The sequence below is a fragment of the Lactuca sativa genome, chromosome 3 (genome assembly GCF_002870075.4).
Source record: "Lactuca sativa cultivar Salinas chromosome 3, Lsat_Salinas_v11, whole genome shotgun sequence".
NCBI classification, from domain to species: domain Eukaryota; kingdom Viridiplantae; phylum Streptophyta; class Magnoliopsida; order Asterales; family Asteraceae; genus Lactuca; species Lactuca sativa.
The window spans coordinates 41,121,025-41,193,113 of NC_056625.2; the positions used below are offsets into that span (position 1 = coordinate 41,121,025).

The following is a 72,089-nucleotide window of genomic DNA, read 5'->3' on the forward strand; positions in this document are numbered from 1 at the left end:
ATGAATTGTAGCGCCTTTGTAGCCTTATCATCATTTTCCTCTACGTCTCTCAATAAAATAGGATCCAAAGATCTGTTGGATTTTAATGAATTGTAGCGCCTTTGTAACCTTATGTTGTATTGGATGAATACAATGTCATTAAGTTTTTGATGCGAAAGACACTTTCTTTTCTTTGAATGTAACTGCACATAAAGAATAAAAGAATTACTTAATGAAGTAAATAAGTTACATTTAATAGTATTTATAAAAAGTACTATGTAGATATCAATTACATTGTCAAATGCACTCCAATTGCGTTCACAAGGTGAAACACTACATGTCCAACTAAGGACTGTGATAGCAAATTTTTGGAGCAAAGACGTGTCGATCCCATAAGTACGCCACCATATATCTACATTTTAAAAATGTTTTACTTACATGGTGCAACTTTTATCCTAGCCCTTATAGCAGCTGGAGATCCAAATTGTCCAACTGAATCAATGTACAGATTCAAGTCTTACCTCAATTTATCATTGTCATCATTATCGAGCACTAGACGATCTATAGCAACATAAAGTCCCGTCGCAATGTCTCTGTTCTTTCGTATCTCCCTTGAATTTTCCCCATGAAAAATGACGAGATTCAGGTAACATCCAACTGCATATTCAATAAAGATATAGAAGTAAAACTAGGAAATTCTATTAAAATAATAAATATAATGTTTAATACCTGCATGTAACGGGTGATGAAGTTGGTCGCTCCATCTTGCTTGAATCATAGCCCAAAGTCTAGTGATCATTCTTTCATTAGGCGTGCTAGTCAGATTTTTCTTGATCTGCTCCTTGGCCCTGTCTACTGCATCATAGATGTAACCTATACATGGTTTCTCTCTCGTATCAACCAATATGACCACATCCACCAAAGGAGCTAGCACATGACAAGTAAAGTGTACGTTGTCCCAAAATTCCTGTTTTGCAACTATTCGCTCAACTGTCTTTCCAACCGACTTCTTTACAAAGTCACTTTTCTTTCATTCTTCATAAACAAACAATACTTGAACATGATGTCGATTCTCGTGGATACTCTGAATTGTATAAAATTGGGTTGCAAAACTAGTTACACAAGATCCGTGCAACTCCTTGTTCTTCGTCAACTTCCTCATCAAATTAAGAATTCTTCCGTGGTTGTAAATGTAAACCACAATTGATCTTGGATCAACCAAAGTATTTTTTATCTTCGGTATTTTTTCACCAATATCTCCTATCATGAGATTCACACAATGTGCCGCACACGGAGTCCAAAACAACATAGGGTGTTGCTCTTCTAAAATCTTTCCAACAACTTTAAAGTTTGACATGCTCTGATGCATCAATTGATTTCAAGAATACTGTTCCAAGAGGACATTTGACTAAGAAAATTTTCAAACATCTTCCTTTACTGTCTGTCCAAAAATCAGACATAATGCTACACCGATATTCCTCCCAATGTGGCCGGAATGAATCCACAAACTTTTGAGTATCTTCACTACTAGAAAAACAGCCTTTTATGATGCTCATTGTGCGTCGTAAAAGGCTCAGACGACGCGCAAATGCGCGTCAAGGAAGGCCCTGTCATAAAGAGAGACGACGCGCATTTACGACGCGCAATTACGATGCGCGTTTACGACACGCAATGCGTATCAAGGAAGGCCCTGTCATAAAGGAAGACGACACGCATTCGCGTGTCGTAACCTTACGACGCGCGTGTTAATGACACACAATGCGTATCAAGAAAGCCCCTGTCAAGAAAGGCCATGTCATAAATGAAGATGACACACATTTTTGCGTATCGTAAATTTAAATATTTAAAAAAATATATATTTATATATTTATTAATTTTTTAAATTAAATTTGCATTTAATGTGTCATAATAGAAATAAAATACCATATATAAAAAAATACAATCCATTGCATAAACTTTAATGTCATACAATTCTATTTCTTACAATATATAAATTTGCATTCATCTAATCTACTCTATGTTTCATACTAACAATTGAAATGAACAATACAACACTTGCATTTTCAGCATCTTATCTCTTTCAGCTTGAGCTTTCTTTTCCACTTCTAACTTGAGAGCTATTCGCTTTCATCAACCCTGTAAACACAACACAAAATCACTTGTCATTTTCATTCTACTTTTATGTTTACTAGTCAATCCTTCAACTTTCTTTACTAATTAGATTCACCTGGCACCAATATTGCTGATGTTTACTAGTCAATCCTTCAATCTATCATATGAAGTATGAAAAATATGAACAATAGGAAATGGAAGTTCAAAATCCTAACCAAAAATCCCAGATATATAACATTATGCCCTCCTGGTGCTTGTCCTCCTGACAACACAACTCCTATCTTCAAGGCAGATCCTGATTCATTAGATTCACCTGGCACCAAATCAGAAAAGAAAACCATCCAAACCATTACATTGTTGTGATTTGCATTTATCCCTACAATTTAACTTTAATAGCATTAAAAAAAATATGTTCAAACAGATCCACCATTGGGGAGAGAAGGAAATGGTGAATGTGTTTCTCGGGATGAATGATACAAGAGAGAGCCTAAATTTATACTAGAGCCTACCTCACTAAACAAGGAAAATACATAACAAGAAAAGATAAGCATTAACTTTACAGCTAATTTACAGCCAATATACAATAAGAGTTTAATGAAAAAATAAATTCCACAGTTGAGAATCACGTAACTGAGACAAGCGGTGGACGCGTGTTCCAAGCTGATCCAAAAGGGCAGATGGGTAATTTCACCAAAAAAAGGGCATTACTGATGAAAAGTGTGCTAACCTTATTTTAGAAGACAGATCCTTAGATGAATCTGCTTGATGCTCTTGGCCACGACCACTAAAGACATCTTTTGGGTAAGATTCACGCCATCTTTTCCAAATACCACTCACACTAAACTTTGACATAAATTCAACCTAAAACAACATAAAAATATATATATATATATATATATATATATATATATATATATATATATATATGTATGTATATATATATAAACTTACAATTGGTGATGATAAAGAATTTTACTTAATTCCAAATAACATAAAAGTAATTGCTTACCATGGACCCCGCATAAAGAGGAGCAAATAGTGCATTGAGGAGCCCATGAACATGTACAGATTAAATTAAGAATCAACAAGAAATGTGAAACATTTTTGGAAAAAAAAGGAATTGAAAGTAATTATTTTAATGTTTATTTAAGGATATGGTGTAATGGAAGACAATGTAGAAAATGATCACTTGATGTGTATTCCCAAGCTGTTGATAATGTTTTCACCTGAAATTATGCAGGAAAACAGCAATTAGAAGATCACAGATACGTTTTTTTCTTAAAAAATATACAAATATTTCACAAGTTTGGTTTTTAAAGTATTTTCTTCCAAAACTTTAAATTACCTGTGCTAAAATGTTACTGTGTGTATGAACAACTCCTTTAGGTTTCCCAGTTGTTCCACTAGTATACAAAATCAATGTTGGATCATCGTTTGTATGAATAAGACAATTTTATATTATTATTGTATATGAAATTATATATATATATATATATATATATATATATATATATATATATATATATATATATATTAAAGAACATGGGTATATACCTTTTATGTTATTTGCAAATACAATCTCTTTTTGATGTACAACACCATTATCTACTGCTTGTGAAGTCATAGTAGGAACATTTGGTATTAGACACTACAAGAAAAATAGCCTTTTACGACGCGCAAACCACGACACTCATTGATTTATGTTACGCAATGGAGAGTGACGTTAAAAAGGTGTCATCTCTTCAAAAAATTTAAGGATAGAAGACACGCATTATTGCGCGCCCTTAAATTAGTGTCTAAAAAAAAACACGGAGGGCACCTATAATAAATTGCGCGTCGTCTAAGGATGTCGCTTTATAATTTTTAATGGAACGCGCGTTCCACCCTTTAACAGTAGGGGGAAATGAAATTCTGAAAAAATTAAAAATCCCGCCTTCCTTTTTTTCTCCTTTCCCTCTTGCCCAAATTATGGACGCTCCTTCCTTCCCCCTCCTGTTGCCTACTTCTTCCCTCACTTCTACCTACTGGAACCACCATATCTCCCACTCGATGTTGAAATTGTTAGAAAAAGCCCTAATTATACTCTCAAGTCTAAATACAGAAAAAATAGAAGATGGTGAAGAAGTAGCAGTAGAGGAAGTGGAGGATGAACAGTCGAAAATGGAAGGAATGGCATCAATAGCGTTGTTACTAGATGGGTCAATCTCAGGTCATTTTGTTCAGCTTCCCGAGTCCGTTTATTACCAGGTGGGTCAATCTCGTCTTTTTGTCTCGACTTCATATCTCTCTGTAAAGCAACCGACGACCCCCACACCACCATCTGCAAACCCTAAGCCATCGTCACTACCATTGAACCCTAAAAACTCATTCACACTCCACTAGATTGGGCTCTCATTAATTGGAAATCCGCGCTGAATTTCTTTCTACCCATGGACACGATTTTCAATAATGCGATAACAAAAACAATTACGAGCCATGAGAGAGCGTACACTAAGATTGATTTATCGTTTTGGACGACTTTGAGGTGGTAAACGATACTGTATTGGTAAATGAAGAATCGGAGAGAAAGGAGGATTTCCGTCAGACGACCGACTGTACCGGTGGATCGGAGGTGGTCCTGTTCTTCCTCCCACCATGATTCCCAGCTTTTGTTCGCCGGAACACCGATTCCACCGTGGTTTCTGATCCACGCTGACCAGTCGTCCCAGTCTTCAACGATTTTCTGCCCTTCTTCAATCTTGAGTACACGGTGTGTGCTTATTTTTTCTGCTCAAATCCCAAATTCCACTTCAGATTTATAGTATTTTTCTATATTTTTTTCTTCATAAACATGCTGATTTATCCCATTCTATACCTAAACTTTGATGTTATGAATAGGGTATCAATAGGGCTAGGGTGGAGCAAATGGAACACCGGTTAAAGGAAGACATATTGCTAGAAGCTACAAGGTATTCTTTTTAACATGTTTATGTGTTTGATATCCATTTTCTTATCATCTCAATACCTATCTCGATTACAGATATGGAAATAAGATCCTAGTAACTGATGAACTACCAGATGGTCAAATGGTGGATCAATGGGAGCCAGTCACACCGACTCTGTCAAAACATCACTACAGGTTCACCATACTATGAAATTAAATGTTCATTTTGAATATCTGTTTCATAATTCCTTTCACTATTGTAGGTCTATTTAGAAATCCAAACAAGAAAATTCCTTGTTGACTACGAACGCATTCCAGCAACAGATGAAAAATCACCCAAGGAACATGATTTTGATACGTTGGTGAGTGTTATTTTCATTTAACAAAATGAAAATATTTAACTTAGAGTATACTTTATATATGATTTGTGTTTTATGATCTTTATAGGTTGATAGAATTTCAAGAGCTGATCTTAAGACAGAAATAATCTTTAACTGCCAAATGGGGCATGGGCGTACTACCTCAGGGATGGTCATTCCACATTGATCTATTTAAATCGAATAGGAGCTTCTGGTACTTTTTTTTTTTTTTTGTCTCTGTGAAGTTTATGTTTTATGATTGCATGTTTTTACAGTATGCAAATGAACCTTTTTCCTTATAAAATTCCCATTACAACAACATTCTTGAGTAACTTCTTTTTGATTGACATGGTTTTAGGGTGGTGTTGAAGGCAAACGACAGGTGGACAAAGTGATTGACAAGTGTGCCTCGATGCAGAACTAAATCTGCTTTAGGGCGGGTTCCCAGTCTATGGTGTTACAAATCCAACTGTGGAAAGAATTAAATCTGTTATGCAAAGAATAGGTAGCTTTAAAGGTGGCCTGGGTAGACCCGTCTTTTGGCACAACATGAGAGAAGAACCTGTTATTTACATTAATGGAAAGCCCTTTCTGCTTCGTGAGGTTGAAAGACCCTACAAAAACATGCTCGAGTATACGGTATATAATAATAATCCTCTCTCATTTTTAATGTTTATTATTTAAATATACTCAAGTGTCAAGTGGTTTAATATAGGGAATTTACTGTGAAAGAGTGGAGAGAATGGAAGCTCGACTGAAAGAAGATATTCTCAAAGAACCTGAACGTTATGGATGTAAGGTATCTACCTGATACCTTGCTGCAACCTTGTTGCCTAAGAACAGAAAACAAAATAGAACAGGAAGAAAAAAAGGAAAAACAAACTACATGGCTGGCAACAGGTGATAACAGGGGAAGAAAAAGATGGGATTTTTTATTTTGCTTGGTGGAAAAGAAAACTTTTATTGCTGAAAAACTTCTTTCTAAATACCTATAACGTAGCATATTTATACTAAAAGAAAAAGAGTTTGACTCATAGTCTAAAACCGGGAAACAAAAATAATAAAAGCATTTTCCTAAAATGCCCCTGTGGGCTTTTTCCTGAATTACGCCAACAATGGAGGTGATATTATGGCAATTCACGAACTACAATCATATTTTATTACAAAAACTTAATTAAATTGGAACTTTCCCAAAATACCCCTGAGGCTATTTTTGTCCCCAATTCTCAGGGGACGGAATAATGATGGATGGTCAAGCTAAAATTTGGTTTTGAATTTAATTTGGTATAAAAATGACAGGTTTGATAATGGTAGATGGTCAAGATACAAGAACTTTTCAAGTCCATTTGGAATATTACACTACAGATAATATTCTCTCTTTATTTCAGAACTTCTTACTTCTTCGTCTTATTAACTTTTTCATCTTATAATATGTTTGGATGCTGCTACATTTTAATACTGTCTGGAGTATATTATATTTGTTATTTGTGATAATAGCAGCTGGTTTTGTTTGTGATGGGATTAGTGTAAATTTTTGTCTGTTTTGTTGTTTTCTGGATGATAGCTAGGTACCTAAAGCATTGTTTAAAGGTGGATCAGTAGTCTACATGTCATTGCATGTCATTGCATTCTCACTGTTACCTATCAAAGTACTGAGGTAAATATTATGATTTTTTATATTAATTTTCTTACTTTCTAAAATTATTAGTGTTTTTTTTTTCTGAGTTATGATTGAAAAACAGTGAACTAGGGTAAATTTTATGAATTATGATATTAGTTTCTGAAAATATATAATTAGGGCATCATTATGTCTTATTGCCCCGGGCAACATATTTCTTTGGACCGGCCCTGGGTCCTTGCATTGCAATTGCCTATTTATCGGTTCTAAAGGACTGTGAGATTCATTGCTTTCATGAAGGATTGGAAGTCAAACGACTTGGTGGTCTCCATGTCATTGGGACATCTTTGCATGAGTCCCGAAGAATTGATAATCAGGTAACTTTGCATCAATATTGTGTTTTAAGGTTTTACATAAATTTAGCATATACTTTCAGACTCACTTTTTTAATTTATTTCTTGCTTTACAAAGCTTCGTGGCAGAGCAGGAAGGCAAGGAGATCCTGGATCAACACGCTTCATGGTCAGGTAAGTTCATTTAAATGATTTTTATAAAGTTTAAAGTCAATCCTTTCATCTGGACAAAATTCTTCATGTTAAATTACGTAATAGTCCTTGGAGTAGTTGACATGAACAATTTTTTTTTGTTAGAATGATTCCATATATATGTGCAAGCAAGCACATGCCTTGTGAAAAAGGGAAATCTATTCTAGTCATTCTCTTTAACAAGGCAACCTTAAAGTTGATTTTTTAAACCTGATGTTTAAAACTACATTGAGTGTGAGATAGAAGTTTATGCAGAGAAGGAAAAAGATAGAAGTTTTTGAGGATGTTGCTGATGAAAAAGATAGAGGTTCTTTAGGATGCTGCTAATGAAGTTTATGCAGAGAAGGAAAAAGATAGAAGTTTGTTGGCACATAGTAAGCTAGATAATTAATGCAATTGTATATAAATGAGTTCATTTTTTTATAACATTTACTCACTATTGGAATAATTATTTGTATTTGACATATTAGTGAAATGAATTATATTTGTTATTTATGGTATTTTATTTATTATTATGAGATTTCTAATGTATTATTTAATATGAAAAATTAGTAAATCTATAAATAATATTTTTTTTAAAACATTTAAAATTACGATACGCAAAAATGTGTGTCATCTTCATTTATGACATGGCCTTTCTTGACAGGGGCTTTCTTGATACGCATTGCGTGTCATTAACACGCGCGTCGTAAGGTTACGACACGCGAATGCGTGTCATCTTCCTTTATGACAGGGCCTTCCTTGATACGCATTGCGTGTCGTAACCGCGCGTCGTAAATGCGTGTCGTAAATGCGCGTCGTAAATGCGCGTCGTCTCTAGACGACGCGCAAATGCGCGTCGTCTATCTTTATGACATGGCCTTCCTTGACACGCATTTGCGCGTCGTCTGAGCCATTTACGACGCGCAATGAGCGTCGTAAAAGGCCTTTTTTCTTGTAGTGAGAGAAAATTGAGCTGCAGTTTTAGCTGCAACTTTTTGCATAAGCTCCCTGTGATCATCAGTACTCAAAATCATGGACACATCCTTCAAAAGTCAAATTAACAATGTTGTATTATTAGGAGAATAAAATTGTATCTTACAAAGGCCACATAAACTACATTAAAAAAAGGGTATGTTAATTGAATAAGGAGAAAAGAGTCATTTTATTGAATTTCATTTCTTCCTATTAAAGAAATTTTAGCAATATCATCCAAATACAAAGCAATTTCTTCCAAATAAAAAACATAGGAAACTAGAAAAGTTTAAGGTTGTTTTGAGAGCAAACCGAGTCAGTCATGACATGTAACAACTCAGCTTCAGGGTAACTGAGTGCAAGTGGAACAGCTACACCTCCATTTAACCATATTGCAAGTACTCCAGCAACAAACTCAGCACAAGGTTTAGCCACAACACCTATTCTAGTTATAAGAATGAAGAAATAATACTGTTTGGGATCTATGGTGTTGATATTGCAAAGAAAACAAAGACCCATTTGATTCACATAATCTATTTGGAAGGAATGGAATATGTCAAAGCAATTGGAATCTGAAAGAATTGCAATCTGTTAATTGTTTGGTTGGCAGAAAATGGGAAGGAAATCAATCACAATCCTTTGCTATTTTTTGTTTGATTTGTAAATTTATCAAATAAATGGGAATGTAAATTATGTTAAGGAAGAATGTGTTTGTGTCTTAAAGGGTTTATGAGAAAATTTTAGTCATTTAATGAAGAAATAAAAATAGAACTCAAACCCTACCACCCACCCCAAGAAATGACAAAATCCGTCAAACATTGATTTCTGAAGGAGATCCTGGAATACAGTTCCCTTAGTTTAGCAACCAAAAAAAACAAAATGGAATTCAAGATTCCAATTCCTTCAGATTCCCACAGAATCCACGAACCAAAACATATGTTCAATATTCATAATCTATGTTTCCACTAGAAGAAACTACAAAATGGAATTCAAGATTCCAATTCCTTCAGATTCCCTTTATTTTTCTTTTTCTTTTTCTATTTATTTATCTTTAACCTCTTTATCACAGACCTTTTCCCTGTCCCTTTCACTCCCAGATCTTTCTGATCTCGCTTCCACTTCAATGTCGCCTTTTCATCATATTGTTGATGATTTATAACCTGCAAACCACGACAATACATAAGTAGCTCCATTCATCATGGTAAATTTAGAGTTTAGAGGATGATTCCTAAATTAGTTAGGGTTTATCAGTGAGAAAGGAAATATCTTCAAATATTATATGTAAAGAGGAAGAAAGAGAAACCTCAGGAGCCATCCATCTGTAAGTTCCAGTCTCTGCTGTCATAACTCCCCCTTGACTCAAAACCGGGCAACCACAAAATTCGCCACCTTTACAACCTAAAATTAAAATGTTAAATTAAAATTAAAAAAATAGAGAAACAGTTAAGAAGCTAATAAGTCAAAGTGTAATTAATGCCTTTCTAGTTTTTACATCGAGTGTTGATGAGCAAATTTGCAGTCTTGAGAGCCCTATGAATTATGTTGGTTTCTCATTTGAGGCGTCCAACTCCTGAGAAGGCCTCTGCCTCTGATCAAGAAAAAGTGGAGAAGGGTCAGCAGACAAAAAATGAGTCCCAAGAATTAGCTGGGATGGTGCCTGAAACTGAAACTGCTGGTGAAAGAAGCAGGGTATCATAAATCAAAACCACAGTAATCGGTGGATTTATTTACAAGAATTAGAAATTATTGACTTACCTCAAGTTGACCTTGTAGCGACATAACGTAATTGATGATTTTATCGACCATGAGTGCTTTTCCAGTGACCTAAGAACATGATTTCACATTTTGATTTCACCGACCATGAGTACTTTTCGAGTGACCTAAGAACACGATTCCGAATTGGCGATGGAGACGAACCAGAAACCTTTAGAGGTGGCGACCTGGCGGTGGTGAATTCTCTTTCTACAACACCGGCGGCTCTGATTTTGATGACACTGGCGGTGAAGGATTCTCTTTCTACGACACCGACGGCTCTCAATTTGATTGAGGTAGAAGACGAAGCAGTAAGCGGTGGAATGTATTTAGGACTTAACCAATGAATGGGCGTTAGGAAGAAGTAGACGATAACGGAGTCGGGGTTGCGTTTCTGGAGGCTTCGTATAGGGCGGTGGTGGTGAAAGGGTTTTGGCTCTGAACAGTAAAGAACAAAGACGGTGAGGTTAGTGTAGTAATTTGGAAGATAGATGGTGATGGGGAAGAACGGTCGTCTTTCATTGGAAGTCGACGGCGGTGGGAGACACTCAGAAGGGGCGAAGAAGCAGCAGATATCGGAAGGCGAATAGAGGTTTGAGAATCAAGAGAGAAGAAAGAAAGAAATGGGGTTTTCGGCGGGGAAGAGCTAGGGTTTTCAGCGGGTGGAAACAAAGCGGGCTTTTTAATTTTTGGATTTCATTTCCCCCTCGGATGAAACGCGTGTTTCATTAAAATTTATAAAGCGACATGGTTAGACGACACACATTTTATTTAAGATGCCCTCCGTGTTTTTTTTTATTAGACACTAATTTAAGGGCGCGCAAAAATGCGTGCCCTCTATGCTTCATATTTTGGAAAACTGACATCAATTTTTAGGGCACGCTCAAATGCGTGTTCTCTATCAGCGCGTGTCATTGATTGCGCGTCGTAAAAGGCTGTTTTTCTAGTAGTGCTTCTAAATGTTTTTTTCATCAATGTGACACAGATATTATGATAAGATGGAGCTGGCATACCTAATATAAAGTCATAAAATTAAGTATTTAAGTAATAATAAAATAACCAATAAATTTTTAATCACATTTAGATACCTCTTCCATATCACCAACGGAATTGATCATATCTTGGAAACCTTCGTCACATACAACATTGAAGGGTAAACCAACCAAATAAGCCCAAGTTGCAATTTTATCTCAAGCATTCATGTTTAACTTCTCTTTTATTGGATTACTTTTATCAAGTATACTTTGCTTTTTTTTTTTTCCATGATTAGTCTGATAAATTATATCGAGAGGACCTTGCACATTGCTAGCACCCATAATTTTTTTTGAAACATTTCTTTTTGAACTAACTTCATGTACAACAAATTCCCCATCCTCATCTTCATCAGAAAGATCAACTGTGTAAGATCTAAGAATTCCTATATTTCTTTTCTTTTCCTTTTGTATATTGTCTTTTTCTTTAATTGATTCCATGACTTTCTTTTGGATATCCACAGTCACATTTGGATAACCGGTGACTTGCCCCGAGGTATGAGTAAGATGTTGCTTCAATCGTGTGATTCCTCCACTTACCATCTTACCACATAATGTACTGTAACATCCCAAAAATACGAGCCAAAAATTTCGTTTTTAAAACATGTACTTAGCAAAACATTTAGAAATAAATCATTCAATAACCATTTCATTTCACAAAAGACGTTGCATGTCAAAAAACATTGTAATAATCATAAAAATATCAGAGTACAATCTCCCAGGTAGATGTCATAATGCGGAATACAAGCAGGTGTATGTGTGATGTACCGCTACCGTGCCAACTCCTTCCCCTTCGACAAAGAGGTACCTGAAACCAAAACTGAAAACTGTAAGCACGAAGCTTACTGAGTTCCCCCATAATACCTCGTACCATGCAAGCATACAACGTTCAGCTAGGAGATACGGGCCTCGCCCACACTCAGGAAGATACGGGCCTTGCCCACACTCCGCTAGTCGGGAGATACGGGCCTCGCCCCACACTCCACTATCTGGGAGATATGGGCCTCGCCCACACTCCACTCTCGGAGAGATACGAGCCTCACCCACACTCAGCCGCTAACCCATAATATACAAGTATCACACAGACAATGAGTATAGACATCTCTATCATACTGGCATATATCATAATCAACTCAACCAAGAGATACGGGCTCGGCCCACACTCTAATACTAACATCTCGTCTATACGGGCCGGCCTTGGCGCCTTAGACCCGTTACTACTGGAAGGAAACTCACCTCAAAGTCCCTGCCGATCTGTGTGGGAACTGACTGTCTGCTGCTACTGCCGCTCCGGAAATCCTCCGGCTATAATTCCCACAAAACCCTTAGTCAAATATTGCTAACCGACTTCAGGGTAAATTGACCATTTACCCTTACAAATCAAGAGTCAAGTCACAGTCAACCGCCAGCTGACCAGACTCGCCGAGTTGGCTTGCCAACTCGCCGAGTCCCTTTCCCTTAGTCTGACCATAAATCCGTCTCTACTCGTCAAGTTAGACGTAGACTCGACGAGTTTTCCTTCTAAACCAAAGGCCAATAGTCCTTCATCCTACTCGCCGAGTTGTATGAACAACTCGCCGAGTTCATCTTCATCCGAAGAACACTTTATGCTGAGACTCGCCGAGCTGTATGAACAACTCGCCGAGTCTGTTCTTGAGGCAAGAAGATTGCCTTAAACTCGCCGAGTCATGGCATTGACTCGCCGAGTTACTTCATGAGTGAGTCTGGCTTTCGACCCACTGAGTCACACCCAATGACTCACTACTCCAACCCGCAAATACGAAAAGGGGGAAAACTCGGGGACTCGCGACTCGACTCGCCGATTCGGATGAACGACTAGCCGATTCAGCCACATGCAAATACTATACACGCGATTCTGCTTGGATCCAGCTCATGCCATTCATAGATCTAGGTTCTTAGGGCAGGATTTTCACGTAAAGTTTCCAACTTTACGTGTAGAAATGCATAGAATGGGGATTAAGGGCGAAATAAGGGCTAAGAAGGTAGATCTAGGACATCCAAGCAATTTACTCCCATAAAGGTTATAGATCTGAGCTTCTGGAGCTCAACCATAACTTGATCTAGTGGATAATCAACCTATTACGAATTCTACTTCATGCACAAGCTTGGAAAAAGGTTCAAGAAGAGCTCAAAGGTGCTCTAATGGGGTTTTAAGCATACAAACAGAATGGAGTAGAGATATACCTCAGAGAACTCTGAAATAGCACCAAGATATATGGTCTCCTTCTCCTCTTCTTGCTCCACTCTCCTTCTTCTCCCAAAAACTTCAAGGAATCACTCTAATCACTTCAATCTCACAAGAAACGAGTTAGGGTTTGATGTAGGGCGCTCTGAGGGTGAAAGTGGGCGAGCTTGGGCCGCACAAGCTAGCTTAAATAGGGGGCAAACCCTTGGAATTAGGGTTTCATCAGACAGTGGTGACTCGCCGAGTCGCCAACTTAAACACGCTCCGGATCCCGTCTCTACTCGGCGAGTCGGACCTACAACTCGCCGAGCCCAAGGCTAAAAATGAAAAATTCAAAGATAAATTTTACGTACCAGAAACCAGGTGCTACATGTACAACAAATGCATTGTTTTTTTGTGGGATCTCTCCACTATCCCCATTCCCATGCCATATCTCCATTCAAACATTTTGTCCCAGTTCCGGCATCAGACGATATTGTATTATTGTTTATGTTTGTAGGCTTTACAGATGCATGTGAGGATGGATCATCCATCATCAAAGTTGTTGCAAAAAGCACAATCAGTAACAAAGGTAACTAAACAACATGATCGTTTAAAAATAAAGTACCTGTTACAAACTTAGAATTTTATAATAACATCAGCATGATACTGTAACAATAAAAACTAACAACTAACAACCAAGTTATGTAAAATAGAAGTTGTATATTTAACACAGATACAACATCAAAGAAACTCGTAAGCTGTAGCAGCTAGCAACTTAACAGTTAACACTTAAGTACAATATGCCAATATCTAATATACATGATCAGTTAATATTTAAAACCATGAATCCATGGCTTAACAATAATAACTAACAACCAAGTTAAGAAAAAATTGAAAAATATACAACATATTGAAGATGAGGATACAAACAGAAAAGAAAAGAAATATAAAAATTTGGGCAACATAAGATTCATTCGAAGCTAATAGTATCAGGGCCAAAAATAACATCAGTTAATGGAACAATAGTTGCTGAAGACGAACAAGTTTGGGCCAATTTGAAGCTTAATAATGAAAGAACCAAAGAAGCGAAGGTACCTGTTGAAGACGAAGAACCGTAGCTCCTGTGCCGCTTAACAGTTGAAGAATCGAAAAAGAATAATGGAACAAGAATCGAAGAAGAATAATGGAACAAGAATCGCAAATCAGTGTTGAAGTCGCAAGTCGCAAGTCGCTATCGTCTGGGGTTGAATACGAACAAAGACAATCCGATGAAAAGTTAGGTATTCGATTGTCGATTGGGAATTTGGGGTTAAGATTAGACTTTAGTCGATTGGGCCTATGAGCTATGAGTATTAATTCCAAAAATAATCAAAGTTTATGGGATTATCCACAAATTTGGCCCGAAAACAGATTTTTGTGGAAAATCGGTGATATAACCGATATTTAGGAATCAAAATAGCGGTAAAATATCGGTAATTATCGCCGATATTTGCGGTTCCGATATTCTAGGCCGATATTTGATACCGATATTTTGAAAGGGGCCGATAACCGATATCCCACCTGGATAGTGCCGATATTAACTGCTTAGCGTGTAATATATATATATATATATATATATATATATATATATATATATATATATATATATATATATATATATATATATATATATATATATATATATATTCAACTAGTTTATAACACGTGAAAACCACGGTTATAACATTAATTAAACTTTTATAGTAAAAATTCAAAATTATTAATCAATTATTTCAAATAAATTATTTTAAATAAGTTATTAGTTTAGATATACTTTTTTAGTTATATAATATTATAATCGTTGATTTAAATAAATACATGAAATTATATCACCTTATAATATATATTAATTTAATTTAATTTTTTATTTTAACATTATTAATTTAATGTAATTAGAGTGTGGAATTTAAAATGTGAAAATTAAAATGAAGAATTAATTATTAATTTAATGTAATTAGAGTGAGAAATTTAAAATTTGAGAATTGAAATAGAGAATTAATAGGTTAACATGTGGCATGCTAGATGACATATAATATTAATGAAAATTTCTAGTATTGTGACACTTATAAATAAGAAAATAAACTTATTCATTTATTAGAATAAGGAGATGTTAGCATGCATAATCGATAATATTAATTTCCATTTAATGGACTTTTGCATTTTAAATAATTTTAAATAAAAATATTAAATAGATATTTTTTGGTGATAATTCATTAACGGTGATCGTGGTCAATACATTTTATGAGGATACGAGAAGAACTTGGATATGTAATGATAGTTTTAAGTTAAAATGGTTAAAATTTGATGTTCTAAATGATTTATATAATTTGTATAAATAATGTGAAAGCATTTATGTTAATTGGATATTTTTTTTTAAAATGTAAAAAATTGAAATAAAGAAAAGCTATTATTAAGAAAAATAAAAAATATAGTAAAAACTGAAACAAAATAAAAAGTAAAAAAGGGATATTTAAAATAAATAAAAAACAATAAGAAAAAATGAAATATAAAGAAAATTGACGAAAAACGCTAGTAAATATTTTTCAAACTATATGGTAAATATTTTTTCAAATAACTCTATTTTGTTAGAAAACTCCGTATATATTCTGTCGTAGTGCCACGTTCGTAGTACATATAACGTATTAACACCACCAATGACTGCCCGAGACCGATTTACGGTGGTGGGGTTTTAGAGCGCGGAGGAGCACGGCGGTTGTGTCACTATATGCACTCAGCACTTTGTCCGATTTCCGTCAATCGTATTTTTCGTTCTCTCTCTCTACAGATTACGGTGTGAGTGTGTGTTCTGCATGTAAAAATGGAGACTCCGTCGTTAAGGGTCCGTCTGGAGTTCGGAGATCGTTCGATTCTTAGCAAACCACAGCGATCGGATGGGATGAACAAAAGCTGGCTTCTCCTCAAATTACAACAACATCGAACAATCTCCGATGTCTGCACTCATCTTCTCCACATTTTCAAACTCCATCGCTCTTGCCCTAATGGGATCCTACTTTCTGTAACTCTCTTTCTATTCTCTCTTGTTATGCCGTAATGTATGTGCTAAAACCCTAATTTTTTCTAGATCGTTAGTCCAACAAGGGCTATTCTTCTTTCAAATGTTAATTTTGTGTAAATCGCCCTTTTGGGTGTTGATGAGTTGTTGCTTAAGTTTATTGCTAAGTTTTGTAGGTTGGTACTTTTTAATCTCCTGTTGCTATCAATACTCAGTCTGTTCCAAAAAGAGCCTGCTCTTGATTTTTTGAGTTGACACTTCTCAAATGTAAATTGACAAGAATGTATGTATTCTGATTTTGGTACTTTAAAAATAATCCATATGTATTTATTCTTAAAAAAAAGTTAGTATAAAGAGTCACACTTAGTGAATTTAGTTGGTTTTTTCCATTGTCCTATCTTAACATGAATGCAAAGGATCTCTTAGATGTTTTCTGGTGGTTATTGTAACTCTTTACACCTTAATACTGTAAAAAGGTAACAGATGTTTTCTGGTGGTTATTGTAACTTTTTACACCTTAATACTGTAAAAAGGTTACAGACATGAAAACAAGAAAAATTATTCTATGCAAATTGGTCCCAGTGTTGTTGTGGGTATGTATTTGATTTTATTTAGTACATTACCATTCTTATAGCTCTAGGAATACTACCTATTATGGTAATTTGTGTTAAGTGCTGAGTTGATAAAGTGGGTAAAGTTTAGTGTTTGCTATCTTATTTTCATCATACTTAGCTGTTTCTTTCCTTGCAGATGGATGGCTTTGTGTTACCACCTTCTGAGTCAACTGAAATCTTGAAAGATAAGGAACTTATCTGGTAGTTAAAATCTTTAGTTTTATATTAACCATCATCCAGTAAATATGTAATCATATATTTAACAAGTATTTTGTGGTTTTAGTGTAAAAAAGAAAGGCGGGGCAACACCTGATGCAGACAATTTGCTTGATGAAGTGGAAGCTGATGACTTGGAACCTGGAGAGAATGGTTTGTTACTTTTAGCAAATGATAAGGGAACTGAAGAAGTCCAAAGTGAATCTGAGGAGGTTGATGAAGAACAGTCGCAAGATGAAGAAGATGAAGAACCAGTTTCTAAGAAAAGAAAAGCCTCCATTAAACTTCAAAACTCGAAGTAAGCCTTATATCTTGTGTACCTTTTATCTTATTATGAATCTAACATCACTAAGGTATTAAAAACTTGTTTGCTTTTGTGAATAGCAGAAATAAGAGACCTTGTTTGAGGGTGTTGGATGATGTTGAAAATGAGGCTGAGACACAGGAATTTGACAATGATAAGAAAGCTGAACAAGCAAAACAAGTGTCAGCTCCTGGTGGGAAAAAGGTTGGTAATAGTGATGGATACTAAAAAGTAAAAAGTTTCTTTTGATATAATTATAATTTATAAATGTATGGGCCCCACCAAATTGCTAGATGCCTAGTAGAAGTGCTAGAAGGAAAAAGGCTAAGAGACAATGGATGCAAGAACTGGCTAAAATCTCAAAGAAGAAGGTACCTGTTTTGCTAAAGTTTTTGAGGATGAATAAAAGGTCAAATTTGTAATTTATGCCTCCAGACTCATATCCACTTGTTGACAATCTTGAATTTGTAGCCACAACCCTATTCAAAGCCTGTAGTAACTCCAGCTGAAAACAAGGATTCTAATGGTCGGCCTAAGGGACTAGTAAGTAACTAATTGTGCATCAAATTTCCTGCAACTATCAAGTATTTTTGCATTCTGTGATAAAATTTTCAAATTGCAGCTACACTGGAAACAGGCTTCTAAAAAGCATGTGCATAAGAATAGAGTAGAAGAAGCAAGCAATCAGAATGGGGATGTGGCTGTTGTAACAAGGCCAGGACATATTCGGTTTGAAAATCTTGATGAAGGTAGTTTTTTTTTTTTTTTTTTTTTTTTTTTTTTTTTTTTTTTCATATGTCAACATTATTTATTAGCATGTGATTCTTACCCTTATTACAACAACAATATCCAAATCCCATAGGAATGGACCAAGGGGGAGGTTAGAGACACTGATTGGTTAACCTTTTTGAATGTATATTTAATACTTAAGTAAAGTATAATTTAATGAATAGCCATTCGAAAGAGTCATCATAGTACTTTGACCCATAATTTTACGTTTATTTACTTATTGATTTTCTCATGGGTTGAGTTATTTGTGTCATTATAGAGTGCTAATTTTCATTGTTCTTGTCTCATGCAGATGAAGCTGCAAAACAGACTGATGTATCAAATGTACGCTTCTCATGCTCACAGAAACTCTTGATTAGCCATCAATGATATCACATAATCAATAATACTGTCTTTGATGCATTGTGTATTGCATGTTAAATGGCTTTGAGTGACTAGGTATCTTATCAAGAAGCTACAACTTTAAATTCTTAAAGGGCTTGGAATTTTACCTCTTAAACACATGGGTAATTGGGGACTAGATGGTTAAATGCAATGCTGATATGATATAATATGAAGCATACATTTTTCACATTCTGAAGTTTTCATCTCCTTGCATGAAAGTTGTACAACTACAGTATGTTTGATACCATGAATTTGTTGAGTTTTGGTTCAGGAAGCTTTTAGGTGGAATGGTAGCAGCAATGGAAAGAAAAAAGGTCAAAGATGGGGTAGTAATGGAAAGTTCTCAACCTCACGGAGGAATGACACTAAAAGAATAGACAAAAAATCCTTCAAAATGTCCATTACAGATATGCAAGTTCCCATAATTGATCCCAGTGATTTCAGCAAGCTTCCTCCTTGTTGTTCACCACAGGTCTCTCTCTCTCTCTCTCTCTCTCACACACACACACACACACACTGCATGCATCCACACACTTGGAGAAGTTTTGTTTTGTTTTTTTTTTCAAATTTTATTTATTATATAATTTGCAGGAAGGTGATGTGATTGCATATCGTCTCCTTGAGTTATCATCTTCATGGATCCCTGAGTTTTCATCCTTCCGTGTAACTTTCTTCTCTGAAGTTATATCTATATATTTGTTTTCTTGTTTGTGTGAAAAGTAAAAAGTAAAAAAAGATGTTTTTATATTGCAGGTTGGAAGAATATCATATTATGATGCGAGGGACATTGTTCTGATTCCAGTGCCAGAATATCCCATTGTTACTGATAAAACGGATGAGAACAGGCCCAATGATTCTCTTTATGGAGAAGATGGTACTTTAGAGGTACTACTCAAACCTTTCACCCTGAAAAATAATCCCCCTATATCTCCTCTCTGAATAATTAATTAATCACTACCAATATGTATATGTATGTTTGTTTTGTTGTGCGTCTGTGCAGATAAACTACTCAGCTCTTCTTGATGTCTGTTATGTGAAGCAATATGATCCAGAAGCTGCTAAGGATAAGGATAAGGAAGCAGTCACTAAACAAGCTCCTGTAACTGTAACTGTAACTGTAACTGATGGCAAAGATGCTGCAGAAAACTTGGTGTCCAACAGTAATGACAACAACACAAATAATGTCTCAAAAGACTCCAATACAGGTAGCTAGCTACATGTCTTCAAATCTCACAAAAATAAGAATAAGATACTAAAAAATGTTATTATAAATGTCGTTGATATCATATTCTTATTTGAGCATCTGTAGGAGGGGAAGCAAACCCATGGGATCATTTCAGCAAGGCAAACTCAAACACAGAAACGCCATTGCCATTGCCAGATGTCAATCATTCAAGCATGGTAGTAAGTGGTGACCCGGGTCCAAATGCTGATATAGCCGAGAACAGAGACAAGGGGAAGGGTAGTATGGGCAATCCATGGTTGAATGCAGACAAGCCAGATGCATCTCAAGAGAATCAAAGTTCATTGACTGGTTGGACAAGTGGCAAGAAAGTAGATTGTGGAGAAGGAAGTTCCTGGGGAAGGCCATGGTCATCTTTTACACCCTTGAGGGGCAGTTCAGTAAATGTGCAAAGCAGAGGAAATGATTGGGGAGGCAGGGGAAGTTCTCGTGGCAATGGCAATGTCAACGTGAGACCATGGGGCCCACGCGGTCGAGGAGGTCGTGGCCGTGGTCGAGGTCGGAATGCCTAAATCTATTATGGCTGTTTAAGGTATGATCTCTCTCTCTCTCTCTCTCTCTCTCTCTCTCTATATATATATATATATATATATATATATATATATATATATATATATATATATTATGTAATGTAATATCTAAGAATCTATGCAATCAGGTGCTATGTAAGTCTTGGATTCTGTTATTAGGTTTCTTTGTATGTACAAAGGTTGAATGACTATACTCTTTGAATGAGCTAATTTTTGGTTTTCTACTATTGAATTTCCCAAAATATTGATAGGTTAAGATATTAAAATAATAACATTTCATGTTGTAGAATAATAACATATACAAAGCCAACGAGGAATAAGGTGATTCCATCCAGTTTCTTTTCTTTTTTTACTAGAAACTGTACATATATTCCCACCAACATAATGGAAAAAAATTAAACCAACATTTTCATTTTCATACATCACTGCATCACAAAGCAGAAACTGCCTTGGACGCTTCTAATGTTTCTCTCCTGTGTTCTGGAATGAGAAACAGTGAAGATGCTTCCATAGTTGCTCTGGTTCCTCACCTTCTCTCACTATCTGTTCAATCATATACAAAATATTATAAGCAATAGGACTTGAAGATACAAGTAAAAACTAGTTTCTAGAAGTTTTTTTTTTTTTTTTTTTTTTTTTTTTTTTTTTTTTTTTTAAATTAACACATTACCTGAACAATAGAGCTTGTTGCCAGACCTTTTCTAACAATGAAGTCATCACCAACAATCTGCCACTGGTTATCATCATCTTCCCCACATGTTCGCCCCACCCAAATATATACCACATCTGCAATATAAGTTATATACACACCTCTGGAATCAGGAATTCCCATGTTACTACCCATTTCAACTTTTTCCATACTAGGCCACCGATAAAGAACAAACTCAGCTTCAAACATTGACTCATGCTCATCCGCATCACTCGAGCTCTCTTCTTCAGCATCTTCCATACTTTGATCCTCCATGGAAAACGACCATGTCCTGAGCAGGTTCTTTGGAGGTGAAATCTCTCTTACTTTAGGCCTATTCGGAATCAGATTCACAGATTCCAATCCGGAAGGGGAAGGTTGAGCAGATAAAGATAAGTCAGACCAGTTAGATGATGTTGGTGAGAACGAAAACGAATTGGAGTAATCAGATGTTGAAGGCGAGATCAAAGGAGACGTGTTATTATTATCATCAAACTTTCTTGGATCTTTAACAAGAAAAGAAGAGAAAGAATCCGGTGATATGCATTCAGAGTTATTATCATCTTCACTTCCCTTAGAACCGATACCTGGAGTTGCCTTCACCCAACTCCGGCTAACTGAAACCTCGGAAAACGATGAACAAGAATCCGGCGAGTCACATTGCGATTGTGATTCCGATTCCGATTCCGGGGACTCAACTACTTTAGACGAGGTAATCAACTCCTTCATAATTCCAGTTGTGAACTTCTTCCTTAATCTTTCCCAACCACTTCGTCTAGCCGGAAGACACATCTCGGAATCGTTCTTCCCGGAGATGGATAACGGTGGAACCACACCGCTGTTTGCCGCCTTGGTGAAAACCCCAAAATCAATATCGTATTCAACTATTTCTCTTTTTCCAGGAATACCCTTATCCCCTTCGTTCCCAATTGCATCCCAGAACTCATCTGGTTCTTCCCCTTCTTTAACAGTCAAAGCCGGACCATTTGCCTTTTCATATCTAATCACCTGAGAAGCTGCTATCCTCGCACTATCATACATCAACGGGTCACAATTCTTCCCAATCCAAACATAAACAGCAGAAGGAACATTCACAATGAAAGCCCCACGAGAATCAAGAGCATTTTGGCTAGGTTTAGCTAACAATTTAGGAACAAGATGAAGTGGTGCATAAGACGAGTGTGGAGCGATCCTGTAGATTCGCAAAACTGAACTTGGACTCACCGGAACAGCATGGACCCGTTTCTGACACTGTAAAAGCTGGCTAGCGAAACCCATGTTAGGGTTAGTCACTCCTCTTGATGCCTTCACTTGTTGAAACGCGTCTTCGAAGCTGTGTCCTTCTCTCCACATGAGATACGCGATCACCAAGGAGGTTGATCGGGAAACACCCTGGCAGCAGTGGACAAAAACACGTCCGTTTTGCTCTCGAACGTCTTCAAAATAGTCAAAAACGTCGTACAGGATGCTGGTGATGTCCTCCGACGGGCTGTCTTGAAGCCAAAGCGTTTTGTAAACCAAATCGGTTTTGAAATACTCCGGACATACGAAGCCTACACAGTTCAAAACATGGGTGATTCCGTTTTGGCGAAGAACGTCGCGGTTTTTGGCAACGGCGTCGCTTCCTAGAAATACGTGATCTATGATTCGGGAACACTCTTTGTCGAAGAACGCGAGTTTGTCTTTCTTAAATTCGAACTCTAAAGGGGGTTTTCCTAAGTTTAGAGGAAGAGCAGGAGGTCTAGGTCTGGCGCCGGGGGTGGTGGCGGTGACATTCGGCCAAACTCCGAGATCGTCGGAGCCTGCTCTTGGCCACTCCTCGGCTTTCGGCCGGGAAACTGAAAGAGGTTGAAGCGGCGGCAAACATGCCCTAGCCTTGCTGTTCCAGAGTGATTTAGGGTTGCCGGGAGTTGGATTTGTGAGCGAGCGTCCCGCCCAGGAAACTGACCGGGAGTATATTTTCCCTCCTCCTCCTCCTCCGGCTGTGGCTGCTGCTGCAGGCGGAGGCGGCGGCTGTGCTGGTTTGTCTTCTTCCTTGAACATTATATCTTTGTTTTTCTAGAGAACTAGCGGATTAAACTCATCTGAGGATGGTTCTAGGAAAGGCCAATAAACTGATTATCTTATCAGAGATTCAAAAATCAAAAGTAATAAAAATTCTCACCTAAAACCCTTGACTGTGAAGAAAATAAAGCAAAGCAGCTAGCAGTAGAATGGACTGAGTAAACGACTGAGCTATCGTGGGGTATACATTAAATAGGAATTCAGAAAAAGCGGGCGCAGATCGTTGAACGAAGACTTGGAAGAAGAAGATGATGAAGAAGATGGAGGATAGAAAACAGGAGTGTGAGGTGAAAGTTTTAATGGTAATAATTAATATAATACGAGAGATTTGGATTATTATTATTTCAAGATTGAATCGCAAAGAAGAAGAGGAAAGAGGAAGGTGGTGGCCATATTTGACCGGGAAACCAGAAGCGGTCAAAGTGCCAGCGTCATCCAATTCTTTCCCTTTGGATCCTATTGCTTGCTATTTATAGGGACTGCTTTACTGGAATTTACTACAAAAATTAATAAAAAAAAAAAACCTATAATAATGATTTTATGCAAATTACGTCTCGAAAAATATGTGAAACGAAACTAGATCCGAGAAATGAATTGGTTTGCGTTCTTGAATGGTTGAACGAGAGTCTGAACACGTCACGTCGGGCTAAAATTGCAAATTTTCTTTTGTAGTTTGTTACAAATGTTGCCTATTATTTTAAATGTTATTTATTTCAGTGTACTCTATGATTTGTGGTAGTCAATATGTTTTATATATAATTATCTTTAATTATTTTTTAGTTCTGGCCATCTTTATGGTTTGGTTTTATTTCGGGTTAATCCCCAACTAATCTAAAATTATTCTTTTGTCCTTTTGATTTATCTACTATTTTTTAAAATTTTTTTCCTTTTATTTTAATAATTAAAAGACTAATCCGCCCATGCAACACCGTATACCCTTGATCTCATCTCCTTCCCCACCATTACCATCTTGTCACTATTGGCATCACATGTTACCACACTTTGTCGTTTGTATTTCAGTAATACCATAGTCTCGGACGACTACCCACTCATTCAACTCTTTCGTTCCGATGTTATGAAATTGAGCATCCTAGAGAAGAAGAAAATCAGTATATTGCTTATGTAGCTTATCTATTATACCTTTTTTTAAGAAGGTTTTGTGAGTAACATGGGGACTTCTCGAATTCTTAAAATGTCTCTCCCCAAAAATCATCCTGCTAATGAAGTGCAAACTCACCGTCGAATTAAATCCATCAACGGTATCTCATCTAGTCCATAACTATTAGAAGAGTTACATATTATGCCCAAAACTATAAAATTTGACTTTGGCTCCCCCTGTTCTTTCAATTTTATACATATCATATTTCGGTTCCCCAAATCAAAACTTCAAGCTCTGTCACTAATCACTGTCGATTCTAAAACTAATTTCAACGATAAATTCATCTTCTCATAAGCAAATTCAAAAGTCGATTTCAGATGCCCCACAAAACTCGTTTTATGTAACATGTTTCTTCTACGATCTCAATCCATCGTCCGAAAAGGATCTCTTCCCCCATATTGAAGGTGAAAAGACCAATGATTTTTTTTAAATGAACTATGAAGGGGGATTTAGAGGGTTTTGGGAAAAAAAAAGGTACATAAGATTGTAGGTTTCAATATATTTCTAAATTTAGAATTTAGGATTCTAGTTTTTTTCCAAGATCGATTGAAAATTTAGAAATCAAAGGGAAAGGAAGTCAGGAAGAGAAGATATGGGTAGTGGGGTTATTGAGCGACATGAGAGAATAAGGATGGAGAATGAAGGAGCGATGAGGTTGGTGTTAGTCGGAGATAACACCTTATTTGGTTTGGGTCTTGTCTTCAAGTTAGAGCGGTAAGTTATGGTGGGTAATGACAGTAGGAAAGGGGTGGGTAGGATGATCTGCCAGGTTTAGAACGTGCGTTGGGACGGAATGAGGATGGGGTTATTAAATTTTCTAAAGATATTAATTATCAACAAATAAATTAAATTGTAAAAATTATATAAAAGGCAATATAATAAACTACATGGATGATCTGAGTAAAAAAAAAAACTATGGACACAACTCCAAACTATTAGGACCATTCATGTAATTTATCTTATATCTTATCTTTTTTTTTTTTTTTTTTTTTTTTTTTTTTTTTTTTCAGGTTTTCCACGTATCGTATTTGTTTGTAAAAAAAAATGTGTTGGTATTGATGAGAAACTACGATACGAAAAAGCGTTGCAGTTAATGATAATGACACATGTTTGGATAAACAATGCAAAGTATTCTGTGTATTTAATTTTTGTAATTTGTCAAGAATCTTTTCGATATGGGATGATTGTTCACTTGTCACAAAAAAACAAAAAACGAACATGTTAGTTCACAATTTCTCTTTCGTTTGTTACAACCAATATGCTCAAGTCAAAATACCACTGCCAATTACCAAACACAAAAATGTTCAGTCGTTTTCAATAACCAATCTACTTGTTAATAGCTTGTTTTGAGAAAAAAAAAAATTAATGATTACAATTACAAAAACTTTGCTTCTTCACAAAAATGGTAATTTTAACCCATCTATATTCATTAATAGATTGATTTGACAAAAACAATTAAATTCACCTTTCATAATATTTTACTTGTTAATTATTTATAAAAATATCAATGACACTTTGATTTTCAGTCTCTTTTACCAAAATTTGTTTCGTAGTATATAGATTCAATTTAAAAATCAAAACCCCAATTAATAATCTTTTAAGAACAAAGCCACTTACCAATTTTTTGCTGATGAAAAAAGTCCTCTATACAGTAATAAAGAATATGCTAGAATTACCGGTAAATAAATAAATACACACATGAAAATGAAAAAGACGAAACTAACCCTGAGAAGAAAACCAACATACGATGTTAAATAAGAGGTTCAGAAAGCTCCATTTCGTTGGAACTATGTGTGTGTGTATCCGGAGTGTTCGTGTGGGAGTGGGACCCCACAAAATTTAAACCAAGCCACTGCCATGGCCAACATGCATACCTGGCACCAGTTTGACCACTTGACCCCACAATCACACGTGTATCAAGTTCTTCAAGTTGACGAGTCAACTCTTCCACCCTCTCCCTCAACCTCGCTGCTCTCAAATCCGCCAATCTCAAAGATTTCTCAGCCGCATCTCTAGCTGCCATGGCAGCACCTGCTGTTTCTTCTTTAAACTTCATCTTTTTCTCAGATTCCATCACCACTTGCTTCATTTCTTCCAGTTCTTGCCTCACCTTAAACAACTACACAAAACCATTGATGAATGATGATGTTTAATGTTAATAGATAGAATAATTTAACTATTTATAATTTTATATGAATCTACACATTACCTGTGCCACGTACTCTTGTTCTATCGCCTTTCCTGCTTCAGCTTCTTGCTGCGCTGCAACTTTCCATCTTGTAATCTCTTCTTCAGCTGCAGCAATGTCCATCATAAGCCCTTCAACCTGCACACATACATACATACATAACCTTTGTAACTCTAAAACTCTAACCCTAATTTTGAGTAAGTATGGAAATGGAAACTTACATTTTCATTTGCTACCCTATCTTTTTCTTTAAGTTCCTCCACCTCTTCTTTTCTTTGCATAAGTTCTTTCGCTTGAGCTTCTGCATTTTCTTTAAGTACCCTTGTCTCTTCTCTTAGTTCATCAACACTATGCTGTAGCTCGATAATCTCAAGCTGAGATTGTTTTATAATGTTTTCAAGAGCACCAGCCTGTGAAAAGCAATTTAAGATATCAGACAAGTGAAAAAATTAAGTGTCGTGATGTGTAAAGTTGGTGTTAAGACACACACACCAAAGTGTATATTTCATCGTCTGTTTTGTCCAGATCTGAATCTGTATGATTGCTAAATGTGTAATCGATCCCTGCTTCTCTTAACCCATTTTCTGTAACTCTGAAAAGTTCATTGGTTTTAGATGATAGATCAGCTGACATTCTTCTTGACAAAGCACTTCTCAGCAGAGACCCGATATGTTCTTTCTCCCTTACTAGATGAGTTACGCTTTCATTCAGGCTTTTCACTTGTAGGTTTCTCTCAGCAACCAAATCCTTTGTTTTTTCGTGAACAATTGAGCTTAAGTCACTTACGGATTCCAATCCCGCTAAACAGGCACGAATATTCTCTTCAATGTCTGTTTCTTGTGGGAGAAATAAGGATTCTGATAAATCAAATTGGTTTTTCTTATCATCATCCAGTATCTTGATAACACTACAGATTTGACCATGTATTCTTGAAACATAATCCAACTGGTTAACTAGCAATGGCTTTTGTGAATCCATTCGCAACTCCATGTTCTTCAACTTTACACCATAATCATCCACTAACCCTTGCATCGTTAACAACTCTGTTTCCAACTTCGATATCTTTTCATCCTTTTCAGCTATGGACTGCTCCAAATCCTGAACGACAGAATCCCTCTTAGAGACGTCCTCTCTAAGTCCATCAATGGTGGATTCAAGCTGAGATACTTCAATGGCGATCTCGTAATTCCTCTGATCTATTTGCTCCCGAGCCTCATTCCTTGATTTTGTTGTTGATTCGATCTGTCTATGAAGCTCCTCAACAATCTCATTTGACCTCTTGATGACTCCATAAGCAATAGCAGGCAATCCGGAATACTTTTGAGATCTAGGTAACCCTCCGGCAGCGAAGTTCTTATAGTTACTCACTTTACCTGATACTTTCTCAATTCCTGTGACTAACATTTGAGCTGCAGTTTCGATCTCCGACCTAGATGAATCCTTTGCCTTCACGGATTCTTCTAATTGCTTAGCGAAATCCTCTTTCTGCTTCAACAAATCATCTTTCTCTTTAACAGCTTCAGCTAACTGTGCCGATAACTTCTCATTCGACCTAGAAACCTCATCTCTCTGGCGAGTAACCTCGTCGCGTTTCTTGATCGCCTCATGTGCGAGAACTTTCAACCGGTTAAACGAAGTTTGCAATTCGGATTTCGAATTCTCTGCCGCCTCACGAGCTTTGCGTTCACGATCAAGCTCCGCAACCACCTCTCGGAATCTCTCAACCGACACATTCTCTGTTGACGAGGAAGTTCCATCAAACACCGTCGGCGGAGGATTATCTTCTTCTTCAACATCACTTAATACGGCGTCGTTATCTTCTTCCTCGGCCATTATTGGTAAATTTGAGGAGAAACAAACAGAAAATCAACTCACAATGACCGGTTAATCACACAAGCTTCCATTAGGTAACTGATTAATCAAATTATAGTAGGTGTACCTGGAGGATCAAGGCTGTCGACGAATAATGCAAAATTGGATGATGATGAGTGGAATCAAAGGCGATAAATGTTAGGGTTTAAGTGGGAATATTGGGGAATTGAGATTTGGGTATTCAAAGGAAGAACTCAACATTAACTGACCATCTTGGCTTACAACAACAAAAACAACTTTTTTATTTTTATTTTTTGACATTGTCTTAAAAGGTAATTTCTTTTTTAATTTTTATATATTTTGTCACTTATTTTTTTTTTCGTTTATATTTGTCTTTTCAACTTGTTTAACTGTACACATTCAGTCTTTACGAACGACTACTCCAGGTAAGACGGAAAAAATGAATTAATAGGGTAATATATTTATCATTTTGTACACATTTAGTTAAAGCTGACAAAAATCGACCCAAACTGAATCCAACCCAAAATTAACGGGTTGAGTTGAGATTTTCAACTCATTTAAGTTACATGGTCAATCCGTTTGATCTATTTAATTAAATAGGTTGGGTTGGATAAACCAACCAACCCATTTAACTTTAATATATATGGATAAAAATTATCAAGCCTTTTCAACCCAACTCAGGTCGATCCGACAGTTGTACATTTAGTCCATAATATTTTTGTACACATTTAGTCCTTAATAAATTTATTTCAAAATAAGTCCTTATTATTTTTTTTTATACATTCAATACTTATGAACGGTTTTTTTTTTTTTTTAAGTTTTTCTCATGACATTTTACATATGACAATCATTAATAAGATGTTTGGAGTTGTTTATGCTTATGTATTCAATTGTTTGGTGCTTAGGTCTTGTCTTCCGAACGTCGTAATTTCTTCATACGATCTCGGATCTTAACAATCTTTATATCAACACGTTCGTATTTGAGTCGACTATAATTTTCGTTTAGATTACTCACATTAAAAAATAAAATATTTTTACTTGTGATTTTATAAAATAAAATGTTCATATATACATTCATAAAGAAGACATGTAGATAAAGATCATAAGTAAAAACATATTATTTTTTAACGGGAGTAATCTAAATGAAAGTTGTAATAGACTCAAATTCGAACATGTAGATATAAAGATCGTTAAAATCGGAGATCGATGAAGAAGTTACGATGTTTAGAACACAAGACCTAAGTCAAACCATAAGACCTAAGCAACCAAACAACTTAAGATTATTCCCTTTAAAAAGTAATATATTTTTACTTACGGTTTTATAAAAATAACGTTTATACATATATTCATAAAGAAAACATGTATATAAAGATCGCAAGTAAAAATATATTAGTTTTTAATAGGAGTAATCTAAATGAATTATAGTAGATTGAAACACGAACGAGCCCAACTGTAACGCCTAGATCCTGGTATGTATTTAATTTATTATTTATTCAAATTATAAGAGCAACTAGACAAGTTGGAAGCCCTAAAATCGTCGAGAAGAGATTATAAGGGTCGCGTAAATAAGTGACATACTCGACGAGTTGAGAGGCCTCAACTCGACGAGTAGACCAGCTAGGATGAAACCTTTTTCCAGGGTTCTACACCCTATTTATAGGACTTAATCTTTCCACCAGCCCCTCATCAGCCTCCCTAAACCCTAAATCATATTGTGAGCCCCTTATTAAGAAACTAAAGGTTTTGAGTGGATTTTTGTGTGTTCTTGTGCTTGGTGAAGTACTTGGAAGAACTAGAAGGTCATTGAGTTTGAGGAGAAACACTAGATCTGGGATCTCGTCCGTCTTTGGCAACTTTCTGAGGTAAAAAGTCTCAAACTTGATGCTTAATGTCTTGGATCTCTCTTAGTCTTGTTTTATTGATCTTTTTGACCCATTGTTGGAGCATGATCAACCTTCATAGTCCTGATGCTAACAACTTCCATTCTCATAGTTATTTTGTTACATCCCGAAATTCAAGCCCAAAAATTTCATTTTTGAATTAATATGTTTAATAAACATTTTACCAAGACATTGTCGATAAAACAACACCTTACAAAATCATAATGTTGTGTGTCAAACCATGACATCAAAAGTAATGAAAATCAGAGTACAATCCCAGAAACTCAATGCGGAAACCATGTGTGTGTGATGCGCTGCTACACCGCCGGCTCCTTCCCCTTCGACGAAGAGGTACCTGAAACCAAAACCAAAACTGTAAACACAAAGCTTAGTGAGTTACCCCATCATACCACATACCATACAATATCGTCAGTATCTTTCAACCGGTAACCTTCATCGGTATCTTTCAACTGGTAACCATCATCGGTATCTTTCAACCGGTAACTGCCTTCGGTATCTTTCAACCGGTAACTGGGGACTATTTCACCCCTACCACTAGCATGCAACAACAGATATAAACATACAGTCAGGCATATCCGGGTACTGACCTACCCCTAGGTCCTAAGGACCACTGTCATGGAAGCTAATCCATACTACACACATAGCATGTTATACAGTTAAATCTCATGACCAACACACATAACCAGACCAAGATAATTATCATAAAGACAATCATCTTCTAAATACCCCTTTTTGGTGGGTCGACATTGTGGCCTTAGACCCACCCCTACTGGAAGGTAACTCACCTCAATGTCGTGCAATGTTTGAATTATCCTCGGCGCACAAGTCGACTCTCTTCGACTCCTCGATTCCTACACGACAACCTTCAAGTCAACACACAGCACGTGCAACCCTAAACAGGGTTAGTCCAAGTCCAGTCAAAGTCAACTTCAAGTTGACCCGACTCGCCGAGTTGGGCCGTCAACTCGTCGAGTCCCTAACCCTTTACTCGTCCTTATCCACGTCTTAACTCGTCGAGTTTGGCATTGACTCGACGAGTTCCTCTCTTGTATGAACATCGCATGAAACTCATCCGACTCGCCGAGTTGTATGAACACTCGTCGAGTCCACCTTCATCTGATGAACAAGTCCTGTCCTTGACTTGCCAAGTTGCATGAACAACTCGTCGAGTTTATCTTCAATCTTAAGAAGATTGCCTTGGACTCGCCGAGTCTGTTCTAGTATTCGTCGAGTCCCATGAATTCCATGTCTAAATTTACGTCCAATGCATTGGGTCACTCTTTCTATCCGGTTACAACCCATCTAACACTCAACTGAGTTCTTTTGACCTTCAACAGATATGGGACTCAAAACCTTGGACTCGTCGAGTCCCAAGAACGGACTCGCCGAGTCGGTCACGTCCACACTCTAAATCCTCGATTTCTGATGTACAACATTTGATCAAAAGATAGATCCAAGCTTCTACAATCGATCTAGCATGTAAAGTTACAAACTTTACGTGCTTGCATGGGACTTTGAGCTCAAAAAGACATAAAACAAGCTCTTATGATGCATGGGACCTTTCATGGGTGCAAAAGCAGTCCCCAATTGCCTTGTGACTCCCTTAATGACGTGATTCAGAATCTCTAACCCCCAACCATGTTTGCAATCATGGTTGACCATAAAAAATGGCTTATAAAAGCCCTAAATCTCCCCAAAAAGGGATCTAACAAATGAAAGAGCAAGGTTACAACTTTTTACCTTCAATGAACTGTAGAAGGTGCACAAACTCGGGTTCCCTTGGTCTTTACTTGCTTCCTCAAGCTTTTCTCCTTCATTCTTAAGACCACAAGCACCAAAATCCACCAACAAGGCTTATATTGCTTCAATAACGGCTAGGGTTTCAATGAGAGGTGTTCTGGGAGCATAAGGGACGTTGTGGCCGACATAACATTGTTTAAATAGAGTGCAAACCCTCGGATTAGGGTTTTTGTCTAGACAGGGTCTACTTGTCGAGTCCGGGACCCGACTCATCGAGTCCATCACTTAAACCCCACGTCCCGTCCCGCTTCTACTCGACAAGTTGGTCCTTCAACTCGCCGAGTCCAAGGCCAAAAATGCAAAATACTTAGAAAGAAATACGTACCAAGACCTAGGTGCTACAAATCTCCCCCACTTATTTTAGACTTCGTCCTCGAAGTCTGCTGCTCGTTCATGAAACAACTCTGGGTAATGCTCCATCATCTCGTCCACCGACTCCCAAGTCCATTCTGAGACCTTCCAGTGTTGCCATTGCACCTTTACGAGCTCCACCCTCTTGTTCCTCAAATCCTTCGACTTCCGGTAGAGGATTGCCACAGGTCGCTCGATGTAATTCAGGATGTCATCAACCTGAATGTCCTCCAAGGGCACTACTGCTGAGTCATCCACCAGGCACTTTCGCAGCTGAGAAACATGGAAAGTGTTGTGTATCTGACTGAGTTCGGCTGGCAGATCCAGCCTATACGCCACCTTGCCCACCCGGGCTATAACCCTGAATGGTCCAATGTACCTGGGGCCCAATTTGCCCCATTTCCTGAATCGGATAACGCCCTTCCATGGCGACATCTTCAGGAGAACCATATCCCCGACCTGGAACTCCAGGTCTGATCGACGCTTATCGGCAGAGTTTTGCTGCCGACTCTGAGCAATCTGAAGCCTGCTCCTGACCTGCTGAATCCTTTCTGTCGTCTTGAACACTACATCGGTGCTCCCCATGACCCTCTGGCCAACCTCTCCCCAACATATTGGGGTCCTACACTTCCTCCCGTATAACATCTCAAAGGAGGACGATCGATACTCGGTGGTAACTGTTGTTGTAGGAGAACTCAGTCAACAGAAGGTAAGTATCCCAACTACCTCCAAAATCTAACACACACGCCTGCAGCATATCCTCCAGAGTCTGGATGGTCCGCTCGCTCTGGCCATCCGTCTGCGGGTGAAAGGCGGTGCTGAAATGTAGACAAGTGCCCAACTCGTCGTGGAATTTCTTCCAAAACCTGGAAGTGAACCGAACATCCCTGTCTAAAATTATCGACACTGGCACCCGATGCCGCGTCACCACCTCCTTGATATAGATGTTGACCAGCTTTTCGGCCGAAATACTCTCCTGAATCGGAATAAAGTGGGCGCTCTTCGTCAACCGATCGACGATGACCCAAATCGAATCCACTCCCCGCGCGGTCCTGGGAAGTTTTTTGATAAAATCCATCGTAATGTCTTCCCATTTCCACATTGGGATATCCAACGGTTGCATCTTGCCGTGACGTCTCTGATGCTCGGCCTTGACCTTCTTGCAGGTCAAGCACCGCTCCACGAACCATGCCACATCCCGCTTCATGTAGGGTGTACGACCGCACACACCCTTGTGCGGTAGCACACTCCTTGTGTGTGGCAGCACACTCCCGTGTGCGACCACACACACACCCTAGGACCACAAACTAATTTCTAAGACCTTAAACTTGTACTACAACTTAGTATGGACCTAGAACACTTCATGGATGCAAGTATGGACCTGGAAAACACCTCAAAAGCACCTTCCATCATCATTGTACGACCACACATCCTTTGGGCTGCACACCCATGGTCGTACAAACCTTTAAGGTGGCCATACACCTCCCTCATGCAATCCTTTAAGGTTCTAGTACTTAGTGTAGGTAGTCCCAAGTCGTTAGAGTGGTTATCCATCACTTTTAGTAAGGAAATACCTTCATTTGACTCCTTTATGTGTCATTACATGTTAATTAGGATCATATTATGCTCAAGGCTTCACTTGAACATCCCACTTTCCGTATCGATCTTTCATCCGAATCACCCGAGGTGAGTTCATACCCTTACATTTTTCCGAGTTTTCATGTTTTCAGGGGGGGGGGGGGGAATACAAACAAAGTACAAGGAAACTTGTGCTCAAATATATTATTTTGTTTAAGATAATTACATTTTCAGTATACTTTTATCACGAAAAATAGTTTTACCAAACGATTAAGAAATCAACTCGTAGAAAGAGCTTTCAAAAACTAGAGCAATGAACTTGTGAACCATATATCATTTTATAAAGGATTCATGTTAATCATAAAAGGATTTCCAGTGTTATTACTTGTAAATTTGTTAGTCTAAGTTTGATACACGTCCTTGGTAACACTCACCACAAGAAACAGAGTGTAGGACTAACACTTGTGACCAGAGTCTCTTATAGGGAGAGTGTGACTGGTGTGTATAGATCTATACGGGACTGACAATCCCGCACCTTGCTGCTAGCTATAATCGGACCGACAGGTCTACGGGTGACAAAGTCATTAAGGATACCGGCCGTTGCGGGCCATATCCAGTCAGTTATGGTCATGACACTGACAACCTAGATAGCAGATATTTACTTTTGTAATAATGAATCAAGTAAACTAACCTCAAAGTAATAACCGATTTGATTACTGTAGAGTATTAATAGTACCTTCAGGATTTAGTTCATCACATTTTCTTTTATTAGTTTTATTTATAAAATAGGGCTAATATACCTCACTGGGAGTAACCAGGGTTTTTAAAAGAAAACTACGTTTACCCATATAAGTATGGTAGATATTCGTACACCTCAGTTTAGAACGGATAACCAACCATCAACTTTTAGGGCAAATATAGGATTTTCCCGGGATAACTCGGCTATTCATAAACAGATTGTTTTTACATGTAAATAACGAATATTCATATTCATTCCACGACTCCTTGGATTGTACATACCTTGTATGAATTTGGAAGTCATGGAAGGAATGGTTTTTTAAACACGCTTTTCATAAGAAAATATAGGATTTTCTTGAGGAACACTTTTCAAAAGGATTCAAGGAAACATTTTTCATCAAAACTAAATGCTTATGAACTCACCAACGTTATGCTAATATTCTTTCAAAACTGCTTGTATTCTCAGGGATTTAGTAGACAGGTACTTCCAGGACTTTTGGAGAAGTCAGCGCGTTAGAATCACGTCTTTCGATTTTACTTTTGTCATGAACAAAACTATGTACTAATACAATGTAAACCTTATTCATATATGTATTCAATGTTTGTTTGTGTTTACTATGCTTGCTATGATACAACTGTTGCGATACTATGCATGACGTCAACCACCCCCGAATGTTTCCGCCGTTCCGGTTTGGGGGTGTAACAAATGTATAACATGGAAACAATGTAGATCTATGTTCTGGAAGCTTAGATCTGAGGAAAGGGCTTAATAGACTAAGAACTATGAGGAACTCGACGAGTTCATAGAGGAACTCGACGAGTTGGGTCGAACATTCCCGATTCTGATAAAGGGAAGAACTCGGGAAATTGAAGGAAAACTCGATGAGTTGGACCGCGATTTCATGTTTTTGTGATTCAAGGGAACCCGACGAGTTGAGTCAACTCGCAACGTTGACTTTGACTTGACCTTGACTTTGACTTTGACCACAGTTGACCCAAAAAGGGGTATAAGTATAAATGATATCTAAGGGGTTGTTTTGATTCAGGTAGTGTGTAGAGCTGATTCCAGGGCAGAGACATTTCAACTATCATTCGACATAGGTAGTGAGTTTCCTCATGTATGAACGAGTTGAAGGCACCAATTCCGACATATGTATGGTAGTATGTTCCAGACTAAGGTTCGATGTCGGGCGGTGCCCGATGTAGGTTTATATGTTTCCGAATTTTGATTTGATGTCGGGCAGTGCCCGAGGAATGTTTATATGCTTGATGTCTTTGTGATCCTTGCATGTGTATGTGTTATATGTTTCTGAATTATAGTTCGATGCCAGGCAATGCCCGATGAATGTTTATACTTTATATGCTTTTCGGATTTCAGTCCGATGTCGGGCGGGGACCGAGGAATGTTTATATGCTATGTTATGAGATTATTTTATGTGTATAATATGTTTATATGTATACTGAGCTTTGCTCGATGCCGGGCGAGGTCTGATGTCGAACTCTGTTCGATGCTGGGTGGGGCCCGATGCCAAACACTGCTCAATGTCAGGCAGGGCCCATGATATGTATATATGTGATAGTTTGGGGAGACTCACTAAGCTTCGTGCTTACAGTTTTTTGTTTTTGGTTTCAGGTACTTCCGTTAGCAAGGGGAAGAGCTCGGGATGACTACATTGCAGATTGCACACACCATGATGTTTATCCGGGGGTGTTTACTCTGATGTTTTGATATGATACTCCGATTTGATACTATAACTTATGTTTTTGGATGGAATGATTTTAATAACTATGGTTTATTTATAATTTAAAAATGAAATGTTTGGTCATGATTTTTTGGATGTTTCAAGTTGGTATCAGAGCCTTGGTTTGAGGGATTCGGGCATACTCTCGGGTGTGTCTAAACTCAAACTGAGGACTTGGTATTAAAATTTTCATAAGAAAACCATTTTTATAAAAAGGATTTTGAAAAGAGAAAAGGGTGTGGTGCATGCAATCAACCAAGCTCAAGTAAGTTCTCCTAAATTACCCATACATGTTTGTTATGATATGATATGATTCTGAGAACTGCATGCTAGCTTAGGGATAAAGATCTAGGAAGAAGGCCTTGTATGCCTGTTGTATGTGTATAAGAACTCCATGATAGATTAGGGCTAAGGATCTAAGAAGGATGCCTTGTATGCCTACTATATGAGCTTATAGAACTGCATGCTAGTACTGATTAGTCAGTGAAATGATGGCCTGAATAGGAATGCCTGATTATGGTTACTCAATGCTCGAATGTTTCTTACTTTGTGCTTTTAGGAGTTCTAGCTACCTTTAACTAACTAGTAAACAAATACGCTAAGTTAGATATTATGTGGACTAAATAATTTCAGAAGGTTAGGTTTAGCCTTATTGTGCATCTCTTGTTTGAGTCCAGCTGTTGTAGGGAGAGACCTCTCATTTGACGAATTATTAGTCTTAGTAATATGTAATGGTATTCGCGAGCTAGTTAGGGAAAAACGGCAAGGACTTCTTATGTAGTTGATGGTGGAGAGTGGGACGGAGATTACCCTAGGGAAAACCTAAGTTGAGATTAGCGCTAAGGTCAGTAGTAGTGAAAAGGACTTGGTGGAGTTAAGGCAATTCTTGAGGAAAGTACAAATATATGTGGAAGGTAGTATGGGCCCGTACTACTGAAAGCAGAGGATCTGTACTTGATTCAAGGAGGGCCGAGATGAACCCAAGGAACCTGTAGTGTGTGAGATCCCTCAAGTTATGATGTGTGTTCTGATGATTGTTATGGTGTATTTTCAGTATGGTGACGTTACGCACTAGACCAGTTGGCAGTTCTGGCGCTGGTGAAGGATCATGCTCGGGCTCTGGAGTTGGGCATCTCGATGATCAGATGAGGAAGTTCATCTCATCTGAGATTACGTGCAATATCATTGATCAGACTCCTGTGATCTTCGACACGGTCAATGAGGGCATTATGGGGATTCTGGATGAGAGGCTGGGTGCATTCCGCACTGAGATGGCAGCCATGATGGGGGAACGCATGATGACATTCAGGGAGTTCCGAGCTTGTGTAGCTCCAGACTACTATGGGGCTAGGGACCCTACTGCTATCAACAGGTGGTTGGATGATGTCGCCAATTCCTTTCACACCAGCTGCTGTCTCGAGGGGGACAAGGTCCGACTTGCTTCCTGCATTCTGAAGGACAGGGCGTGTGATTGGTGGGAAGAGGTTGGACATGCTATTAGTGATGTTGCCCTTGATACTATGACCTGGGGTGACTTTACGATTAGCTTCAGGGCTGAGTTCGCACCTGTGATTAAGGTACAGTAGCTTGCGCGGGAGTTTCAAGTCCTCCAGCAGATGACTGAGACAGTGACTGAGATTACCGCCATGTTCAGGGAGATGTCCCTTCTTGTTCCGCAGTATGTGGCAGAAGAGGAGATGAAAAAGGCCCGGTACCATGAGATGCTGCGGAGTGATATCCGATAGTTTGGTAGCCTTTCCAGTTGTAAGATGCTGAAGGATATGATAGCGAGGCTCGGGAGAGGGATCTGGATTTGGAGACGGAGAAGAAGAGGAAACCAGAGGGTGTTCAGACAGGTAGCTCGGGAAAAAAGCCCAAGGTATCGGATCACAGATCCAGTGTAACACCCTAATTTTTCAAATAATTTTTCACAATTTAAAAACACACTTTCATTCATAATTCTTATAAAAATATCATTGTATCACAACAATCCATAACATCACATCCCAAGATCATAATATGTAAAAACTCCTTGTGTATGTACTGATCAAGTCGGCGCCTTCCCGCGACCCTCACTGGTACCTGAAACACATAACACAACACTATAAGCATAAATGCTTAGTGAGTTCCCCAAAATACCACACACAACACATATTAGCCACTCTGTTTGACCCTTTGGTTAATGTGTCTCAGTGGGACCCTCCAGTCCCATAACTCTGTGGGCCCTCTGGCCCTAACTCTGTAGACCTTCCGGTCCTAACTCTGTAAACTCTGTAACATACATATCATAAATCACATAGAAATCACATCATGCAAAAGCATACAAAATACTCTGTCACATAACTCTAATTACCACTCTAGGTAAAGTATAGTGAGAAGAATCACCTCGGGTAACTCGATAATCTCGAACTCTGTAAAAATCTTGTGACAACCCCAAAGTTTATTCCGTTACATTACCCCGTTTCCGTTAACGGAATATTCCACTGTATAAAAGTTCCGTTAATAAGAGGTCGTCAAATAAATAAATGTTTTATTTATTTATGTTTTATGTCGTTATAGTCGTAATAAAGTAAATAAAAACACTTAAGTTGCATTTCCATTTAATTGGAAAAAGTTAGTTTTTATTATTACGACCACTAAATCGGGTGCTACCAAAAGCCCCGTATAACGACAGTATCGGGTAGATTCCCACTGAGCTTCAACTCCGACCCCTATATAAGGGAGAGTAAACTCCATTTCCACCTTTTTACTCACTCTCTCTAAACTCTCTCTCTACAAATTTTTCCCGAGCCAAAAATCGTCCGTTTCGAGCCCCAAACGAGTAGGTAAACTATCCTAACTTGTTGTATAACCTATCTAGCATGCAAATTCGTGTTTAAATCATAAAATAGGGACAAAATGATGTGTTTACGGCCCAAGAACACTCTTGGACCGTGAACACCATTTAATGGGGTTTTTAAGCCCCAAAACCCCTCCAAATTGTCCCTAAGGCTTAGATATGACTTGTAGGCTTATGGAATCGGAATTAGAACACCTTGAACTAGAATTTTGGGGAGTAAACATGAGTTTACTGCCCAAGAACATGCTTGGGCCGTAAACTCCTCTTCATGGGGAGTAAACTCATATTTGTGTGTTAAAAATGCCCTTAAACACACCAATGGCCTTGGATTAAATTCTAGAAACGACCAACAACAAGCTAGGGAACTTAAATTCAATTAACACAACTCCATAAGGAGTTCACGGCCTTAAACCCCTCATGGAAGGGTACCTGGGCCGTAAACTCCTACAAAGGGGTTAATTGGTGCCCTAAACTCCCTATTTGACTTGGAAAAATGCTTAGGAAATTACCCTCTACCACTTAAGCCCTTAAAACACAAAAAGAATGAGTGTATAGGAGCTTACAGCCGTAAGCTCCCTTGCTTAGGGCCGTAAACTCCTCAAAGGGTCCATTTGATGCTTTAAACCCATTCACACGTTTGATATTTGAGTCTAGCAAAATTCCACAATTGATATGAGACATTTTAGCACCCTAGAACACCCTCACCATGAGTTTACGGCCGTAAACTCATGGGGAGTAGTTCCAGGGCCGTAAACACCCTATGGTGAGTTTACTCTTAGAGAGTAAACTCCATTTCTAAGCCATTTGAGCCCTTAAATGTTACCCGGGACACCCCAAAGACTTAACCAAAGTGTTTTCCGCTTCTTAGGGTGCGTATACTTGTTTAATTAGTATTATATATACTAATTGTATGTGAACATATGTTATCATATGTTAAATAGGTCACTAAGTGTGTTCAAGTCTTTATTTGACACCGAGCACCCAACCGGCGCCTTCGTCGGATCCACTTACACCAGGTGAGTTCATACCCCTGAATGAACCTTTTAAATGTTTTTACATGTTTTATAGGGGGGAATACAAGTTAAACATGCCATTTATCATATCAATCACATGTCATTGATAACCCGCATGCACAAGGATTTACCACACTGTTAACTGTTTTACCGAGAATGACACTGTAAATGGTTTTCTAAAAACATAGTTATTTGTTCAGCTTTTACTTATGATGTTTAATCAAAGTTTCATTTTGAAACTTGTTTATGAAAGGTTTTCAAAGGATTTTTAAAGATTTTCAAACTTATTTTACAAAGGAATACCAAGTCGTGATTTTCTTAATATATAAAGGTTTTCCAAAGTTTTCGTCTATGTTTTTATACTTCTACTTGGTTAAGATACCACTGCGTTATTTCTGTTTAGTTAATACCTCCACTTCGTGATACACTTATACTTGAGAACGCCTCCACTTCGTGATACACTTATGCTTGAGAACGCCTCCACTTCGTGATACACTTATACTTGAGAACGCCTCCACTTCGTGATACACTTATACTTGAGAACGTCTCCACTTCGTGATGCACGTATACTTGAGAACGCTTCCACTTCGTGATACACTTATACTTGAGAATGTCTCCACTTCATTATACGCTTATACCTGATAACACTTCCACATAGTTAGATGTATGCCTGTGCTTGTATAGTTGCATATAAATAATGTTTGAAGGACTTAGGAAGGCTTGTTCGCCCTATTTCCTTTTCTTCGTTGAGATGTGGTCTGGTGGGATCGGATGTCCGTCCGAAGGTCGTTTGATCATTAATTATATATTATGTACACAAGCATAAACATACAGGTTTACATTTGTCAGTTCAGTTAAGAGTCTCTACCACCAGTTCAACACTTACATTGGAAACCCTCTACCCACTATTTGGGATGCATCTTCGGGACACGGCCTTCTCCGTCGTCTAGTTGGTAACCAGAGTCTCCTGTAGGGAGAGCGGACATTTTGTGTATAGATCTATACGGGATTGACACCCCCGCACCCTGACTGCTAGCTACAGTCCACGGCCTACCAAGCCAAGGGGTGACAAATGTCATATTCTCTAGACGCTTGTAGGGCGTCAGGTACTCTAGTGTCGGTTAGTATGGTTACGAGTATCCCTGGTTACCTTATAATTCATGGCCTTAAGGTAATGGTTTTTCACCAACAATTTACACTGTATGTTGGAACCCACTCTCGGAGTCACACTGTTTTAGACCTTACTAGACGTATCATTCATTTGATACTGTCTGGGGTCTGTATTCACTGTATTCACTATTTTAGACCTTGCTAGACGTATCATTCAGTTGATACTGTCTGGGGTCTATGTTCACTGTTTTAGACCTTACTAGCTGTACCTTTCATTTGGTACCGTCTGGGGTCTGTGTCTCTTTCTGTTAGACTGAGCCAGGCATGTCGTTCATTCGATACCCTCCTGGAGTCTATGATTCCTTTTGCCTTAGTCAGCAGTCCTCACTGCTGAGGCATATGTTATTTTCCCTGATTCCTCTTGCTTTCTTTAATAATCAAATTCTGTATTTTGATAATGATAGCGATTAAGGGAAAAACTACTTTTTACCACATAACTCCGTCCAGTCTTGGTAGAAGACTGCTTTTATTAAAGAAAATATAGGATTTTCTGGAAAAGACACTAATGTAATAGATATACTGAAACTACCACTTTTATTAAAGTTATTTGGATAAAATGCCACTAAATACTTATGAACTCAATAACATTTGTAAAAATGCTGATACTCGCTTTTCAAATAACTTGTATTCTCAGGTCAGCTTTAGACAGGTACATCCCCGGAGCTGTTGATGAAGATAGCTCAGTACCATGCTGTACTTATATTATTGCATGTATTAGTTTGATGTATTGTAAAGTAAACCATGTAAAACTATTACCATTAATGCAATGTTTTGTTGTACTTTGATTACTATAATGCATGTGTTGTGATACTTGACATGACGTTATCCACCCCAGAACGTTTCCGCCGTTCCGGTTTTGGGGTGTGACATATTGGTATTAGAGCATTGTTTATAGTGAGCTAAGTATATCAAATCATAAAACATATACAACCTATAAATACAAAGGGATAAAACACTCTTACCAAGAATTATACTTTAAAATATAACCATACTTTACCAAAGTATAAGAACATCCAAAATCTAAACACTCGAACAAAAGTATCACAAGAAGAACAATAATAAAAGTTTTCGGATGTTGAGCATTGCCGTCAAACCTGGGCAGTTATGTAATCGTAAGCTGGAATAAATGTAACCTGATCAACTACATTTATTCAAGATGCGATGAACATGTGCTTGGGAGTGATAGTGGTGAGCAACAGGTCTGAAACTTACCAACTAGGAATGCTAGAGCCAAACATAAAGTCAAAATACTATAGGAGTATTTTGGAACACTAAAAGATTCACACTAATCCCAGAACCATATTCAGAAGATAAGAACCAAACAAGAAATTAAAATACCATAGGGGTATTTTAGGATCCATAAGTAACCTTGTGTGAAGAACTAAAAAGATCCTTATTGATATACCTACAATTACAGAGAGTGTACTCCCAAGGTTATATATAATAAGGATCCCATAGGCTAAGAATGTGTGGTTTCGCTCTACTTCCTTTTCCTCGTTGGGATGTGGATATAGAGTAGTATCACATATTCGAAGGCCTATCGGATCTAAGTTATATATGATTTGTATACCCTGTGTAATCATAGCAGGACTCGATATGGATCATCCAGTGAAATGTTAATAATCTTTTAGGATTCTTTAGACATTTCCATTCTCGCACGAACCCTGTAGACAACCCTATCCACTTCAGTGCTTGACAGAAGAGTTGATACAGACCTAGAAGAGGTTCATTGAGAAGATTTCCTGTTCGAAAATAAATGAACTGGGTCGAGACTATTGAATTCACCAAGTGCCTATATCTTTTTAGGGACATCGGTGAGAAATTCGCCTAAACTTCCGAGATTCCCAGTCACCCATCATGAAGTGATGACACCCGGAGTCGGATTCGGAAGTGAGGCGGGGTAGAAATTCAATATGTCTTCACAAGAGAAGAATCCTAGGTAACTACCCGAAGGAAACCAACGCCGATACCAGCCAAAGATACGAGGCAGACAGAGGGAGCCAGTACATGGAACCCGAGAAGTGTCCTTTCCTCGTGTTCGTCATGCTAATACACCCTTAAAATAATACAATATAGTGAGTTAGTGATTACACTACTCACGCTATGTGTTAGGTAAATCGTCGTTTCCCGTTGCCAGTTACACGATTAGAGAGGATCCCCGCACCTCTATTGAGGATATTTAGCCATAAGTCCTTATAAGCCTCTCTTTCCGCGGTGTTCGTTCCGAACTGTTCTCAAATCTTTCCAGGTCGGAGAGTGAAACCTTCCCAGTATAAAGGTAACGTAGTAGGAACGACTCGCATCTTATGGCCTTTCCGATGCTCATACTCCTACCTTGATTACCAGGACTACATCATAGGGATGTAGGTCGACACTCAGACAACCAGTACCCGAGGCACGGGAAAAATTTATGCTTAATACATTCGGGACAGATATGTCCAGGGTTAGCCATCGTCTCTCATTATCTTGTATTCCTTTCCGTGCAGGAAAAACCATGCCACCGAATAAGCATAACCAGTCCACAAGCAAGAAACCTACTCTTTTATTCGATGAAGCTACGTTCCAAGCTGCAGTCTCAGCAGCCGTAGCAGCTGTCATGGGTCAACTGAATGCTAACAACGCCAATGTTAGTAAGAGCCCTATCGGAAATTCCGATCCTAGTAGTGGACAACAACAACCAACCTCTGCATACCCAGCCGCCTAAGAACCTCACTCAAACCCACTGAAGAGAAAGATTAAGATCGAGGAGGGAAGTACCTCGGCTCAAGGACCTTCCGAAGGGCAACGAGATGAGATGGTCAAATTCCCTACCAACCCTTCCATCCCTACACCTAGGAGACCATACTTAGGGAACCTTCCCCATTGCAGCAAGTGCAGCTACCATCATCATGGTGTCTGCCGGGAGCTCTATTGTGCTAGGTGCCACATGTTGGGGCATACTGCTCGCGTCTGCAGAATCCCGGTTGAGTTCATTACATCAACCACCAATGTGGCGACCCGTACAGTTTGCCACCTATGTGGTGAAATGGGACACTTCAAGAAGGACTGCCCAACCGAAGGGAAAGACAAGGACACAGGAGGAGTCTAACTCTACTGCTTAGGGAGAAGCATCAAGGAAACTGGTAGATTTTTGGTACGTCTTACGATCTCAGATAACTAAACTGAAAACATTAAAAGACTAATTCAAAATGTAAATACTTCCCCATTAAGGCGAAAGTCGCAGCACTGTTATAAAATTTAAAATTCATCAGGTAAAACTATAATGGCTAAACATATACTTTACGACCATGTATAGTTAAGATGGATAGACCTAGAGTGAGTGAATGCCGCCTCATTTCCTGTTCCTCGTTTGGTTGTGGATTTAGGGCGGAGTCGCTCAGTCAACAATCCTCCCCACCTTAATTATACATGACTAGTATATGTTAGGCGATTATAGAAATGCCTCGTGAGAATCCATTCATGAAAAAGGTACCCTATTCAGAACACTTAGGACTCTCTATAGTTCCGCGTCGACTCTATCGGTCCAAGTATCCGCGGCAGTGATACACAGGACGAAACCCGAGACGCCTATAACTGGTGTACCTGTTCGGCGCATGACTCTATCGACCCTCATTTTATATTATGTCGAGGTATGCCAACTTCGACGACTCTATCGATCATGGTTTGACGTAGTGCAACCATGTGTACATCCTTAGTGCTGTGTAAAAAGAACTTTCTCCGTAGCCATGTCGGCAAATAAAGGTTTTTCCGAACCTAAACATAATACAAATAATCAAACCTAATACGATCTGTCAGTCGTCCCTCTTATCTCAAACTTTCCAAAGTACCCGGAGAAGGGTACCGCGCGCTGTTGACCGACCCCTCTTAGTCAGATGGAAACCGAAGCGAAAGAAACTGCAGAAACTCCGGAAGACAATAACTATCCAAAGCATACTCCGTAGATTCCCCAGAAAGACCCTTCGCATCTTGCACATCAGGTTCGTGAACCCAGAGGATAGAACTCATGGGACTGACCACTATAACCAGGTATATGCATAAAGGTGGTATATAGTTGAGATCAAAAAGATTTAAGATGTGTGCTTACTCCCTACTCCCTGTTCCTCGTTGGGTTGTGGCTCTGGGGTGGAGTCGCACAACTGAACATCCTGCCGACCCCAATTATATACGGCCTGCATACACCAAGTATTAGTGGTTAAGCCAGGTATGAGCTCTACCACGAACCTCATAGTAAATCCCTTCATCCTATTCCATAAAATAGGAGCTGGAGTCAAGAGAACCACGGCGGGTTGAGCTACTATAATGACTACAAATCCAAAATTTGTTGTCATCCCAGTTAAGCCCACATAGTAGCTAACACCCTCAGTTAATAAAGGGAATGAAGTCTGAGTCGTAAGAGTCAAGGACATTGACTACGACCATCCATTCACGCTTAATCCCCCGAATTAAGCATCGCAGCGGATATCCCGGAAATCCAAAAGCTGCGATGGGTTGAACTCTGAGAAGAATGCACTACAAGAAAACAGCCCTCTAATGACGCGCAAACAATGACACGCAGTGATATACGATACGCAAAAGCGTGCGCTCTAAAAATAATGTCATCTCTTCCAAAATTTGAAGGATAAAGGACACGCATTTATGCGTGCCCTGAAATTAATGTCAGCACAAAAAGAAAAAAAAAACACGGAGGGCACCGGTCGTAAAAAGTGTGTCGTCTAAGTATGTTGTTTTATAATTTTAGTGAAAGGCGTGCTTTAAAGGGAAACGAAATCCCTAAAAAATATAAACCCCGCCTGATGCATCTACTCCTTCGTATGTTGTACCCAAGAAACCCTAATAGTGTGGCTGCCAATCTTTATCCATTTCTCCATTTTGTCACCTTCAAGCTCTGAATTAGGGTTTACTTTGGCGATAATTTCAATTTCTCTTACAGCAAACATCCCAACTCTTCAACCCTAAATCCACCACTGCTACTCCGCCTTCTTTCTCCGAGCTCCGCCGCTCTTCGAAGATCGAATCGGCTTCACTCTCCACAACTCAATCGTTCTTAAAAAAATTCAATTCTCACATACATATCTCCTCTTATCCTACACGACCTTACACCGACAAAGTGACCAATCGCCATGGACAGTACTGAGAAGGTATACACATGCTTTTTCATCTTATTCTAGATCTCGCCTACGATTGAGTGTTCCCAGTCCTGCTCCACCTCCGGTTTACCCAACTCCATCGATCTACTTCCGGTTCCCCTTTCTTTCTCTCTCCATCTCTCTCTCTCTCTCTCTCTCCTATATATAAATATACATACTGCGTGACATCCAGGAGGTGATTTAGGGTTCTATATACATCTCTCTCTCTCTCTCTCTCTCTATATATATATATATATATATATATATATATATATATATACCATTTCAAATTCATCTTATGGAGCTTCAGATCTTAGAAGGTTTACAGTGGAAGGTACGACCAGTGACATCCAGGTTCGTGTAATGGTGATCTGTAAAATGATTGTTTGATTTTGTACTGTTAATTACAAAAATGACATTCTTTAGTCTGGACACAATTTAATAAGAATATTTAACTGACAAGTAATATGCCAAATTAGAGAAAACGTTTAGAACAATAAGCCTACCGATATTTTGTAACGCTTAGCAATGACATTGAGATAATTTTGGATTAGAAATGAAAACGTGAACATAATGATCTAACAAATGTATATAAATAATTTCAACATGTAGCTCTGAACCTTGTTCTTGACTTTTGTAGGTTGGTGGAGTTACCCCAAAGAAGGGTGGAACAGAGCATTTAGGGCTCCCTGTTTTCATCTCAGTTGCAGATGAAAAATCTGAAACCAAGGCTAATGCATCTGTAATTTATGTGCCTCCACCATTTGCTGCAGCAACAATCATGGAAGCATTAGAGGTTGAATTGGATTTGATTGTTTGCATTACAGAAGCAATTCCACAACATGACATGGTAACATGCATTTCTCTTCAATATGTTGGTTACTTGTGATTTCATTGTAAGAATGTTATTGACTGTCTGTCACTTGTAATCAATCTTATACATACAGGTTCGTGTAAAGGCTGCTCTTATTAAGCAGTCAAAAACTCGACTGATTGGACCAAATTGTCCTGGTATCATTAAGCCTGAAGAATGCAAAACCAGAATCATGCCTGGTTACATTCATAAACCAGGGCGTATTGGTATTGTATCTCGATCTGGCACACTAACTTATGAAGCGGTAAGATATTCTTCATTTTTTCTTAACTTATTATATGATCGGTTTAAGATTAATTGCTTATTTTGAATTTGGAAAACATTATGATTCTATGCAGCAATTTGAATGATTTGTTTATTTATTTTGTTACAGGTATACCAAACTACTACTGTAGGGCTAGGTCAATCCGCACGTGTAGGTATTGGTGAGGATCCTTTTAACATGACCAAATTTGTTGACTGCATGAGAAAATTCGTTGATGACCCTCAGACAGAAGGTAACTTAAGTTTTCAAATGAATTTGAATTTTGGTTAGGCTTTTTAAATTTGGGTAATTGCATCTCATTTTGATGTGTGGATAGTTAGTGTGTTTCCAACATGAATATCATAAGAAATTTTGTTACTTAGTTTTTTAAGTTTTTTGATAACTTAAAATGGTTATTCTGTTAGGGTTGCTTTAAAGCACAAGTGTATGGTTATGTTAATTTATTGCTAAGATTTAAATGTAATATTTTCCAAATATGAATTAATGTTCTGTTTAACTTAACTTTAGCGTTAGCAGTCTTTAGTTTTTCCATGTCTATTCCAAAAGTATGATTTTTATAAAAAAAAAGTTGAATTTTCTTTTATCAATTCTATGTTTTGGGACTAGTCCTTTTGACCCCAAAGTGTTTTGAAAGATTGTGCAGCTTGAGGTTGAGTTGAGAAGAGAACGTCATGAGGGAGATCTCAAGGAGAAGTATAGACTTGCTCGTGTTATGGAACATAAGGTATGTAATGTATTTTTTGAATATTAACATTTTTTATTATTATTTGGAGGATCAATGCTTCACAAAAAATCCAAAGTGGAATTTACCCCCTTGGTGTAGTTGGAGCAATTGTATCATGGAATTATCCATTTCATAACTTGTTTAATCCAATTTTAGCTGTTGTCTTCTCTGGGAATGGCATAGTTGTCAAGGTATTTAATTCTTGAGTAATTTACATTACACCCCCTAGAGTATAGCTGTTTTTGCAGTCTTGGTCCAAAAATGTTTTCTCTTATAAATTGGTCATCATTTGTGGTCTTGTAACATTTTTGGTCCTTGTTCCAAGTAAAATAACTATTTTGGTCCCAGAGTATAACTGATTTTTGCAATATTGGTCCAAAATATAGTCATTTTCTTGAAATAGAGATGAACAACCTCAAATAAGGGACTGAAATTGCAAAATCAGCTATACTCAAGGACCAAAAATTCAATTTACTCTTCCTTATTGGTATTTCAGGTTTCAGAACATGCAAGCTGGTCTGGATGCTTCTACGTGCAAATTCTCCAAACTGCCCTTGCAGCTATTAGAGCTCCTGAAAATCTTGTTGAAGTCATAACTGGGTTAGCCAAGCCCTTTTTAGTCATTTTAATATTTTTTAATTTTATCAGGTCCCTTAAACTTTGAATTTTCCAGGTTTGCTGAGACTGGAGAAGCATTAGTCTCCTCAGTTGACAAAATTATATTTGTCGGCTCTCCAGGTGTTGGCAGAATGGTATGATTTTCCCTTTTCCATCTCATGACTGGAAGATAACATAAAGGGTATTAACGTAATTTCACATTACATTGTTTTATAAAACCAGATAATGAGAAAAGCCGCTGACACATTGATACTCGTGACACTTGAGCTTGGTGGAAAAGATCCGTTTATTGTCTGTGAAGACGTCGATGTGGCACATGTAAGAATCTTTGACTTTCGGTCAAATTCATAAAATAATTTTGACTTTTCCATCTTTTGTTTACTCCAAATTGTGAGAAATAGTAATGAATATACATTTTCTACAAATAATAGCAAATATGTAATCCATAATAGCAGCTTACTTAAATTTTCTCTATAAAAATTAGCAACCTTCTTACATCTTTTTTTTTTTTACCAATAATAGCAATATATAACAAATAAAGTACATTGCCTATATTTGTAAAAAAAGTTAAAGTACATTGCTATTCTGAGCAAAGAAGCCATTTTTAATAGAATCTTCAAACTCAATACAGGTTGCACAAGTTGTTGTTAGGGCTTCTTTACAATCTAGTGTACAAAACTGTGCAGGAGCTGAAAGACTTTATGTCCACAAAGACATATACGCTTCATTTGTAGCTGCGGTTGTCAAGATTGTTAAATCTGTCTCAGCTGTAAGTAACTAATTAGTAATTATAGTTCTACCCTTTTGATTATATATAATTTGCAACATATTATTTTTTTAATTAATTAAATAAATATTCTAGGGTCCTCCACAACTTGGAAAATACGACATGGATGCGATTTATGAGGAACCTGTTGATCCATCGGTGAAAGTAGGACGCTGTAGTGTGGATGTCCTGAAACAACTTAGTATGGATGTAGTGTCACTTGGGATCAAGAATCGCATGAATAAACTAACAAACCATCTGCTGAGTCGACACAGGCATGTTTTCAAAATTCAAAAAATATTTTTCTTTTTTCATTTTCTTAATTTAATATTTTTACGTTTGTGACAACAACTTTTATCCTCTGTACCCACCCGTGGAAGACACTCCTGTGGACTTGTCACTTGCTCCAGAAGCCCCTTCAAAATCGTCGATGGTCCCGCTAGCTCCGCTGTCGGAAATCCAGGTATTTCTCACTTCATATTGATACTTAAGTGAATTTACAACCCTGTAAAAGCAAAACTATTTATGCTATGATCATAATTGATCGGAGTCTTTTATATGATGGATTGATAATAATCTTTCTAATTCAGTCACTGTTGCATTGGATAAACAAGAATTTAAGTGTTTTTCTAGCTATGTTAACTGATTACGTTGTGTGTAGATGTTAATTAGGTTTTATGATCGAATTTTGCATTTTGAGTTTTAAAGTTAACTACTTACGATAAATACCTTGTGAAACTGCTGTAAAAACGAACCAGTACTAAACAAATTGGAGATTTGTTTTTTATAATCCAAAATCACATAAAAGAATTGCAAAACACATCTGATCATCTGCACAGATTGAGTGTAAAGATGAAGGATTATGACTTTAGTTGTGCTTGTTCAAATGCTTTCAGATGAAATTGCAAAACTTTTCCCATCCCTGTTTGGGCAACCATCAACAATATTGGTGCCAGGTAAATCTAATGAATCAGGATCTGCCTTGAAGATAGGAGTTGTGTTGTCAGGAGGACAAGCACCAGGAGGGCATAATGTTATATATCTGGGATTTTTGGTTAGGATTTTGAACTTCCATTTCCTATTGTTCATACTTTTCACACTTCATATGATAGATTGAAGGATTGACTAGTAAACATCATCAATATTGGTGCCAGGTGAATCTAATTAGTAAAGAAAGTTGAAGGATTGACTAGTAAACATAAAAGTAGAATGAAAATGACAAGTGATTTTGTGTTGTGTTTACAGGGTTGATGAAAGCGAATAGCTCTCGAGTTAGAAGTGGAAAAGAAAGCTCAAGCCTAAAGAGATAAGATGCTGAAAATGCAAGTGTTGTATTCTTCATTTCAATTGTTAGTATGAAACATATAGTAGATTAGATGAATGCAAATTTATATATTGTAACAAATAGAATTGTATGACATTAAAGTTTATGCAATGGATTGTATTTTTTTGTATATGGTATTTTATTTCTATTATGACAAATTAAATGCAAATTTAATTTAAAAATTAATAAATATATAAATATATATTTTTTTTATATATTTAAATTTACGATACGCAAAAGTGTGTGTCATCTTCATTTATGACATGGCCTTTCTTGACAGGGGCTTTCTTGATACGCATTGCGTGTCATTAACATGCGCGTCGTAAGGTTACGACACGCGAATGCATGTCGTCTTCCTTTATGACAAGGCCTTCCTTGATACGCATTGCGTGTCGTAAACGCGTGTCGTAATTGCGCGTCGTAAATGAGCGTCGTAAATGCGCCTTGTCTATAGACGACGCGCAAAAGCGCGTCGTCTCTCTTTATGATAGGGCCTTCCTTGACACGCATTTGCGCGTCGTCTGAGCCTTTTACGACACGCAAAGAGCGTCGTAAAAGGCTGTTTTTCTAGTAGTGATGGATGAGGAGATTAAAATTCCGAGTGATGAAACCCTATACTCACTAGATTTGGTCTGGACCGAGAAAACTCAGAACCTTCGGAAGAGTAGTTGCTGAAGATGTTCGCACTACTCAGGCACTTCGTCCACCCTATTACAGACAAATAGTGCCTAGGATCCTCCGCCCCATCGCATGGAGGAAATCGTCGTCGCCCTGTAGACGATAGACTTCATTTTCCGAAGTGAACACTAGAATACCGAGAACCACAGGATAACCTCCGCAGCCAAGAATACTTGATCAAAGTGCGGAAGTAGTTGCGTTAAGCTTCATGACCCAGATCCCGAAGAGATTATAGACTTAACACCAGCCTTGGTGTTAGTCGAGGGGTTATGCAGGAGCATGCGCTTTCCGCACTAGAATACACCAAAGTCTTAGAGATTCATTGGACTATTAGGTGTTCCACGAATGCTATCTCACGCAGAAATAGTAGAACCACCTCCCGAGATAGTCCAACACTCATTTAGTGAAACCCTATCTCCCTGACCCTGAGGGTTTCCGTTGGGAATATCTCAAGATTCATTGTACAGGTTCATTTTCCATGAGCTTGAGATAGACATTCTACAGCAAACAGAAAACCGTAGTCACACAACCCATTCGATGACCTAAAAAGCCTCTAAAAGCCAATTGACAGGAAAACGCGAAACCAAGGACAACTTAAGCTTCCTAAGAACCAACCTGAGGGACTATACTACCAGTATGGGAGAGAACGTTAGGAACTTCGGAATGACGATCACGCCAGTGGTGATCTTGCCATAGAAGTACACTATGTTCTAAGTACTGAAAATCTCTACCCTTCCGAGAGCGTAGGACCATCTGAGAATCTTCACAGAGATTTGGTCCAACCCTCGTCAGACCACTACTACTTCCGGATCTTCCACAAGTTTCACACCCGATCGATCCACTTCTTAGACTTGATCAGTGTTTACCTGACGTCACTCTTCGTATCCCACACATCTTGATAGAAACCATTGAGAACCCTAACATCATAGATACACCAGTCGGAACCCACTAACTACACGAGACGAAGTCCGCATCCTGTAGATGAAGGTTTGTTGGAATGACAAACACAGACCAAAGATTCACAGGGGAATGCGAGGAAAAACAGAGTAGGAAGTACCCTCCTGCCTCTACTCGGTCATTCATACCTACTTCCTTGCCTAGACCTGAATTTTGGGACGAAATTCCCTCTAATGGGGGATGATGTGACAACCCTAAAGTTTATTCCGTTACATTGCCCCGTTTCCGTTAACGGAATATTCTACTGTATAAAAGTTCTGTTAATATGAGGTCGTCAAATAAATAAATGTTTTATTTATTTATGTTTTATGTCGTTATAGTCATAATAAAGTAAATAAAAACACTTAAGTTGCATTTCCATTTAATTGGAAAAAGTTAGTTTTTATTATTACGACCACTAAATCGGGTGCGACCAAAAGCCCCGTATAACGGCAGTATCGGGTAGATTCCCACTGAGCTTCAACTCCGACCCCTATATAAGGGAGAGTAAACTCCATTTCCACCTTTTTACTCTCTCTCTACAAATTTTTCCCGAGCCAAAAATCATCCGTTTCGAGCCCCAAACGAGTAGGTAAACTATCCTAACTTGTTGTATAACCTATCTAGCATGCAAATTCGTGTTTAAATCATAAAATAGGGACAAAATGATGTGTTTACGGCCCAAGAACACTCTTGGACTGTGAACACCATTTAATGGGGTTTTTAAGCCCCAAAACCCCTCCAAATTGTCCCTAAGGCTTAGATATGACTTGTAGGCTTATGGAATCGGAATTAGAACACCTTGAACTAGAATTTTGGGGAGTAAACATGAGTTTACTGCCCAAGAACATGCTTGGGCCGTAAACTCCTCTTCATGGGGAGTAAACTCATATTTGTGTGTTAAAAATGCCCTTAAACACACCAATGGCCTTGGATTAAATTCTAGAAACGACCAACAACAAGCTAGGGACCTTAAATTCAATTAAAACAACTCCATAAGGAGTTCACGGCCTTAAACCCCTCATGGAAGGGTACCTGGGCCGTAAACTCCTACAAAGAGGTTAATTGGTGCCCTAAACTCCCTATTTGACTTGGAAAAATGGTTAGGAAATTACCCTCTACCACTTAAGCCCTTAAAACACAAAAAGAATGAGTGTATAGGAGCTTACGGCCATAAGTTCCCTTGCTTAGGGCCGTAAACTCCTCAAAGGGTCCATTTGATGCTTTAAACCCATTCACACGTTTGATATTTGAGTCTAGCAAAATTCCACAATTGATATGAGACATTTTAGCACCCTAGAACACCCTCACCATGAGTTTACGGCCATAAACTCATGGGGAGTAGTCCCAGGGCCGTAAACACCCTATGGTGAGTTTACTCTTAGAGAGTAAATCCATTCCTAAGACATTTGAGCCCTTAAATGTTACCCGGGACACCCCAAAGACTTAACCAAAGTGTTTTCCGCTCCTTAGGGTGCGTATACTTGTTTAATTAGTATTATATATACTAATTGTATGTGAACATATGTTATCATATGTTAAATAGGTCACTAAGTGTGTTCAAGTCTTTATTTGACACCGAGCACCCAACCGGCGCCTTCGTCGGATCCACTTACACCAGGTGAGTTCATACCCCTGAATGAACCTTTTAAATGTTTTTACATGTTTTATAGGGGGGAATACAAGTTAAACATGCCATTTATCATATCAATCACATGTCATTGATAACCCGCATGCACAAGGATTTACCACACTGTTAACTGTTTTACCGAGAATGACACTGTAAATGGTTTTCTAAAAACATAGTTATTTGTTCAGCTTTTACTTATGATGTTTAATCAAAGTTTCATTTTGAAACTTGTTTATGAAAGGTTTTCAAAGGATTTTTAAAGATTTTCAAACTTATTTTACAAAGGAATACCAAGTCGTGATTTTCTTAATATATAAAGGTTTTCCAAAGTTTTCGTCTATGTTTTTATACTTCTACTTGGTTAAGATACCACTGCGTTATTTCTGTTTAGTTAATACCTCCACTTCGTGATACACTTATACTTGAGAACGCCTCCACTTCGTGATACACTTATGCTTGAGAACGCCTCCACTTCGTGATACACTTATACTTGAGAACGCCTCCACTTCGTGATACACTTATACTTGAGAACGTCTCCACTTCGTGATGCACGTATACTTGAGAACGCTTCCACTTCGTGATACACTTATACTTGAGAATGTCTCCACTTCATTATACGCTTATACCTGATAACACTTCCACATAGTTAGATGTATGCCTGTGCTTGTATAGTTGCATATAAATAATGTTTGAAGGACTTAGGAAGGCTTGTTCGCCCTATTTCCTTTTCTTCGTTGAGATGTGGTCTGGTGGGATCGGATGTCCGTCCGAAGGTCGTTTGATCATTAATTATATATTATGTACACAAGCATAAACATACAGGTTTACATTTGTCAGTTCAGTTAAGAGTCTCTACCACCAGTTCAACACTTACATTGGAAACCCTCTACCCACTATTTGGGATGCATCTTCGGGACACGGCCTTCTCCGTCGTCTAGTTGGTAACCAGAGTCTCCTGTAGGGAGAGCGGACATTTTGTGTATAGATCTATACGGGATTGACACCCCCGCACCCTGACTGCTAGCTACAGTCCACGGCCTACCAAGCCAAGGGGTGACAAATGTCATATTCTCTAGACGCTTGTAGGGCGTCAGGTACTCTAGTGTCGGTTAGTATGGTTACGAGTATCCCTGGTTACCTTATAATTCATGGCCTTAAGGTAATGGTTTTTCACCAACAATTTACACTGTATGTTGGAACCCACTCTCGGAGTCACACTGTTTTAGACCTTACTAGACGTATCATTCATTTGATACTGTCTGGGGTCTGTATTCACTGTATTCACTATTTTAGACCTTGCTAGACGTATCATTCAGTTGATACTGTCTGGGGTCTATGTTCACTGTTTTAGACCTTACTAGCTGTACCTTTCATTTGGTACCGTCTGGGGTCTGTGTCTCTTTCTGTTAGACTGAGCCAGGCATGTCGTTCATTCGATACCCTCCTGGAGTCTATGATTCCTTTTGCCTTAGTCAGCAGTCCTCACTGCTGAGGCATATGTTATTTTCCCTGATTCCTCTTGCTTTCTTTAATAATCAAATTCTGTATTTTGATAATGATAGCGATTAAGGGAAAAACTACTTTTTACCACATAACTCCGTCCAGTCTTGGTAGAAGACTGCTTTTATTAAAGAAAATATAGGATTTTCTGGAAAAGACACTAATGTAATAGATACACTGAAACTACCACTTTTATTAAAGTAATTTGGATAAAATGCCACTAAATACTTATGAACTCACCAGCATTTGTAAAAATGCTGATACTCGCTTTTCAAATAACTTGTATTCTCAGGTCAGCATTAGACAGGTACATCCCCGGAGCTGTTGATGAAGATAGCTTAGTACCATGTTGTACTTATATTATTGCCTGTATTACTTTGATGTATTGTAAAGTAAACCATGTAAAACTATTACCATTAATGCAATGTTTTGTTGTACTTTGATTACTATAATGCATGTGTTGTGATACTTGACATGACGTCATCCACCCAGAACGTTTCCGCCGTTCCGGTTTTGGGGTGTGACAAATCTGGTCTAGCCTCCGCCTAATCATATGAAATAAACACTCTAAATTAATACATCTCTCAAGGCTAGACTATTCCCTCTCTTAGTACTCTCAGAAGGGTAAAAGACCATTTTACCCCTCTGATGGCTCAAAGACCCTAAAGTTGACCAAATCCTAAAAGTCAACAAAAGTGAACTCTCCAGGTTACGCTGGGCGTACCAAACATGTACGTTGGGCGTACCCAGCGTCCTCACAGAAACGGGGTGCGTGACCTCTTACGCCGCGCGTACTGGGATTACGCCCCGTGTAACTCCCAGTTTCAGACTCTAAGCTCTTGAGGTCTTAAACAGTTAAGACCCACGTCCAACTTCTAGATCTGACCATTTCTAAGCCTCTTAATCGATAAATTTGGTGACTTTAAGCCTTTGCATGGCTGGACAAGTCACTAACACCCATAACATTCCATTTCCCAACTCTAGAAAGCTCATAACTCAAGCATGACCTCATAACAACGATCAAGATGGAATTTTTATGGATCTATAACACAAATATCACTGAAATGGGACAGATCTAGGTCCATGGAGTACATTACACTCATAAAGTCTCCACCCTTGGGGACTTTTAACCCTAGAAATGGTCCATGCAATATCAAACCACATAAAGAGGAAAGTTTTGAACTTTATACCTCTAGATGAAGGTCCTTTCTCTAAAGATCTCAGATCCAAACTTGCACTTCAACTCCTAGCCTCCACAAGCTCTTCTCCTTCTTCTTCACTAACACACCAAGACACTTTTAGCTCCAAAACACACACACTCAAGCTAAGGACGATGGAAAGCTCTCTCTTAGGGTTTCACTATCTGATATGGAGGCTGAGAAATGAGCCTTAGCATCCTTTAAATAGTGCACAAGCCAAACATTTAGGGTTTGCATCTGGACCCGTTATGCCCAGCGTAACCCTGGGTACCCCCAGCGTACCCAGGCGAGTCCGTGTCCAAATTAAGCGCATGAGTACGCGCATCGTACTCCCCAGTACGCCCAGCGTACTCATTTGCTACAAGAACTCTCTCAAGGGACCAATCTTGACAACTTGACAAAATAGAAGGTTTAAATAGCTTTACCTGAATTTCAGGATGTTACATCCAGGAGCCAGCAGGGCCGCAACCGCTGTGACAAGTGCGGCAAGATGCACGAGGGGGCGTGCATGGCGGGTAGTTCGGGTTGCTTTAAGTCCGGCCGAACTGGTCATGTCAGCAGGGATTGTACTACTACCACCACCACAACAATATCTGATCTGATTTTCTTTTAGTGCAATCAGAGGGGCCACAAGAGGTCCTAGTGTCCGAGTTTAGCAGCAACCGTACAGCTGGCGACACCCTCTCCTGCAACACTGAGGATTACCGATGGCCGTCAGGGCCAGACAGAGGTGCCTACGGCGAGGAGCAGGGCTTTTCAGATGACTGCAGAGGAGGCACATACAACTCTCGATGTTGTGACGAGTATGTATCTATTGCTTATCTCTTTATTTATATTGATTATTGCTCATGTTTATGTGTTTTATTATAGGATCATTCCTTGAGAACGATATATCTGCTTTGGTATTATTTGACTCGGGGGATACCCGATCTTTTGTATCGCTCTCGTTGAGCAAGCGATTTGAGAGAGCTCCATAGGAGTTGGACTATCTACTTGATGTAAAGATAGCGGATGATAGGACCGTTCGGGTTGCGAGGGTTCATTGGGGATGTACACTGCAGCTGTTTGATGAGCATTTTCCATGGATTTAGTCCCTATTCCCCTGCAAGGAAATAAGGTTATCGTGGGTATGAATTGGTTGAGCCCTAATGGGGTGGTGATCAACTGCGAGCAGCAGCTAGTACGAGTTAGGACCCCAAGTGGGGGAGGGTTGGTGATTCAGGGCGAGAGGCCACGACATAAACCGACCTTGTGTTCAGCAGCGAGAGTTAGGCACTACCTTCAGCAGGTTAGCGCAGATTATGTCGCCTATGTTATGGATACCCGTGATTAGGGTAAGGAGACCGTGCATGACGTATCGATCGTACGGGAGTACCCAGAGGATTTGCCTGGGGTACCTCCGGAGAGATAGGTAGAGTTCAGGATTGACCTAGTTTCTAGTATGACTGCGATAGCCAAGGCACCATATCGGTTGGCTTCTCCTAAGATGCATGAATTGTCTACACAGCTGCAGGAGCTGTTAGACAAGGGATTTATCAGACCGAGCAGTTCGCCATGGGGAGCTCCGATCCTGTTTGTGAAGAAGAAGGATGGGTCGCATCAGATGTGTATAGATTACCCGGGGTTGAATAAGGTAACGGTGAAGAACCATTATCCCCTCCCGAGGATTGACAATTTATTTGACCAGCTTCAGGGTGCATCTTGGTTCTCCAAGATTGATTTGCGATCGGGTTATCACCAGATGCGAGTCAGGGATGACGATGTGCAGAAGACAGCCTTTCGGACTCGCTATGGTCAATATGAGTTCGTGGTGATGCCGTTTGGGCTCACCAATGCTCCTGCCACGTTCAGGGATCTCATGAATCGTGTGTGCAAACCGATGTTGGACCGGTCTGTGATAGTCTTCATCGATGATATCTTGGTTTACTCCAAGACTCAGGAGCAACACGAGAAGCACCTGAGGGAGGTGCTGGAGACACGGAGGAGGAAGAGATTTTTCGCAAAGTTCTCCAAGTGCAAGTTCTGGTTGCGATAGGTGCAGTTTCTGGGGCACCTTGTCAACCAGAATGGTATACTGGTCGATCCGGCCAAGGTAGAGTACGTGATGCAGTGGGAGGTTCCAAGGTCTCCATCTGAAATTCAGAGTTTTCTTGGTCTGGCGGGTTATTATCGGAGATTCATCAAGGATTTCTCCAAGATTGCTATTCCATTGACCCGACTGACCAAGAAGTCTGTGACATTCTGCTGGGGGCCTGAGCAGCAGACAACTTTCGAGACTCTCAGACAACGGTTGTGCGAGGCACTGATTCTGACCTTGCCGAAGGGCGTCGATAATTTTGTGGTTTACTGTGATGCTTCGATCACGGGTATAGGTGCAATGTTGATGCAATAGGGTCTCTATGATGGACCTTCCCTTTCCATTTGGATTGGGAAAGAGCCTTTATCTTCTTTCTGTTGCTTTGTTGGACAACCATGATAGGGGCACTTATAGAACTGTTGGAATGAGACTTCTTCATTCCTGCTTCAACCGTTTACAACATATTGTGAAGCTCAATCAACATGATTTCTATATTGTTCAAACGATAGGCCAATATGAACTTACCATAACTACTAGGCAGAGAGTTGAGGACCATGTTAATGGCAAGGTCCTTATCAAAGTTCACATTTAGATTTTCCAATCTTTCCAAATGCTTCTGCATTTTCTGCACATGAGCATACACAAATTCCCCTTATTTTAGTCTGCACACCATAAGGGGCTTGACCATTTCATAACGCTCTTGTCTTGCCTTCGTGTGGAACATTTGAGACAAGGTCGTGTTAAGTTCATATCGCCAGTAATCCTCATAAATTTTTTGGAGTTCAGGTGCCATAGTTACAATCATAATACAAGAGACATTCGTTACATCATCCACATGCTGATCATAATCAACAATCTCCTCAGGAGTGGCAGTTTCTTTGTTGATTTCTAGAATTGGAGTGGTGAGAGCATACTCTTTGTTCTCGTAGCAAAATATCATTTTCATAATTTTCATCCAATCCATGTAGTTTGAACCAACAAGCTTGTCCTTAACAAGGATTGATAGTAGAGTGAAGTTGTGGTTTGATGGAGGAGGAGGAAGTTCACCAGATAAAGATATTTCTCTGAAAATGAATACAAGATTTTAGTTAGTTGATTCAATCCTTGATATTTAACCCAAATTAATATTCAAGGCTAGGATCCAATAACGCAATTCGAAATTAAGAAAAAGGATGTTGTAATCTAATCACAAATTCATTTAAGGTAGGTAATGCATTTTACTAATTTCAATCTATATGAAATTCCTAGATCATTTGAGATTCATTGAATCTTATCAATGACATGTTTAATCTCAATTATACTCTTCAATTTTGTGACTGGGATAACGAGGATCACAAACAAGATGTGAATAACCATGCAAACCCGCTTGACAACCTCAATGTCTTTTATCATCTTAAATTAATGTGTTGGTAAACCACACACGCTCCATCAATTAATGATAATTTTTGAGTTGTGCCATCATTTCAACTTTATAGTCCCTAATTAGTGTGTTGGTTAAGCACACATGCTCCACTAACGACTCATAAAGATTGATGTGCGTTTTCATGGATTATCATACACTTTCACATTTTACTTAAAGTAACTAGAGTGTGAAATTTATAAAAAAGTTCTATTACTTTATATCATTATACTCTTAATGAGGTTATGTCCTATTGAACCCATTAGCCTAACAACCCTCACCCAATGACAATCATTTTATAGGTCATTTCCTTATACCCCCTTAGAATATGGCTTCGTGAAGGAGGTCTACTATTGGTTCAACTGACTCATATTATACATATAATATTAAGCTTTTAATATATATAAGTATAAAGATGTATTTTAAACATTTAAAATAATGTTTATAAATCATATTAATGATTTCAAAATTAATCCTTTTCATTTAATTAATTAAATTTCATTAAATCATGAGGATAATTCAAAGATTCAAGATACTAGGAGATCACATTACCAACTTAAATATTCAGATTTTATCTAACTAAAACAATATTTATTAATGTAATTATCCTAATCAAAATCTCAATTATCCATAAAATTTCGCTGAACAGGAGGTCCCCACGACGTGGCAAATAAAACTCCACGTCGTGGTAGGAGGAGAAAAAACGCGGATCAGACATTGGCCACGACGTGGCAAAAGAGACCACGACATGGCGACGCAACAAAATGACGATTTTGTAATCCTTCAATTGTTCAAGTTCAACTAATGCACATTCAATTGTTAGACAACCAAGCTCTAATACCACTAATGAAATGGTTTTTACATGTAATAATGCAGAAAATACCTTAAACTCTTAAGGGTACATGCAACCTAATTTGCTCTATGTCATAACTCTATTGAAACAACATACTATTGAACAAAAACTTATAAACCATAATGGAAATCGAAATTCACAAAAGGAATAACATACCTTTGATTTGTTATTGTAAACAAACCCTTTGATCCAATTAGATCAGTCCAATAGTCTCTTGAAAAATAGCTTTAGTTGTATCCAAGCCTCTAATGGTTCACACCCATACCTCAAGAAACCTAGAAGATTTAGGAGAGAAGGGAGAGTGGCTAATTTTCAGATTTGGTATGTGTGATAGCATGGCTAAAAAATCCCCAGGTAAAAGGCCCTACATATAATTGATTTTGAAACACAAAGAAACTCTAATTTGAACATAAAATTTTTTATTTCAAAGAAGGTAATTATCTAGTTCCTTGATTATCTACATGAAGGCTTCCAGAAGGCTCCAAGAGGAGCCTCCAAACCGTCCAACATAGGAGGATTCTGGAACCTGACATCTGCTCAACTTTTAAACAGTTACATCTATAATCCGTCAACTTTTAATTAATTCTAATTAACCCAAAATTAATTCCAAATTAATTCTAAATCAATTATAACCATTTCTATTAGTCATATAATATATTAATAAATAATTTATTTCTCTCAAGCAACCCAAAAAACATTTACTTTTATTCATCAATATTACTAATTTAGTTAGAATCTTAAACACCTTAATCCAACAATAATATATATAAATGGACACTACCATAGCTACAACACAACCACATTCAATGTTTGAACACACGTTTTTTCAAATCTATATTTCAATCACACCTTTTGATGTACAACATCAAAGAAGTGTAACCACATTAAAAACTAAAATAAGATGTATTAAGCCCATGGTTATCAAACCGTTTGATATTGATCATTAAGATATTAATGTATTGGATCGAGCATCGTGCATTGTAGACTTCTAGTCATGAAGGAATTGACTCCGTAAATTTAAAAAAAAAATCCAGTGTTTTAAAAATCGGTTTGAACCGGTCGGTCGAACCGGTTGGACCGGGAACCGGGGAAGAGAATGGTTCAACTATCACCGGTTTTACACCAATTTTTGAACCGGATTGAACCGGCCGATTTTTCTAAAAACCGATTAAACTAAATAAAAATACATGAAAAAAAAACATTTTCAATAATAAATGTGAACTTTTTCACATCTATTTAGATTTCTCTAAATAAAAACATATGTTAAATGTTTTGATGTTTTTTGATGCATTTGTATTCATTTAAAACTATATTTTGTTTCGATATTATATTTTATTTTATTTTTGACGTATGTGAATTGATATAAAACTTATAGTTATGTGTTGTTTTAATGTATTTATATTGATCTAAAACTTATTTTTATGTGTATTTTTAATGTGTGAACTTGTAGACGTCAAATTCGTGACTTATGTATGTATGTATGTTTAGAAAAATAAGAAAAAAAGATGAAAATTATAGAAACCGGTTGACCCGGCGGTCGAACCGGGAACCGGTCGTCATACCGGTTCAACTAAAAAACTGGTTTTAAAAACATTGAAAAAATCTTATTTATCCATTAAGTTACTATTACATTACATGTCTAAAAATATATTCTTTTTTTCATACCGAAATAATGATATCTACTGCAAAAAGAAAAAAAAATCCAGTTTATCCCTTAAGTTACTAACTTACTATTGTGTTAGGTTTCGTCTCGTCTTCCCCCCAAATTTACATTTCCGCATTTATAATATATTTTGTATTTTGTTATTGTTGCTTGTGATTAAAGTATTGGAAGTTACATAAGACCATCCGGTGTACATTGCACGAACGCGTCCGTGGTCTACTTGGCCACGAACCACGGCCGTACACACCACCCCGGTGGTTTGTGGTGGCTCGTGGTCGTGGCCCTCCGTGGCCCGGACAACGAATGCAAACGACCAATGATACGATGCGCAGCTATTCGACCGTTTCTTGTATCCGTTGTATAGCCGTTGTTAAACGGCTAGATTAATAAAAAAAAATAATAATTTATTTACCTATAAATACCATACTTTTACTCCTTATTTTTTACACCATTCTTTTCTTTCTCTATACACAAACTACACACTACATCTTCACAACCAAAAATCATGGATCCCAACCAAAATACCCCTCCAAACTACCGAAATCGCAAACCCGATAACGCTTTTGCGTTAGACACAACACCTCGACAATTCCCGACGATGGAGTCACCTCAAGGCGGTTTTATCAATTTACTTCAAAGTGGTTCCCCTATCCAACAAACACCACTTTTCCAACAACAATATCAACCTTTTCCGGCTTTCCAACAACAACAAATGCAACAACAATACCAACAATTTCAACAATTCCAACAACTACAACAACTACAACAACAATCGTCACAACAACAACCACCACCAAGCTCACAACCACCACTTTCGTCGGATTTTGTTCCGGAAACGCAACCTTCACCACCACCTTAACCAAAAAAGAAAAAAGGAAAAAAACCGACCCGACCCACTACCAACCAAGAAAGGGTCCCATGGACAAAAGAAGAAGAAGAAAAGTTAGCGGAGGCATGGGTGGCGGCTTCCGAAGATCCAATTGTAGGAGATAGCCGGACGTACGGAAGTTTTTGGGAAAAAGTCCGAGCCATTTTTTACGAGTTAATGGAAAGTGAAGCTCGAAATGCCGATCAAATTACGTCGAAATGGCGAGATATTCGATTAAAATGCACCGATTTTGGAGGAATCTACAACAATCTCCTAAACATACGCAAAAGCGGCTCGAACGATTTTGATGTTTTCAAGGCGGCCATGGACCAATATGAAAAAACAACGCCTACACGCAAAGCTTTTCCGTATATGAAGCCGTGGCTAAAATTGAAAGACTCCCCAAAATGGAAAGAGCAAACGGAAGGAAGTTCCCAATCTTCCGGTTCAAAGCGTTCGAGAAACCCTGATGGAGCTTCTCAACAATCGGACGGCCGAACACACATCGACATCAACGACGATCCGATAGATCTTGAAACCGACCAACCTCTTCCTCGGCCCGTTGGAAGAAATAAAGCAAAAAAAGCGGCGTCAACATCTTCGAATTCTAGTGTTATGGATATGTTCGACGATAAATTTGATCGATATGTGCAGCTTCAGGAAACGAAGGCCGAGGTGATGACTCGGATGGAACAAAAAATGATCGAAGCACAAACATCATTTCAAGAGGCACAAGAGACACTCCAAACAAAAACCGACATGGAAATCTTGAAAATGAAAGCGGACGACCTTGAGGGCGAAGACTTGGAACTTTTTCTAGCAATGAAAGAGTCGGTTCGAGCCCGACGTAGGCGTAGGGGGTAGTTTATTTTATGTATGGTTGGAATTTTTAGTTTTTTAATGTTTTTTTTTTTTTTTTTTTTTAAATTAACTAACTAATGTAATTTTTATTTTGATTGTTATTTTTATTTTAGTTTTTAATTTCAATTAATTTAGTTTTTATTTAATGTAATTTGGTATTTTAATTTAATGGAAAAATAGTATTAAAAAATGTTTTTAATGTATTTTTGAATTAAATTTAAATAAAAAAATGAGGTGGAGTGGTGTTTTAATGTATTTTTGAATTAAATTTAAATAAAAAAATGAGGTGGAGTGGTGTGTTTAGTGGTAAGTACCCCATGTATGTGGTAGTGGAATGTGGTGATGATGTGACACCCACCACATATGTGGTATGTGGTGGGTATAACAGATGGCCTAAGCACCCGTGCCAAGGTGTATCATCTTTTGCTAACATCGGTTTTTGGCATTTGTTTTCATTGTACGTATTGGTCTTATTTTGTTGTAAACATTGATGGATATCACTATATGTTGTTGCTTCACGCAATTGTCTTCTTTTGATGTATTTCGCTTATAGCTAAAAAATTATTCGCATAGTTTGTTTAACGATAATAATTTTTCCTTCAATGTTTGTTGCTTTAATTGACATGGGTTAGCAAAGTTGTGGAAAAATAGGGTCATTATGATTTATTGTGAACTTGGTGGAGACTCTGACTTTCTTATTATTTGAAAATCTTAGTTTTTGTATTTAGTTATAGGTTTCGGAAATTTTATTAGCATGACAGAAGTTTGATTATACCGAAGTGTTAATATCATGAAGACTGTTTTTTCCCTTAACAAACATCTTGTATTATTATTTTTTCTAATAAATCCCTAAACTTTTTTTTCCAAAAAAACCCTTAGCCTTTTAATCTTTCAAAAACACCCTTGAAGTTTTATTTTTTTCGAAACCCACATTTGGCAAGTTTTTTTTTTCGAAAAAAAAAACTACTAAAACAATCAATTTGAAAAAAGAAAAAGAAAAAATGGAAGGTCTTTTTCAGAAAAAAAGTTAGATTTAATCGATATTTAAAGTCTTTAATATTACCTCAAAATATATGATTCATTTGTTTTTCTATAGAACACATTATATAAAGTTTTTTTTTTCTTTGGAACAAAAAATTATATTAAAACTAGCAAGAAGTTAGAAAAAAAAATTACAAAGGTAAAGCCATTAAGGGGTTTTAGATCCAATCGCTCCAAAAGGCCTTAAACTTTATGTTTCTATTGACAAACCACAAAAAAGAATAGTCAACCATACTCTAGAACAAAACTTTGCAGGAAAGAATGTTATCACCAAACACCATATCGTTTCTAAACCTCCATGGCACCCAAAGCACCACTCATAAAATAGCTTCGAGAGCTAATTTATGAACCGAAGTCAACCTTAGATCATCAAACCAGTCGTAGACATCACACAACTTGTCTGGAGAATAAGGGGTAACATCAACCCACTTAAAAACTTTGGATCAAAAAGTGGCTTCTGGAACAATCAAGCAAACAGGACACATGAGAGTGTTAAGATCCACACATTTCCGACTAAGATTCCATATAGTAGGGATCATGTTAAGTAAAATTCTCCAAAAAAGAATATTAACCTTCTTAGGAAGGAATTTAGACCACCTAGTTTCCATATCGTTATAAGGAAGAGTCATATTGTCAATGTGCAACCTGGTTTCCTTAACATAGAAAGAAACAGAGTCGTTTAAACACCATCTCTAATGGTCTTGATCGTTAGAAAAGCTTACACCTTGCAACAACATTAAAAGATCTTCAAGTTGACGGCTACTAACCCCTCCACATATATGTCGAGACCAACTCCAATGGAAACCATCATTCCACTTATCTCGCACCAAACAATTTTGTTAAGTTTCCAAACGAAACAATCTAGAGAATCTAACATTAAGTGGTAAGTCACATAGCCAAACATCACTCCAGAAGCGTGTAAAATTTCCATCACCCACCTTTTTTGTAAGAAAGAATGAAGCACCAGACCCTTTTCGTGCATGGAATTTATGGATCCTAAAATCTTAGACCATATGCCTTGCCCATGAGTATGAGGAAAAAAGATGTGCATCCACCTCCATATATACCAAGAGACCCCAAGACAACAGAAACCAACACTGAGCGACCACCAATTGAAAGCATATTAGCTTTCCATCTAGACAACCTATTATTAAATTTCTCAATTATAGGATCTTAACTTTTGAACCTCGACATGTTATTGCTAACAGGGAGACCCAAGTACAAAAAAGGGAAGTTGATCCACCTTGAATCTAGTAATTCCACCAAAATTTTGACATCTTTAAAATCTACACCTACACCATACATATTAGATTTATGCAGATTAAGCTTTAGGCCAAAGACACAGTAGAAACACTACAATAATTGAACAATCCTATGTATATTGGAGCGATCCCAATCACCCAAAAATAACACATCATCTGCATAAAGTAAGTGAGAAATTTTAAGAGAACAAATCATTGCACCTCGAAAGAACCCCATAACTAAAGCATCATTGACTGCAACATGAAGGCCTCGATAACTAAAATAAAGAAAAACGGAGAAGGAGGATCTCGTTGATGTAACTCTCTTTGAAGGGCAAACTCCGCAGAAGGAGTTCCATTAACTAAGACAAAAGTCTTGGCCAAATTCAAGCAATCACAGAACCACAACCGCTATTTGAAACCAAATCCCAAGAAAAACATCACACGGTCAAGAAAGTCCCAAGATACCGAATCGAACGCCTTTTCAAAGTCCACCTTGAAAATCATGTGCTTTTTTTGTACCAGTCCAATATTTAATTTACCATGAGTGGGCCGTCCAAAAATTGTCTGCCTTGGCAAAAGAAGTTTGCTCACGGCTAACAACTGAGTCAATGACTCGAGAAAGTCTTATTGCTAAGACTTTAGAAATAATCTTATACTGAGCTCCGATAAGGCTAATAGGCTGAAAATTAGTCACTATAACCAGACTGTTAACTTTTGCGGATTAAGGTGATAAAAGATGAATTGCATCCTGAAGGAATCATTCCCGTAATAAAAAAAACTCACTTACAAACACCATAACATCAACTTTCAAAATTTCACAATATTTTAAAAAAAGCAAAGGTAAAAACATTTGGATGTGGCGATTTATCCGAACCACAAGCCCATATAACATCATGCACCTCTTGTTCAATAATAATCGTTTCCAAGGAAGTAATCTGATCATCATTCAAGGATTTGTACGGATTACTTCCGTGACTCACTTTCACCCCATCAAAGGCTTTATATTCTCTTGAAAAAAATGAAAAAAACATCTTTAACAACCCCATGATCAGTTAACCACACCCCTTCACTCTTTATTCATTTGATATATAGTTGTCGCCTTTTCTAATTAATCAAACCATGGAAAATTTTCGTGTTTTCATCAGCCTTTATATCCCAATTAACTTTAGCTTTTTGCGCCGCATCAGGTCTATCTTCATTTTCCAAATCACGAAGGTTTTTTAATAAATTGAATATTTCGTTTATCATGTCATCCGTACCAATACCACCCTCAATAGCTTTTTCGGTTTCAACAATGGCTAAAATCAAATCTTGTTTCTTCAAGTTCTTTTCAGCCGAGTAATCTCGAGCCCAAGCTCCAATTTTTTCTTTCACAAACTTCAATTTATTTTTAAAAACAATACACATATTAGAGCCTTTACAAACTTGAGCTCAGACCAAGCCGTTTTGACCAAGTCATCAAAATCAGGAGAATGTAACCCGGAGTTATACAACTTAAAGGGGACAGGACCATAATCTTCAATAGATTGTCTCAAAACGATAGGTCTGTAGTCTAAAATCAATCGGTCAAGAGCAATCACTTCTAGATTTTGAATAATATTGAAAACATCCTCCGAAACTAAGAACCTGTCAAGCTTACTTAATTTTTCACAGTTGCTTCTGATACGAGTATAAGCATGCCTACCCAAGGGGACGTCCCGTAAATGACAAATACTTATAAAATCATTGAAAACATCTGTTGCGGTTTGATGGAACAACGATCCTAGTCTCGCTAGTCTCTTTGAAGCATAACGAACCATGTTGAAATCACCAAAAACCATGTAATTACCTGGGTTCTATTCCATAAGAGCATTGGGTGTGGGCAACAAGGGGCAACACCAAGTTGTGCCACCTCACATGCCACATAAGCAAATGGTGTTATAACACCAAATGAGGAAATGAGCAACAAGATGCAACACCAACTTTTTGAACATAAATATTTTTATTTTTGTATTTATTTTTTACTATTTCGTTTTTTTTTTACTTTTTTTTTGCTTTCGTTTTTTTTCTTTTTGTGTTTTTTTAATAACTAATATATTTTTTATAAAACATATAATTTTAAAAACAAAAAAAAGACATAATATTTAAAATCTATAATTCCGATTACAATTAAAAAAACATAATTTTAAACCTAAATTAATAACTAAAATACCATTCAAATTACTACTAAAACCACACTAATACTAATTAACCAAAATACTTTTTCCTAATTTGTTCATTCATCGCTTGTAGCACCGCTAAATCACAGACGCTAAACCCTCCTCGCTTGTCCGAAGAATTGACAACTGATGTGTCATTAGTTCCCTCTCCTTTTGTTCCTGCTTCTCCCGTGACTGCCTTTCCAGGAACTCCAAATAACGACGTTTCAAGTCATTTTTTTCTTTTATTAATAAATTGTGCTCGTCGAATTTCGCTCTCATTTTTGCCGCATCTTTTGCTCTCGTTTCCACTTCCTCTGCATGTCTTGCAGCGCGCCTCGCTTTGTCGCGTCCGGGCGGTCGTCGTCGTGGGGATATCTCTTGGATATCATCCAGGATCTCATCGTCATCGGCGTTTAGGTTGATGTTAGTCTGTGCGTCCGACACGTCGACCGAGCTAGAATTGCGAGACCTTTTGGATTGAACCTCCGACGATATAGGCGTTTTATTCCACTTTGGATCCGCTCGCAACAATTCCCATGATTTTTCAAAGTCGAAAACATGATCCATTTCGACCCGATATTGTTCCTTAGCAGATTTGAACAAATCGAAGTCGTTGGTTCCGCTTTGTTGTTGCGCCTCAAGCCGGTTGTAAATATCGTTGAATTTGCTGCACCGCTTAGTTATCATACCCCATTTGCTGCTCAACATGTCATTGTTGTGATACGGATTTTTCTTTAAAATAGCGTGAAATTTGTCGAGCACCGCCCCCCAATAAGCTCCTTTTTTCATTCCATTTCCGTGAAGTTCGTTTTTTGAAGTAGCACACCAAGTCGCCGTCAAAGCGTATTCCTCCTCCGGTGTCCACCATTGTGAAACGTTTGCATTTTTCTGTTTCTACCGCTATTGATTTCCCTTTTGATTTCCCTTTCCCTTTCCCTTTCTTGTTCCTACTACCTCCCACTTCCGCTTCACCCGATTGTTGTGTCCTAGGCGATGGTTGGTTGGTTTGTTGTTGCATCGAAGCAAAAGAAGGGAAAAGATTTTGTTGTAAATTTGGGTTTTGACCGCTTTGATTTTGTTGAAAGTAAGGTGAGTTGGGAAACTGTAGTGGCGGTGAAGCGAGGTTGAAAGCTGCGCTTTGGTATAGGATCTGTGGTGAGCCTTGAGTCGATAAAAGGTTGAAATAACCTTCATAACTGGTAAACACGACAGGCGAGGTTGTGTTTGGGTTTGATGATGGGGAGGTGTTTTGGTTTTGCTCCATTTTTTTAGAAAGAAATAAAAATGTAGATAGAAAGAAATGTAAGGTTTGAAATGAAATGAGTATATATATATATATATATATATATATATATATATATATATATATATATATATATCATATAGGTTCATTTGAGACCACCTATATTTTGTGAGACCGTGAGACGCATTTTATTTATTTATTTATTTATTTTTAATTTTTTTAGTTAATTCAAGTTCCGAAAATAATATTTAAAAAAAGAATTTTTGGATTTTTCCATTTATTTTGCATTTTAAAATTATTTTTTAGAATATGTACACTGTAATATTCTATTAGAATATTTCATGTATTTTTCAAAAAAAAATGGAATTTATTTTTATTTATTTTATTTTTTTAGTTAATTCAAGTTCTGAAAATAATATTTAAAAAAAAGAATTTTTAGATTTTTCCATTTATTCTGCATTTTAAAATTATTTTTTAGAATATGTCAGTGTAATATTCTATTAGAATATTTTACGTATTTAAAAAAAAAACGGATTTTTTTTTACTTTTTTTTTATTATTTTTAGTTAATTCAAGTTCCGAAAATAATATTTAAATTTTTTTTTTTTTGGATTTTTCCATTTATTTTGCATTTTAAAATTATTTTTAGATTTGGTCTCACAAAATTAGAATGGTCTCAAATGAACCTGTACCTGAACCTCTATCTATCTATCTATCTATCTATCTATATATATATATATATATATATATATATATATATATATATATATATATATATATATATATATATATATAAAGGTAATTTATTTTTAATTAATGTGAATTTGACCGTTTTCAAACGGTAAAGTTTACAACGACTCAATTTTACACGTTTCATCTTGTTTTCATGGCCACGAGAACCGCATGACGAGAAGCAACGAGGTGGGGGGGGTGTTCCCCCCTGTTACGACGCCGTCGCGATGCGCCACATCACCGGCGTTACATTTCGTTTGTACCCATACCGTGTGGTCGAGCGCCATAAATCCTCTTTTCGTCTGTCTTCCTGAGGCGCGGAAACATAAATCAAGAAATATTTTACTTTTAAGAACACCCATTCACCCTCTACAATTAACATGTTATCTGAACTAAAAACTCGAGATTTCAAGAAAACCGAAGGATCCCACACTGAGATTAACCCTCAAGAGCGAAGTATAAAGTCTTTTATGATTCATTTGTTTCTTTACAAAGAATGATCAAATTTATTTGTTTTTTCTTTCGGCACATAAGTTTCAAAATATATTCACTTGGTAAATATTCTTACAAAATACCATGATTTGATACAACTCCTATAAATTTAGTGCCATGATCATTTATCGTTGATCGCA

The 72,089-nt window shown here is 37.8% G+C and overlaps 3 protein-coding genes and 2 long non-coding RNA genes across 9 annotated transcripts; 3 read left to right on the forward strand and 2 right to left on the reverse strand.

Moving 5' to 3' along the window:
- Positions 1-7,146: 7,146 nt before the first annotated feature.
- LOC128133005 (uncharacterized) lies at positions 7,147-8,036 on the forward strand. Its single transcript, XR_008231199.1, has 2 exons — positions 7,147-7,368; positions 7,463-8,036. It is a non-coding gene; the product is annotated as an uncharacterized LOC128133005 (long non-coding RNA).
- Positions 8,037-16,124: 8,088 nt separating this feature from the next.
- LOC111881531 (coilin) lies at positions 16,125-36,719 on the forward strand. 5 transcript variants are annotated; one of them, XM_042900074.2, is made up of 14 exons: positions 16,125-16,516; positions 17,264-17,328; positions 17,411-17,641; positions 17,728-17,851; positions 17,941-18,018; positions 18,119-18,190; positions 18,270-18,396; positions 18,729-18,760; positions 19,092-19,292; positions 19,412-19,483; positions 19,574-19,705; positions 19,821-20,025; positions 20,130-20,595; positions 36,527-36,719. In XM_042900074.2, exons 1-13 carry the CDS (start codon positions 16,319-16,321, stop codon positions 20,573-20,575), a joined length of 1,983 nt encoding a protein of 660 aa, XP_042756008.1. In that variant the 5' UTR covers positions 16,125-16,318; the 3' UTR covers positions 20,576-20,595; positions 36,527-36,719. The 5 variants fall into 5 exon arrangements, with proteins under 5 accessions (XP_042756008.1, XP_023733686.1, XP_042756006.1 ...); XM_023877918.3 differs by lacking the exon at positions 36,527-36,719 and adding an exon at positions 25,515-25,757; XM_042900072.2 differs by lacking the exon at positions 36,527-36,719 and adding an exon at positions 20,722-20,820.
- LOC111881529 (protein-tyrosine-phosphatase MKP1) lies at positions 20,826-23,848 on the reverse strand. The gene is made up of 3 exons (XM_023877915.3): positions 23,446-23,848; positions 21,264-23,377; positions 20,826-21,136 (listed from the first exon to the last, which is right to left on the reverse strand). The coding sequence occupies exons 2-3, from the start codon at positions 23,322-23,324 to the stop codon at positions 21,053-21,055; spliced, it is 2,145 nt and encodes a 714-aa protein (XP_023733683.1). The 5' UTR covers positions 23,325-23,377; positions 23,446-23,848; the 3' UTR covers positions 20,826-21,052.
- On the reverse strand, positions 26,100-28,781 carry LOC111881530 (uncharacterized). The gene is made up of 4 exons (XM_023877916.2): positions 27,185-28,781; positions 26,914-27,102; positions 26,714-26,830; positions 26,100-26,623 (listed from the first exon to the last, which is right to left on the reverse strand). The coding sequence occupies exons 1-4, from the start codon at positions 28,523-28,525 to the stop codon at positions 26,255-26,257; spliced, it is 2,016 nt and encodes a 671-aa protein (XP_023733684.1). The 5' UTR covers positions 28,526-28,781; the 3' UTR covers positions 26,100-26,254.
- Positions 36,720-49,898: 13,179 nt separating the features above from the next.
- LOC128133006 (uncharacterized) lies at positions 49,899-51,350 on the forward strand. The gene is made up of 3 exons (XR_008231200.1): positions 49,899-50,033; positions 50,127-50,493; positions 50,927-51,350. It is a non-coding gene; the product is annotated as an uncharacterized LOC128133006 (long non-coding RNA).
- The last annotated feature ends 20,739 nt before the right edge of the window (positions 51,351-72,089 follow it).

Excerpts from the sequence above, each read along its gene's own strand:
- LOC111881530 (XM_023877916.2), bottom strand. The coding sequence starts at position 28,525 with ATGGCCGAGGAAGAAGATAACGACGCCGTATTAAGTGATGTTGAAGAA. Across the intron at positions 27,103-27,184 it reads ACGATGAAATATACACTTTG|GCTGGTGCTCTTGAAAACAT; the intron begins GTGTGTGTGTCT and ends TGCTTTTCACAG. Across the intron at positions 26,624-26,713 it reads AACAAGAGTACGTGGCACAG|TTGTTTAAGGTGAGGCAAGA; the intron begins GTAATGTGTAGA and ends GGTTTTGTGTAG.
- LOC111881531 (XM_042900074.2), top strand. The coding sequence starts at position 16,319 with ATGGAGACTCCGTCGTTAAGGGTCCGTCTGGAGTTCGGAGATCGTTCG. Across the intron at positions 16,517-17,263 it reads CTAATGGGATCCTACTTTCT|ATGGATGGCTTTGTGTTACC; the intron begins GTAACTCTCTTT and ends CTTTCCTTGCAG. Across the intron at positions 18,191-18,269 it reads ATGGTCGGCCTAAGGGACTA|CTACACTGGAAACAGGCTTC; the intron begins GTAAGTAACTAA and ends TTCAAATTGCAG.
- LOC111881529 (XM_023877915.3), bottom strand. The coding sequence starts at position 23,324 with ATGTTCAAGGAAGAAGACAAACCAGCACAGCCGCCGCCTCCGCCTGCA. Across the intron at positions 21,137-21,263 it reads CAACAAGCTCTATTGTTCAG|ATAGTGAGAGAAGGTGAGGA; the intron begins GTAATGTGTTAA and ends ATGATTGAACAG.